Source organism: Tenrec ecaudatus, chromosome 2 (genome assembly GCF_050624435.1).
Source record: "Tenrec ecaudatus isolate mTenEca1 chromosome 2, mTenEca1.hap1, whole genome shotgun sequence".
NCBI lineage: Eukaryota > Metazoa > Chordata > Mammalia > Afrosoricida > Tenrecidae > Tenrec > Tenrec ecaudatus.
Window position 1 is genome coordinate 188,708,685 of NC_134531.1, and position 72,089 is coordinate 188,780,773.

The window sequence follows — 72,089 nt, forward strand, 5'->3', positions numbered from 1 at the left end:
GCACAGCCCACAGCAGCACAGCCCAAAGAGGCACAGCCCACAGCAGCACAGCCCACAGCAGCACAGCCCCACAGCAGCACAGCCCACAGCCCACAGCAGCACAGCACACAGCAGCACAGCCCCACAGCAGCACAGCCCCACAGCAGCACAGCCCACAGCAGCACAGCCCCACAGCAGCACAGCAGCACAGCCCACAGCAGCACAGCCCACAGCAGCACAGCAGCACAGCCCCAGAACAGCACAGCCCACAGCAGCACAGCCCCACAGCAGCACAGCAGCACAGCCCCACAGCAGCACAGCCCACAGCAGCACAACCCCACAGCAGCACAGCCCACAGCAGCACAGCCCAAAGAGGCACAGCCCACAGCAGCACAGCCCACAGCAGCACAGCCCCACAGCAGCACAGCCCACAGCCCACAGCAGCACAGCACACAGCAGCACAGCCCACAGCAGCACAGCCCCACAGCAGCACAGCCCACAGCAGCACAACCCCACAGCAGCACAGCCCACAGCAGCACAGCCCAAAGAGGCACAGCCCACAGCAGCACAGCCCACAGCAGCACAGCCCCACAGCAGCACAGCCCACAGCCCACAGCAGCACAGCACACAGCAGCACAGCCCCACAGCAGCACAGCCCCACAGCAGCACAGCCCACAGCAGCACAGCCCACAGCAGCACAGCAGCACAGCCCCAGAACAGCACAGCCTACAGCAGCACAGCAGCACAGCCGACAGCAGCACAGCATCACAGCAGCACAGCCCACAGCAGCACAGCTCCACAGCAGCACAGCAGCACAGCCCCACAGCAGCACAGCCCACAGCAGCACAGCCCCACTGTAGCACAGCAGCACTACCTCACAGCAGCACAGCAGCACAGCCCACAGCAGCAGAGCAGCACAGCCCACAGCAGCACAGCCCCACAGCAGCACAGCCCCACAGCAGCACAGCAGCACAGCCCCACAGCAGGACAGCAGCACAGCCCCACAGAAGCACAGCAGCACAGACCCACAGAAGCACAGCCCAACAGCAGCGTAGCAGCACAGCCGCACAGCAGCACAGCCCAAAGCAGCACAGCCGCAAAGCCCCACAGCAGCACAGCCACTTAGTAGCACAGCCCACAGCCCCACAGCAGCACAGCCCACAGTAGCACAGTCCACAGCAGCACAGCAGCACAGCCCAAAGCAGCACAGCCCACAGCAGCACAGCAGCACAGCCCCACAGCAGCACAGCCTACAGCAGCACAGCAACACAGCCGACAGCAGCACAGCATCACAGCAGCACAGCCCACAACCCCACAGCAGCACAGCCCACAGCAGCACAGCCCACAGCAGCGCAGCCCACAGCAGCACAGCCCCACAGCAGCACAGCCCCACAGCAGCACAGCAGCACCGCCCCAGAGCAGCACAGCCCCACAGCAGGACAGCAGCACAGCCGCACAGCAGCACAGCAGCACAGCCCCACAGCAGCACAGCCTACAGCAGCACAGCAACACAGCCGACAGCAGCACAGCATCACAGCAGCACAGCCCACAACCCCACAGCAGCACAGCCCACAGCAGCACAGCCCACAGCAGCACAGCCCATAGCAGCACAGCAGCACAGCCCCAGAACAGCACAGCCCACAGCAGCACAGCCCCACAGCAGCACAGCAGCACAGCCCCACAGCAGCACAGCCCACAGCAGCACAACCCCACAGCAGCACAGCCCACAGCAGCACAGCCCAAAGAGGCACAGCCCACAGCAGCACAGCCCACAGCAGCACAGCCCCACAGCAGCACAGCCCACAGCCCACAGCAGCACAGCACACAGCAGCACAGCCCACAGCAGCACAGCCCCACAGCAGCACAGCCCACAGCAGCACAGCCCCACAGCAGCACAGCAGCACAGCCCCACAGCAGCACAGCCCACAGCAGCACAACCCCACAGCAGCACAGCCCACAGCAGCACAGCCCAAAGAGGCACAGCCCACAGCAGCACAGCCCACAGCAGCACAGCCCCACAGCAGCACAGCCCACAGCCCACAGCAGCACAGCACACAGCAGCACAGCCCCACAGCAGCACAGCCCCACAGCAGCACAGCCCCACAGCAGCACAGCAGCACAGCCCACAGCAGCACAGCCCACAGCAGCACAGCCCACAGCAGCACAGCCCACAGCAGCACAGCAGCACAGCCCCAGAACAGCACAGCCTACAGCAGCACAGCAGCACAGCCGACAGCAGCACAGCATCACAGCAGCACAGCCCACAGCAGCACAGCTCCACAGCAGCACAGCAGCACAGCCCCACAGCAGCACAGCCCACAGCAGCACAGCCCCACTGTAGCACAGCAGCACTACCGCACAGCAGCACAGCAGCACAGCCCACAGCAGCAGAGCAGCACAGCCCACAGCAGCACAGCCCCACAGCAGCACAGCCCCACAGCAGCACAGCAGCACAGCCCCACAGCAGGACAGCAGCACAGCCCCACAGAAGCACAGCAGCACAGACCCACAGAAGCACAGCCCAACAGCAGTGTAGCAGCACAGCCGCACAGCAGCACAGCCCAAAGCAGCACAGCCGCAAAGCCCCACAGCAGCACAGCCACTTAGTAGCACAGCCCACAGCCCCACAGCAGCACAGCCCACAGTAGCACAGTCCACAGCAGCACAGCAGCACAGCCCAAAGCAGCACAGCCCACAGCAGCACAGCAGCACAGCCCCACAGCAGCACAGCCTACAGCAGCACAGCAACACAGCCGACAGCAGCACAGCATCACAGCAGCACAGCCCACAACCCCACAGCAGCACAGCCCACAGCAGCACAGCCCACAGCAGTGCAGCCCACAGCAGCACAGCCCCACAGCAGCACAGCCCCACAGCAGCACAGCAGCACCGCCCCAGAGCAGCACAGCCCCACAGCAGGACAGCAGCACAGCCGCACAGCAGCAGAGCAGCACAGCCCCACAGCAGCACAGCAGCACAGCCCCACAGCAGGACAGCAGCACAGCCCCACAGAAGCACAGCAGCACAGCCCCACAGCAGCACAGCCCACAGCAGCACAGCCCCACAGCAGCGTAGCACCACAGCCGCACAGCAGCACATCCCAAAGCAGCACAGCAGCACAGCCGCACAGCCCCACAGCAGCACAGCCCCTTAGCAGCACAGCCCACAGCCCCACAGCAGCGTAGCAGCACAGCCCGACAGCAGCACAGCCGCACAGCAGCACAGCCCACAGCAGCACAGCCGCACAGCAGCACAGCAGCACAGCCCACAGACCCACAGCAGCACAGCCCACAGCAGCACAGCCCACAGCAGCACAGCCCCACAGCAGCACAGCAGCACAGCCCCACAGCAGCACAGCAGCACAGCCCCACAGCAGCACAGCCCACCGCCGCACAGCAGCACAGCAGCACAGCCCACAGCAGCACAGCCCACTGCCCCACAGCAGCGTAGCAGCACAGCCGCACAGGAGCACAGCAGCACAGCCGCACAGCAGCACAGCCCCACAGCAGCACAGCCCCACAGCAGCACAGCCCACAGCAGCACAGCCCACAGCAGCACAGCCCACAGCCCCACAGCAGCACAGCCCAAAGCAGCACAGCAGCACAGCCCCACAGCCCCACAGCAGCACAGCCCCACAGCAGCACAGCCTACAGCAGCACAGCAGCACAGCAGCACAGCCGCACAGCAGCAGAGCCCACAGCAGCACAGCAGCACATAAGCACAGCAGCACAGCCCACAGCCCCACAGCAGCGTAGCAGCACAGCCGCACAGCAGCCCAGCCCCACAGCAGCACAGCCCCACAGCAGCACAGCCCAAAGCAGCACAGCAGCACAGCAGCACAGCCCACAGCAGCACAGCAGCACAGTCCACAGCAGCACAGCCGCAGAGCAGCACAGCCAACAGCAGCACAGCAGCACAGCCCCACAGCAGCACAACCCCACAGCCCACAGCAGCACAGCCCCACAGCAGCACAGCCCCACAGGAGCACAGCAGCACAGCCCCACAGCAGCACAGCCCCACAGCAGCACAGCCTACAGCAGCACAGCCCTACAGCAGCACAGCCCCACAGCAGCACAGCTGCACAGCCCCACAGCAGCACAGCAGTATAGCTCCACAACCCCACAGCAGCACAAAGCACAGCACCACCACACCACAGCCCCATGGCAGCACAGCCCCAAGGCAGCGTGTCCCCATGGTCTCAGGAGAACAGGCATGTGGCCCTGCAGACCTATGTCCTGGCCAGCTCCAGCATCCTCATCCTGTAGACCTTTGGTCATCCAAGGGCTGGTGCATTTCCAGTTTCTTCCTTTTCTAGATATAGGGGCGCCCTTTGCTGATTTACTTGCTGTCTAGGAGCCCAAGTGGTGTAGAGGTTACAAGTGGGGCTGCAATCCGCAAGGTCCATAGTTCAAAGCCCCCAGCAGCTCCATGGAGAAATATAAAGGCTACAGTCTCCGTAACTGGCTGAATGGTTCCTGGAGGAGACTGGGCGGAAATGGAGAGCTGATAGGGATCACAAGCGTGATTGAAATGCTCTCAGACTGATTGTGCTGATGATTGCCCAGTTCTCCTCCATACAACCGAACCACGGAATCCTATGATAGCCGAATTACATGTCAGTAAAACTCTTCAGGAAAAAAGTCACAGTACAGTCTCAGAAATTCCCTGAGGCAGTAGATCACCCTGCCCGACAGTCCGCTACGAGTCCGCTGTGAGTGAGTCAGGGGTCCTGCCTCGTTTCTGCCACATCGCTGGCCCCTGGGGTGTACAGAATCCTGATCCAGACGGAATCCCAAGAAGCTGGGAATCAGGTGAGGAGACCGTCACTGCGGATATGAAGGGCTCGGGGGCCGGAGGCTTCCCAGAGCGATGCCTGGAGGAGGGATCTCCTGGGACATTCTCAAAGGAGGGCGCTCCCGGAAAAGGGAATCACATCTGCAAAGGCCCAGGGAGTAGTGATGGGTCAGTAGGCGAATGCTTGCCTTCCAAGGAGATGAAGCGTCCATTTCCAGCCTCGGCCACGCCATTTGCAGACACCACCCGGTGCTGCTGGTGTGGTGTGTGGTGTGGTGTGGTGTGTGTGTGTGTAGGGGGGGGTTGTGGAGTGGGGGGGAGTGAGGGGCTCATGTGTTGCTGTGACCCTAAATAAGCTTCAATAGAGCATCCAGACGACCTGCTTCTGAAAACCAGCCCGTGAAATGCCTGTGGGCCCAAGCAGTCTGGGCTGTCCCAGGCCCCGGGGATGGTGCAGGAAGACATAGCGTTTCACTCCCCTGGTTGTTCATTGCCATGGAATCACCCCTAACTCCCGGCAAGCCTTGCACCACAGAGCAAGTCCCTGCCAGTCTCCCCTTCCCTCACCACCAGGGAAGTGCAGCCACTGTGAGGAGCCCTGGGTGCTACAGTGGTGATGCGTTGGGCATTAACCGCAGGGTCAGCAGTTTGAAACCACCAGTCCATCGCAGGGAGAACGGCGAGGCTTTGTACTGCTATGATGAGTGAGAGTCTGGGAAACCCACAGGGTCAGTTCTCCCTTGTGCTATAGGGTCACCGTGAGTCAGAACGAACCAATGGGAGTAGTGTGTGAGCTCCAAGCCCGGAGCTCATCTTGCAGCATTCGGTCCGGAGGTGTGCTAAGGTGATCCAGGCTGCATGCACGTGGCCGTGGTGGCCACTGTCTCCCAGATGGGTGGGGCTGGTCCACACTGCCGCCTGCCAAGCCCTTTCCCAAGAACCCTGCCGCTAGGTCTGCCTGGATACGCTGAGACAATTCTCAAGGAGCTGTGCCCCAGGGGACACTGCTCCCCCTCCTGCTCACAGCACTCCAGAAATCTGACCTTTTGCCTCTTCCGTCCTCTCCACCCATCCCAGCCACATTCCCCGACTCCTGGGTGTGAGATAAGGCCGCCGGCTCCTGTTGCTCTCTCCCCTGTCTGGCTGGGTCAAGCCGCGGGTATGGTCTTAGTTTTCTATATTTATAGCGACGGGCTGGGGGGCGATGGGCAGGGGGCTGGGGGAGCCACACGGCCATGGGGGGTTCTTTAACGCTGGGCCCCGCCGGTTGTAATTCTCGGGGCAGCCGAGCAGGTCGGGTTCAGGTCCCCCCGGCTGCGATGACAGGCCTTCAGTGGGCACTGTAATTGCAGAGTGGAACCGCTCATTTTCTTCCTGGCAAGCGGTAGTTAAAGAGGCGCTAGCAGGCAGCCGGGTTGTCTGCGGCAAGCCCGATCAAAGCGCGGAAGGCATCTGTTTCGTCTCTGTTTTCTTTCACCACCCCCTCCTGGGGAGGGGTGCGGGGAGAGGTAAAAAGTAATTTATGAAAATGAATACCTGTCCTTCTCTGGAGGCAAAAGGGGGCCCTGTATTAGGGCCACTAATGTGCGCGCGTTGATTGTTTTACACTTGGGCCAGTTTCGAAAATGAGAAAACTTGGGTGGCGAGAGAAGGCGCCCAATAGGTCCGTTCCTCTCCAAACCTCCGGGTGGGGTGTGGGTAATAGAGGCAGGGTTTTCACACCCTGACGATTTCTAAAGGGGCTTCCTTCAGGCCTGGCTCCCTGCAAGACCTGTAGGTACCCCCGTAGGGCGCCTTCCCTCCCCGTTTTCCTAGAGCCTGAGGCAGGGAACCCTGTGCTCGGTGGGCCAGGCATCCAGCAGCAGCCAAGCCGGTGTTCCCTGCTCGAGCTCTGGTGGTTAGGTGTCCGGCTGCTATCTGAATGGTCAGGAGCTTAGACTCCCATGAAGAGGTACAGTCTCAGAAACCCACAGGGGGTTGAATTTTTCTCTTCCACTGATTGATTAAAACCTTTATCCTTCAAAGCATCATCAAGCTATTGTGCTCACAATAGCACAAAAATGGAAACGACCCCGGTGGCCATCAGAAGATGGGTGAGTAGGCAATATGTGGTCCGTACACACAATGGAATATTACTCAGCAGTGAAAAATGAAGTCAGACCCCTCAGGGCGGGGAGCCTGCTTTCTGCCGAGGGTCATTTGGATATTTATAGCACCATCGGTGGGTCATACTAAATTATCAACGGAAAATCCGTCTGGTGGTTCTGCATTTGGGAATGAATGCCACTGGGAGCCTTGCCGGTTGGTGTATCCGCCATTGTTTGTGTACACACTGCCCAGTTGCTCAGGCATTTAGTCGATACAAGTCAGCCATTCATGAGTTCTGGTCTGGAAAGTCAGCCTATATTTGCACAACCTCCTTTCCTCGACAGTGTTTTATGTTCTGTACCTCTGGCAAAGTCATGGCGTGAACAGTGTGCCTATGGGGATGTCCTAGGGGGGTGGCGGATACTGTTCTTGAGCACAACGTTATAATGAGGTTTCTAAAGTGAACCAGAGACGTATAAAGCATGGATCTATGAATGGATTCGGGCGGACACTTAATTTTAGTCCTCATCTAAGAACAGTTAGTTCTTATGACATGGCCCTGCTTGGTGCTGGCCTGCATGGAGAGATCCCTGAAGATAAGGGTGCTACATCAAAGTGGGGGTAAGGAACCAGATGGTGCCTGGATATCAGGAATAATAATATCTGAGGTTTTAAAGGCCTGTCTTCAAACAAGTAGCCATCTAAGTGGCGTGTCAACACAGTCTAATGGAAGAAGCGCACCAGCCTGTGGGATCCAAGGATTGTAAATAATGAATCCAATCTGAAGGAGGGAATGGTGTCAGAGCTTAAATTGTGAACTAGCTCATTGTTTGCAGAAGGCTGTGGATGACAGTGGCAGCCCACATCTATTCTCGGGGACCCCACACGATTTAGCCTCCAGTGAGTTCCCTCTGACCACAGTCTAGGATGGGAATGGCCTTGTTATCAGGCAGAGATCACTGGAAAGTCAATCATGGCAGATGTAGTTAGGTTAAAATGCAATACCTTGTCACTTGACTTCACCTTTGTACCCATTTTAAAGCTGTTTCAGGTTTTAATATATTCTTTCTTTCTATTGCGTTTTTTCCCTTTTGTCTAGTCGTTCTTGGGTTTTGTTGTTTGCTTCTCATTTGTGTTTTGTATGAATTTTTGTAGGTGAAATCTAGGATAGGTGAATCTACCAAGACAGTAACTGTATTAACAATTACCTTGGAGCATGGCAGAGAAGGATGAGAGAAAATGGAGAGCTAACAGCAAAGTGCACGAGAAGAAAATGTTTTGAAATTGATTGAGGTGATGATTCCACATCTTCTTAATGTGACTGAATGATTGAATTGTATGAGATGTGAAGTATGCCAATAAAACTTTTAAAAATAAATGCACCTGCTATATTTTCTCAAACATTTAATGAACTCATTTGTACTCGGCTACTTGTAATGGCTTCTCTTTGGTGAGGCATGTGATGCTAGCTGGTATTGGTACAGCCTTTGGGCAAGCCATTCCCGCACCCCTGGGGTACACACATGAACCTTGGGAGCAGTGTGCTGAGTGGAAAACACCAGCCACACGGGATAGTTATTCTGTGATCCCACTTAGAGGAAACTGCAAGGCTTGTCCCTTGAAGTTATTTGGGACAAGTAGAAAGGGGAGATGGTGTTGGGATGGGGACAGCTTTTGGAATACTGCATTCCCTGTGCAGAAAACACCTGGAACCAGACTCGTGGCGATGGTCTGCACAATGGTGTTGTTGGTTAGTGTTGAGTTTGTGTTGAGGCTTTGGAAGGGTATGACCTTTCAGAAGCAGATGATCAGTCCTTTCTTCTGAGGCGCTCCTAGGTGGGTTTGAACCACCAACCTTTGGGCCGGCAGTTACGCACAACAAGAGTTACAATGGTACATATTTTGTGATAAACATTGGACAGATATGCAGATGTGTTATGCTAAGGAGGAGCTAAGCCTGCTGGGAGTGGACAGCAAAGATCTCACCAGGAAACCAGATGCCCAGGGAGTTGGGCATTTCCACACTCATGCCTGGAGTGGTTTGTTCTCCTTCCCATGGCTCCCATTCGGGAGGGGAGAGGAACGTCATATGGCTGAAGTGGGCCTGGGCAAGAAGAGTCGATCCTTTCTTCATCAGTCAAACCCATCAGGGGAAGGTGCTAGGGGTTACTTCAGGTCATCAGATGTCAGGCTGTGCCCTGCTCCAGGCCCTGCTGACTGCAGCCCCTCCAAACACTAAGGCACTTCCAGGGCAGGAAGTGAGCTGCCCAAGGACTCAGTCCACATCCAAGCACAGTCTGTGAGTGCTTAACTCCCCTTAGCATGACGCAGCTGCGTATTGGGATGGGCCCTGTGCACATTCGTTCTGGTCCCCAAACCTCCTGCGGAAAGGGTGAACATGTCTGGGATTCCCCAAGCTTGGGAGTTCTGTCTCACAGGCCAGCACACCATTCCAGGTGGCAGAGGCCCAGCCAACTGAAGTGTTTTCTTCCAAAGGGCTTAATTCTCTTCCAGAATGACCTCTGCGAAGGTCAGCTTTCCCTCCGCTAGACGCTGGGCCTCTGCTGAAGAGAGCTGAGCTGTGAGGAGACGCCCCTCCCTGGCTGGGGTGGACGTTGGGGTCACCTCCCCCCGCCCCAGCATCTCAGCAACTGCTCATGGACCCTTAGATTCCAAGGACCACTCTCAGCTGTGGGCCAGTCTTGGCTGGAACTGGAGGAAGAATCTGAGCCCTCCTAAGTGCCAAGTCCTGAGCACTTTGCAGAGTGACAGGCTGTGGAAACCTGAGGTTTGTTTCAGGGGTTACTCTGTATCAGAATATGGAGTCCTGGGCTTCAGTGGGTTAAACCTTGGGCTGCTAACTGAAAAGTGGGTAGTTTGAACCCCCAGCCACTCCCTCCGAAGAAGCATGAGGCTGTCTGCATCTGTCAAGATCACAGCCTCTGCCCCGCATAGGGCAGTTCTACCCGATCCTCTAGGGCAGGGGTACTCAAAGTGTGGCCTGCAGGCCACATGCAGCCTGCCGAGGACATTTATCTGCCCTGCTGGGTGTTTTTGCCCTGTTTGGTTTTTTACTTCAAAATAAAATATGTGCAGTGTGCATAGGAATTTGTTCCTAGTTTTTTTGTTATATAAACTATAGTCCAGCCCTCCCACAGACTAAGGGAGAGTGAACTGACCCCCTGTTTAAAAAGTTTGAGGACCCCTGCTCTAGGGTCACTCTGCATCAGAATCTACTTGATGGCTGTGGAGTTTTGTGTACCAGGGTTTTGTGTCCCTATGTGATGCCAACAGTTAAGGATTCCATCCAGAGCCACAAAGTTAGAGGCTCAAACCCACCCTGAGAAACCTCAGAAGAAAGGGCTGGTGATCTAGCTCTGAAAGGCCACAGAGTGAAGCTGAGGACCACAGGGAGCACAGTTCTGGGCTGCACGTGGGGAGTCACGGGGGCTGCCAGGGGTTGGCGTGAGCTCCACGGTAATGTACAAACGGCAACAGCGATGGAACCAGACTCTGAGCGGTTGAGGTCACGTGCACTGTTCTCCTTTGAGATACATATTGTTGGTGTCCACGTTTTCAATTAGGGATCTAGAGAAGGTTAAGTACTTGCCCAGGACCAGGAAGACAAGCCAGGTGCAGGCTCACCAACCTGGATCTGCATGTATCCAAAGTCCAGCCCATAAGCCCACTTATAATATCATGCAATGTCATCTTCTTGTAGCCCCATGAGGACGAGATTGCTGATTCCATTCTACGAATGAAGAGGTTAAGGCACAGAAAATGGGTTATAACTTTGGCAACTCTCCTGAAGTCACCTGGTAATTGGGAAGGTGGTATTTGAACTCATAAAGCCTAAACTGAAAACAGATGCACTTAGAGACTCTGCTGCAAAGCCCTCCAGAGCCTTAAACACCCTGGGACCTTCCTTTGCCTAATCCAAGTGCTGAGCTCCTATTTATGCCTCAAGACCCAGTTCAAATGGCCCCTCTCTGGAAGAGTTCCTTCATTATTCCAAGCCCGTGGGTGCTCCCTCTCCTGTGCACTGAGATAACCAAGATGATTGCCCTGGTCACTTTTTATTTGAAACTCTCTCCTCGCCTTCCCTCGGGAAAAGATAGGATTTTCTACTCCTGTAATGAGTGAGAGTCTCAGAAGCTCTCGGCAGTTCTCCCCTGTCCCTATAGGGCTGCGAAGTCGGCATCGACCCCATGGCAGTGGGTTTGGTTTGGCTCCTGCTTAGTGCTGGGGGCCAAATTGTATTTGTCTGCATGTCCGTACACATGGCACAGAGCAGATGTCTAAAGAGAGCCCTGAGTGGGGCAAAGGGTTAAACCCCAACTACTCATTGAAGGCTTGGATGTTTGCACCGACCCAGAGGCACCTTGGGAGACAGGCTTAGGGATTTGCTCCCAAAAGATCAAAGCTCTTTGGATAAGGGTCAGAAGTGACTGGACAAGAACTAACAATAACAGGGGCCATCTGCACATGGATGGGATGTCGCGATTAGCTCTTTTTTTGTCCACAGTCGGAAGCATTACTTGATATAATATATCCATAAACAAATGCAGGCCACCTCTGGGTTATAAACATCCGTCTTATGGACAACTCCTACCTGCCCTTTAATGCTGTGTCAGTTTGTCCCCATTTGGAAATGATGAAGGAGTCCTGATGGGTTAATGGGGTCGGCATTGGCAGTGAACCACAAGGTCAGCAGTTCACACTCACCAGCCACTTTGTAGGACAAGGTCATGGCTGCCCATTCCCATAAAGATTTATGGCCTGGGAGATCTCCAGGGGCAGTTCCTCTCTGTCCTACAGGGTTGCTATGAGTTAGACTAGACACGATGGCATTGAGTTTGAGCTTTCTTATTTTATTCTATGTCATTGAAACGATTGAATAGATCCATGCTCTCAGCATAGTCAGCACAGTCACGTTCATGGGCTTCCCATGCAGCTTTCAGTGGTTGGAAAGGCATCCAGGCTTTTCTTGAACTAAAACTCATCACCATCGAGTCAGCTGCAGCGCAGAGTGGACCTGAGGTAGGATTGAACTACTGATGCTGGGTTGGGGGCTGGTGGTGGTATGGAGAGACGAGGGAGGCATCCCAGGTAAGACTTAGCCTCTGTGACCCCTGTGTCAGGGGTTAGCTGAGGCCAGGGCAACTTCACAAACGCACATGCAGCTCCTCCTGCAAGAGCCTGGGCACCATCTGGGCTTAGGGCTTTGAATGCCTTCTTGCAATCTTCCAACAAGGCCTTGGCCTCACATCCGCATCACAAAAACCACCCATAGGCAGATTAAAAAATACGCAACAATGCACATATCACCCCACTGCTAGCAGGTCAATGGTGACTCATGGTGGCCCCCCAGAACAGAACAGACCGGAACCAGTGCTTAAGGTTTCTGAGACTGCAAATCTTTATGAGAGCAGAACACTTCCGGGGTTTGAACCTTGTGCCTGCAGTTAGACAAGCGCTTAATCCACTGTGCCACCAGGGCTCCTATCCCCACGTTACAGCTGTAAAGGAGGAGGCCCGAGCATGCATGGCTGGCAAGTGGCAGAAGCAGGCACTGAGTGCCCCAGTGAGAAACTTGCACTTAGTAGCTAGGCAGCCCTGGGCTGGAGAAGGGGACGATGTTTGCATCTACCTGCCAGGCTGTTGGGAGCTCAGCTGGAATGCCTTAGCCAGTGAGTGCCAGGCCTGTGGGGGGCTTTCAAGGGCCCTGACCACTCTTCAGCTCCTCTCACTGTCTGGAAGGCCTCGCTTTGCTCGTGCTCTTCAGCAACATCAAGGGTCCTGGGTCCTGAGGTCCTCACTTTTCTTCATACTTTCTGATGATGAACACACAGTAGGTCCTCAGGATAGACTCGTGGGGCAATATGATGGTGCCAAAAGCCTTAGGATTTGATCCAGCAAAGTGTGACTTGGTTAAGACCTGGGATCCCATGTTAGCTTTGTTCGTTTCTTAGCTTGTCTCCTGAGGTATAAAACGAGGCCCTGGTAACTCCTTCCTAAGGCCCTGGGCTTGACTCCTAGTCAGTGCACTTCATCAACAGTGGAGGTGTGTGTGGTGCTGGGCAGGTTTCAGTAGAACTTCCAGTCTAAGGCAGACTAGGAAGGAAGGCCTGCTAATCTAGTTCTAGAAATCAGGCAGTGAGAACCTGGTGATCACAATGGGCTGCTCCCATAGAGGACAGGCAGTGTTTGCTCCTCTGCGCATGGGGCCACCAGGAGTTGGGGCAGGCTTATCGGAGGAGCCCTGGTGGTGCTGTCGGTTAGGCTCTGGGCAGCTAACTTCAAGATCAGTGGTTCAAGTCCACCAGCCGATCTGTGTAAGAAAGGTGAGGTTATCTGATACAGTGAAGATGGATGCTCTAAGAAACCCTGTAGAAGGTCGCTAGGCATCTGAATTGACTGGAGGGCAATGGGCTTGGGCGGTGCCAAAGGAGCCCTGGTGGTACAGTGGGCAAAGCGCTTGGCTGCCAACAAAAGGTTGGCAATTCATATCCACGAGGTGTGCCCAGAGAAAGATGGTAGCCTTGGAAACCGGGCAGGGCAGTTCAATGTGAGTCAGAGTTGACTCAATGGTATGGATGGGTGATGCGAATAATTAATGCCCTCAGCTGCTATCTGGAAGGTTGGAGGTTCAAGCCCACACAGAGGCACCTCAGACAAAAGGCCTGGTGATCTAAAAATCAGCCGTGGATACCATATGCGGCTCCATTCTGTCCCGAGGCACGGACGTCGGGTGAGTCAGAACAGACGCCACAACCCCTGGGAAGGGTGGTTCTGAGGATTTGCTTAGATCACCTGTGCGAAACACACCTGGCAAAAGCCCATGCCAATTAAGTCTGCCCTTCCCTTTCTTTCTGTCCTTTCTTCCACCCTCCCTGAGCATCAGTTTTCTCCCCTGTGAAACAGAGTGAATCACCAGGTCACTGTGAAGAAGACGGATGAAAGCCTTCCATAAACTCTGAGGCACTGGACACATGAAGCTGAGCTGAATTTCAAAGACTCCATCTGCTTGGCCTGCCAGGGAGGACTGGAGCCATACTCTGCCCGCCCCAGCTCAGGGAAGTCAGGGGCCCAGGGCTCCACGCTCTCTTGGCAAGAAAAGAACAGAGCCCTGTAGGAGGAAGACAATTCTCGTGCACCTTTCAGAGAATTATATCCAGCGAGAAATGGTTTCAGCTGAAGCTGTCTGGATAAATTACTGGCAGTTGGAGGGTGCGGAAATTGAGCTGTGAATACATGTATATAAAGGATTTATATGTCAAACTGAGCTCCGCTCTGTATATTTTTGTGGCTTCTAGACACAAGATATTTGGCCAAATTTTCCTTCCCTCAAGAGGCAGTTGTATAGATCCTGTGAAGGCCCGGGACAAAGACGCATATAAATTCTTTGCTCCTCCAAAACTATGTAAGGAAAAAGGCCCTTTACTATGAGGTATATATACTCAGGGGCATCGTTCTTGAAGTCAAGTTGGAAGATACGCCAATGCTGGGTTAGAATGCTCTTCTCTTTGTATGTGGTACACTCCTGCGCATACATCAAAGCCCACATGAAAGTTACCCTGCCTTGCTAAACCTCATTGATCTGCTGACAATGCCAGTGTTCCCGCCCTGGGTGCTTGTTCTTCTTTTCATGGATCACCCTGCTGTAGGACACGACACTTTGTACCCATATTAGCTGTTTCCTATCTGACTTCCACCAGACACCCTGGTGAGCTTGTTGAGGTCCAGGCCACTTCTGACCAAGGTCTCTGTGCTCAGAAGCTAGCCCATGGCCTTCCATGGAGAGGGTGCAGGCTGGCTTCATGGATGAAGTGCACACATTGTTGTAATAGACAAAAGGACACAGGCCGAGAGGAAACGGCAGGAGATTGTTCTGAAGGAGGACAGGTGTGAATTAAAACTGAAGGAGTGAATTACAACATTTCCTGAAAAGCCACTCATGTTTCCCTTGCCATCATTTGGATGCTGACTCACAGTGACCCTACAGAACAGGCTAGAACTGCCCCTGTGGGTTTCTGAGACGGTAGCTGTTTATGGGAATGGAACGTCTTGTTTTCTCCAGAGGAGCGACTGGTAGTTTTGAACTGCTGACCGTGGGAGTGATCATACCGGGTGAAGTCAGCAAGTCAAGTAAGTGTCAGGAACCACCAGGAGGTCCCCTGGCATTGTTCCCTGGCATTGCATGATGCACATGGCAAACGCAGGCACAGAGAATGAAATGCTACCCATCCCCAAGACTGGCTGGAGATGGAACCTCTGTGATCCAGGGGTTGTACTGGGCGGCTTCTCCAGGCCTTTCTTCTTCGTCGGGAAGCCCCGTGGAATCCTGTGTAGCATCATAGCAACACGCAAGCCCCGGCTGACAGACAGGTGGTGACTGCCCTTGAAGGGCATGTTCCAGGAATCAAACATGGGCTGCCGCTCAACCACCAGTCACCTACGAAGAATTGTGAGGTGGGCCCAGGCCCGGGCAGGGCTTTGTTCTGCTGCACACAGGGCAGCTATGAGCTGGAGCCACAACAACCTTGACCGAAGCAGAACCCTAGATCTTTCTGCTTAGCATTGCAGAGTGGGTTCAAAACACCCATCTTTCAGTTCGCAGCTAAGAGCTTACTTGTTCTGCCATCAGGATTCATTGTAGCTCTAGAGCCAAAGAAAGAAAGAAAGAAACTGGCTGGATATCCAATGCCAAAGATAATTTTATCCAATACATCATTCTTTTGTTGTTGTTGGCCAGTGTTTATAATGGGCTTCAATTATTCCTCGTTATCTCATTGGGAAAATGGGATCCCAACATTTTTCAAGAGCCTTGCCTTCGGAAAACTGGATTTCATTTCATGGTGGTGTTTAGGAAGCCCTCCAAACTACCCTACTCTCCTCCACGGGTGCACACACACACATTGGGACACCCTTGCCAGCCTGACTCCTGTCCTTGGAGTTTGATTGCAGGTGCCATCATGCCCCCTTTCTTTTGTCAGCCAGTGTGTGCCAGGTGCTGATCCCTTGCCAATGCCAGTGTGTGCCCTGCCCCCAGGCCAGCTTGTGCCCTGCCCCCAGGCCAGTGCGCGCCCTGCCCCCAGGCGTTAGGTGAGAGGCACACATTTTAAGGAAAGAAGGTGGTAAATGATGCCTTTTGTCTACAAAGAGAAAGGATAAAGTTGTGCTCAGCCTTCAACCTTGTGACATAGAGAGGGAACCCCTGAAAGGTCATGCACAACTGGAACAAAAAGATAATGGAGTTAAGTTGTTTGAATGGTTTCTCCTCACTCCGGATGCCACCCCTGCATATTCAGTAGATCCAACCTGAGAATGCGAGAAGCTGACTGGCCTGGAAGTTTCGTCTTGGATTCAGGAGAATCCAGAGTCCATTTTGCAGGAGGTGTGCTGCCTGTCCTCCACAGCACGGACACCTCCACGGTCTCCAAGATAGGTCCAGGGAAGCTGGTCTTTCTTCTCTGTCAGCAATAGGTGGGCCTGGTTCTCGGGAAGAGTTGTTTGGAGGGGAAGGGGGCACGAAGACTGTGTACTGATCTATTAATGTGCTCCATGGTTCACTACAAGGTGTGAAGTTCAAGTCCACACAGAAGAAAGAGCTGGAAAAATCAGCCATGGATCGGAGCAGAGCTCTACTCTGACACGCATGGGGTCACCATCAGTTGGAATGGACTTGATGCGTATTTTAAATCCATCTTTGAAGTCTGTGGAGAGTGCAAACGGTAGTGCAGTATTAACCAAAGGGCTGGACATTGGAGTCCACTCACAGCCACTTAGAGCAAAGGCCTGACCATGAAGGCCTGATTGTGGTTGCTAGATGCCAGCGAGTCAGTCCAGCTGATGCTAAGCCCACCAGTGACTACGAAGCACTGTACCAGCTTCATAACAAGTTCTATGTTTGAGCCAGTTGTTGAGGCCACACTGCTAGTCCATCTCCCTAATGGTCGTCCGTTTTACCAGGAACCCTCTGCTTTACCAAGCATGATGTCCTTCTCCAAGGATTGAACTCTCCTTGGATAACATGTCCAAAATATGTAGGACAGACTCTGGACCTCCTCACTTCTTCAGAGCATTCTGGTCGTACCTCTTCCCAGACAGGCGTGTTTGCTCCTCTACCCGTCTGGGATATGCTCGATGTTCTTTGCCAGCAGCACAATTCTAAGGCATCAGTGAAATTCTTCACCCTGCCTTAGTCACTGTTCATCTTCCACGTGCATGGGAGGCTACTGAAAGTGCCCTGGTTCAGGGGCCCCTTAGCCTCAAAGTGGCATCTCTGGTTTTGAACACTCTAAGGAGATCATTTTCAGTGGTTTTGCCCAGTGCGATGCATCATTTTATTTTCTTGCCAGCTGCTTCTAGGGCACTGATTATGGATGCAGGTCAAATGAAATCCTTAACAACGTGAAGATTTTCTCCATTTATCACGATGTAGCTTAGGATTTTTGTTTTCGTGTTAAGCCATAGTGTCCCTACTAAAGATTGTCATCCTCTGTCTTCATCAGCAAGTGCTTCAAGTCCTCTTTGCTTTCAGTCAGTCTGATTGTGATGTTTTCTTATTGAAGATAATTAATGAGTCTTCCCCAATCTGTACATGGAGAAAATAATCTGAGAAGCTGGATACACGAAGAAGAATGCAGCTTCCAGGATTGGAGGCAGACTCATTAGTTACCTGCAATATGCATATGTCAGAACCATACTGGCTAAGAATGAAGAGGACCTGAAGCACTTACTGGTGAAGATCAAAGACTAGAGTCTTCAGCAAGGATGACTGCTTAGCATAGCAAAAGGAAAACAAACAAAAATAGATTGAACACATGTTTTGGAAGGGACACAAATATGGATCTATGAATTTGTTGGCCAAGTAGCTGTCTTCTAACTTTCTTGGTGTAGATGAGTGGGTGCTTTCGGTATTGCATGTTTGGTGATACATCTCAATTGGTATACTGTCAGTTCCGGGATCCTGCCTTTTGCCAGAGTCTTCAGTGCATCCTGGACATCTTTATTCAAGACTATAGGTACTTGCTCACATACTGCTCTTGTAAAGGTTGAAAGTCAGCCAGTTCTTCTGGTGCATGGCTCGGTGCATCCGTTCCATCATCGTGTGATATTTCTTTTGTCATTCAATATTTTCTCATAGGATACTTCAATATTATAAATTGTGACTTGAATTTGTTCAGTTCATTCAGTTTGGTAAATACCAAGCATGGTCTTTTCTTATAATTTCCTAACTCTAGATCTTTACATGCTAAATGATAACACTTAGTGTTGTCTTCTCAATTGTTCCTTTGCGATTTTCTCTTCAGCCTTGTTACTTCTTCCTCTTGCCTTGGTGACATTAAAGAGCAAGTTGCAGTGTTACCTGTAACATCCACTTTTGTCTTTTCTTTCTCTCCTGCCTTTTTATAGCCACTTGCTTTCTTTGTGTATCATGTCCTTAATCCCACCCCACAACTTGTCTGGTCTTCGGCCATTATTGTTCAATACATCAAATCTATTCTTGAAATGGTCTCTAAGTTTAGGTGGGATATACTCAAAGTCATATTTTAGCTCTCATGGACTTGAAAAAATTTCTCTCCTCTTCAGCTTGACTCTCCCCCCCCCCCAATCATTTTATTGGGGCCTCATATAACTCATCACAATCTACACATTCATCAATTGTATAAAGCACATCTGTACATTCATTACGCTCACCATTCGAAAAATATTTTCTCTCCATGTAAACCTCTGGCATCAGCTGCTCATTTTCCCCTCTCCCTCTTGAACCCTTGGTAATTTATAAATTGTTATTTTGTCATATCTTACTCTGCCCAATGTCTCCCTTCATCCACTTTTCTGTTGTCCATCCCCCAGGGAAGAGGTTATATGTAGTTCCTTATCATCGGTTTCCCCTCTCTACTCCACCCTCCCAGTATCACCACTCTCAGCACTGGTCCTGAAGAGAGAATCTGTCCTGGATTCCCTGTGTTTCCAGTTCCCATCTGTACCAGTGTACATCCTCCGGTCTAGCCAGATTTGTAAGGTAGAATTGGAATCATGATAGTGGGTGGTGGGGAAGCATTTAGGAACTAGAAAAAAGTTGTATGTTTCATTGTTGCTACACTGTACCACGACTGGCTCCTCTCTTCCCCGCGACCCTTCTGTAAGGGGATGTCCAATTGCCTACAGATGGGCTTTAGGTCCTCACTCTGAACTCTCCCTCATTCACAATGATATGGATTTTTTTCTTTGATGCCTGATACCTAATCCCTTCAATGCCTCGTGATTACACAGGCTGGTGGGCTTCTTCCATGTGGATTTGGTTGCTTCTGAGCTAGATGGCTGCCTGTTTACCTTCAAGCCTTTAAGACTCCAGATGCTGTATCTTTTGATAGTCAGGCATCATCAGCTTTCTTCACATTTGCTTATGCACCCACTGGTCTTCAGTGATTGTCTTGGGGAGGTGAGCACACAATGATATGATTTTTTGTTCTTTCATGCCTGATAACTGATCCCTTTGACACCGCATAATCACACAGGCTGGTGTGCTTCTTCCATGTGGGCTTTGTTGCTTCTCAGCTAGATGGTCACTTGTTTACCTTCAAGCCGTTAAAACTCCAGATACTATATCTTTTGATAGCCAGGCACCTTCAGCTTGCTTCACCACCATTGCTTACATACCCGCTGTGTCTTCAGTGATTGTGGTGGGAAGGTGAGCATCATGGAAGGCCAGTTTAATAGAACAAATATTCTTGCATTGAGGGAGTACTTGAATGGAGGCCCAATGTCCATCTGCTACCTTAATACTAAAACTATAAATATATGCACATAAATATATTTCCCTATACTCATATATGACTCTTGATATGAGTCTTGAATGATGCTTTGTTCTGCTGTTGGCCTTTGGCCTTGTTCTGACTGTTGACATGGAACCTCTCCATCTACTCACAGGATTGGATGACTTTGTATTCTATATGATGCTGCCCATGTGCGCAGTCAATGTTCATGCTCTTGAAGAAAGATACTTCCAGTTCATTGTTTTTACAAAATCTTGTTGTAGAATCTCCACTGTCAATTCCATTAGTAACCACCCCCCTCAAAAAAATAACTATTGCCTTTTATTTTTTGTTTCCAACTTTCATATTCCAATCACAATGTATCTTTAATGAATGCTTGATCAAGTTCAGACTAAAGATCTGGTCAAAAATTCTTCAATTCTTTAATATTTGGCACTAGTGGTTGGCATGTCGATTTGAAATACATTTGTATTAACTGGTCTCCCTCATAGGCCTTTGGGTCTTATCCTGCAGCTGGCAGCATCATCCTGTAGGATAGACCTTGAAGCCCCTCTTACTAATGATGAATGTGACATCTTCAATCCATCACCCCAGCATTACAGACCTTATGATTGTCCGGTTCAAAGCGTCCAATGCCAGGTCCCCTCAGCCCACGAAGGAATACCCAAGAGAGCTACCTTCAAGTCTTTCATTTTTGGCAACTTCCAATTTTACTAGAGTGGCATTTTATTAATGAGTGGTACCGCTTCTGCTTCTTCATTGAGCCAGGCCGCATCACAAAAGAAGGCCCCGAGGTCTTACTCATCAGCATCATTACGGCTGACTGTACTTGAGAAGGCAGCTCTTACCCACTCGTGCTGTGAGTCACCTCCAACCTGAGGGGGCTCATCTTCCGGCACTGTATCTGACAGTGTCCTGCTGTTTCCCATAGCGGCTCCACTGGCCATTTTTGAGGTAGATGGACAGGTGCTGCTTAGTCTAGCTTAGCTTGGCAGGTCTGCTGAAACCTGTCTACCAGGAGTGACCCTTCCAATGCTGAAAACACCAGGGACACAGCTTTCAACATCACAGTCGCATGGAAGTCAAACTGATAGATGAGTGAAAGATTAATAGTATTTTAAAAAGAGGAAGAAGAAGAACGCGTGGAAGCCCTAGGGAGCAGCCTTCTGCTCTGTGAGCCACTGTGAGTCGGAGTTGAGTCTGTGCACCTGATTTACAGGTAAGAATGAAGTGGAAGGAATTTTTTCCTATAAAACCTTTTGGAAGTAGGTAAGCTCTTGTCCTGGGTTTATTTCTTTGAGGCTCATTTATCTGGTCTGGGAATTTATTCTCCTTGTATACATTATTTTAAGAGAATAAGATCTATTCTTAAGACTACCCAACAGGAATGTCATAAGGAATGAAAACATCACCCTTGCTGTTTGTGTGGGGAGCGTGAGAGGGCTATCCAAAGCCAGAGAGATCCGTGCTCACCAGCTGGCTGGGTTTGACACCCAGCTCCAGTAAACCAGTTGTCGTTGACTGTGTGTGTGTGTAGGACCAGGCTCCACATGGTTGTCAATGGCTGATTTTTATAAATGTACATCACCAAGCCTTTCTTCCAAGGCACCGCTGAGTCTACTCATACCTCTGACCTTTTGGTTCGTCCATGAGTACATTAACCTTTGCATCATTCATGGAGCTACTTCCTAACTACCTGTGTGTGTGTGTATATGTGCGCACACATGAGCCCAGGGGCTTCAAAACTTGCTAGAAAAATAGGATGAGAAGATAATGGAACTTTCCCATGGGGGAAAATACATATATACGTGTGCGCACACACACACACACACACACACACACACACACACACACACACGATTTCCCCATCCTCTCATTCCATCCTTGAACCTCTCCTCGGGGGAAGTTTCGATGAACAGCTCAGCCTTCATTCTCGCAGGTCTATGTATTTCTAGCTATGCATATGAAATGCACAGGTTTTATTTTGCAGGGATTTTGTTTTTCACACCAGCAGGATTGTACTGCATGTATTAGCTTGCTATGTTTGCTGATTCATTACAACATGTCAAATGACGCGTTGCATTGGGTGAATCTGCTGCACAAGCCCACTTTAAAGTGTTAGAAAGTCCAGCTGTCACTTTGAAGACTACTCAGGTGAGCCTGACCTAAGCCGTGGTGCTCTCAGTGACCTCACGTAGAGGTGGAAGCTGGACAATGAAGCAGGGAGGCCAACATAAAAGGAGTGGTGTCTGAATAATCATGTTGGTGAAGAATATCGAAGACACTGGCCTGCCAGAAGAATGACCAGATCAGTTACATGCACTTGGGCATGTAACAAGCAGAGACCAGTCCCAAGGAAAGCACATCATGCTTTGGGAAACAGAGAGTCAGCCCCAAAGAGGAAGACCTTAACGAGATGGACTGACCCTGTGGCTGCAGCAGTGGACACAAGCCCTGCAATTAGGAGCATGGTGCCGGACCAGGGTAGGGTTTCATTCTGCTGTGCAGGGGCCAGGGGAGGAGAGTGGGGGTGGGCATGGAGTTGGAACTGATTCTACAACACTTGACAGCAACATTAATAGATCTTGGACAAATGTGATGCTCCCATAGGTGAGTTCTCATGACATTCACTGCCAGGTGCTCCCTCAAATGGCTGGAACACAAAGGATTAACCACTTTGCTGCTTGGAGACTTTTCCGATTGCCTTTCATTTCTCATCATTATAAGACAGTGACTGCAGGAATCTTTTGATGTGATCATGGGTTGTCTGTATTTCATTAGGAATGTACCCCTACTTGTTACCCATCTCCACTACCCCCATGCCCTACCCACGTACACCTGGCGTGCAGAAGCTTCAAGGAACTTGTGAGCAAAGGGAGGGGAAAAGTCTGAATGATCCTCGTCGCCACTCATGAAGAGGCAGCTTGCTCCCTGAATGCTGCTGTAGGGAATAATCTGGACTCTCTGAGGCCTCTGGGCCCCACAGATGGACAGGTTCTAAGGTGGCCCTATCACAGCAGAGCTAACAACCTGGATGGAAGCCTCTGAGATGGCTGGCCTATCCCTGGCTCATCACCCTGTGTTTCTCTTCTCACCTGCTCAATCGACCCTGGGAGCATGCAGGAGGCCTGGGTTAGCATCTCCGCCAGTGTACCTCAAGAGAAGCCTCCCTGCTCCGGGAGGTTTGTGTGCTGCTATGGTATTGAGGGGAAGAAGAAGGTTTTCTGCAGCTGTTCAGTTCTAGAGCCTCAGAAATCTGCCTTCCAGGGTTACTGTCGTCAGAATCCACTCACTGGCAGAGAGGGAGTGTGATGCTGGACAGGTTTCCTCAGAGCTTCAAGACAGGAAAGGAGAGCCAGGTGATCATCTTTTGAAAACCGGCCAACCAGAAGCCTATGAGTGATAGGGTGCAATCATCCACCCACCACAGGGAAGGTACAGGACCTGGACCTGGCAATGGCTTGCCTCTTTGTGCATGGGGACTGCATGAGTTGGGCCAGCTCCACAGCTGTTCACCACCATCACTACCTCCACCAACTCCACCACCACCACTTCCACCGCCACCACCATGACCTCCACCACCTCTACCTCCACCTTTACCACCACCACCTCCACCACCACCACCACCACCACCACCTCCACCTCCACCTCCACTTCCACCTCTACCATCACCATCACCTCCACCATCACCATCACCACCACCTCTACCACCTCCACCTCCACCACCACTACCACCACCACCACCTCCACCACCACCACCTCCACCACCTCCACCACCATCACCACCTCCACCTCCACCACCTCCACCACCTCCACCACCACCACCACCTCCACCTCCACCACCACCACCACCTCTACCTCCACCTCCACCACCTCCACCACCACCACCACCTCCACCTCCACCACCACCACCACCACCACCACCTCTACCTCCACCTCCACCACCTCCACTTCCACCACCCCACCACCATCACCACCACCTCCACCTCCACCACCTCCACCTCCACCATCACCACCACCTCCACCTCCACCACCTCCACCTCCACCATCACCACCACCTCCACCTCCACCACCACCACCTCCACCTCCACCTCCTCCACCTCCACCACCTCCACCTTTACCACCACGTCCACCACCACCACTGCTGCCCCAACAACTAATTGATTCTAGCATGGATGTCTTAAGGCGTAAGCACATGCTTCCTGACCAAGGAGCTCACAGTCTTGGAGAGGCGTTCTTCTCCGGGCATCAAAGGGGCTGCTCTGCTCCGGGTCAAAAGGTGGCTGGATCTTGTAAACAGATGATGAAGGGAGGCCAAGCTCACTGAACCTTTCCATTCCTGGAACAATGTGGTCCCAGGGGCCCCAGCAGCACTTAACCCCGGGGTCAAGTGAACTTGCCCAGTTTCAAAGGCAAATCGGCTGAAAATGTCCCCACTTTGATAAAGAGGCTTAGAGCGGGCGCTGGAACAAGATCTCCTGCCCTCCCCCCACGCCCTGCAAGGGGCCTCCATCCTGTGGCTAATCCGCTTGTTATCTAATCAGCAGAGAGAAAGGCTGGGATGCGTTACAGACCCAAAGGACAGTCATCATCCAGAGTAACAGAGACTGGCTTGCTGGTGTGGCAGAGCCGCACTGTACCTCAACAGGGCTTTCAGTGGCTGATTTGGGAAAGTAGATCACCAGGCCTTTACTCTTAGTCACTTGTAAATACCCTGAAACTTCCAACCTTTCATTTTGCAGCTGAGCATGTACACCATTTGCACCTCGGAGATGCTCCCAGGCTCCCACGAGGCTGTGTGAACATGGATGTAAAGAAACAATTTTCGGAAGAAAGCAGAGGTTGGGTGCTTCCTAGACCCTTGTCTAACCATTCCTGCCAACTCTGACCTTCATAGTTGACCTCTGAGAGACAGAAATGGAACTATCTCTTGTAAACGCAGCCCGAGTCGCCCCTGCTCTTACATATACTGAAGTGGAAACTCAATGCGCCTGGTCTTGGCTTTGATTTCCCTGCTTGGCTAAGGCTGCAGGCTCCCAGTGGAGACCACTGGAAAGGGCTGAGCCTCGAGCTGTTTGGTATGTGATTCTGAACGTGCTCCCACATCCTGCAATGACAGAGGAGGTGGGTTTCCTTCTTCCTACCGCACTGACTCGGCGAAGAAGTGATCCTCTAAAATAACAGCCCAGCCCAGGGAAGGTCAATGTTGCACGCTTGCCATCTGCAATGTGTCAGGCAAAGGAAAGGAAAAATAAAGAAACCTTTAACCATTTGCCATCGTGTATGCTTTGGAAGAGACTGGTAAACTTTCTAGCAAATTGCTTCTAATTATAGGAAACCTGCCTTTGGCTCCAGGAAACGCTGGCCAGCACCGTCCAGTTCTCCTTCTTGGCAGCCACAGACAGACGTGTCTTCCACAATTATTTCAGTCGGCTTGAGCTATTGACCACGCATTTATCAAATGGGACGTGAAGCTGCCTCCATGGACTGAAGTCCCCAAGAAGGCCCTGGGGGAGTCAGGAGAGATTGGCCGACAGCTGGTACTGTCCGGACGGCACTTCCAGGAACAGGGCTAGCCCACCAGGAGTGCTCTGTCCTGTCATCAACGTTTATTTGAAGAGTTGGAGAATGTATGGGTGCTTATCTTAAAGTCTCCAGAATTATGTGGGATAATGCACCAACTCCACCGCAAATGCCCCTTTTCAGGATGGTTTACCGCTTTGTAGATTTTTCTTAACCCTGCTGACACATTTCAAAGGCCCTCCTAGTAATATATCTATAGATGCATTTGACAAAGAGAGGTTGAAGAAGAATGGACACGTTTGAATTATGGTGCTGGCGAAGAATGTTGACTGTACCATGGGCTGTCAACAGAACAACCAGATCTGTCAAGGAATCAAATACTGTCAGAATGCTCCTCTGAGGCGAGGATGGTGACACGTCATCTCACATACACTAGACCTGTCTTGGAAGAGAGCAGTCCCTGGAGAAGGACGTCATGCTTGGTAAAGCAGCGAAAAAGAGGAAGGCCCTGGACAAGATGGTCTGATACAGTGGCTGAACCAATGGACTCAAAACATAAGAGCCGTGGTGGGGTGGCACAGGCCAGGGCAGAGTCTCCTTCGGCTCTACATAGGTCCACTGTGAGCCAGAGCCAACTCCACAGCACCTAGCACAGCAGCCACGTGCTGCAGATGGACCCAGGGGTGCAGCTGAGCACAGGGGCCAAAGTTATGGAACCCGCTTAGCCAAGACCAAACTTCTTGTGGGAATATGTCACTGGACTGAGGGTATCAAAACCACACTCTTGGGCTAAACCAGAATTAAGGAGCATCACACAATTCACAGACTGTTCTAGATCCTACTCTGATAGTAACAACCAAGGTCCTAAAAACTCGTGAGGGGGCATCTATGGTACAGCCATTGGTCTGTCCCCGAACCATGGTGAAGAAGAGCGAAGAAACTCAGAGAGCAATAGACCATGTCATAACACAACACAACATAACGTAACATAATATAATATAATAACCTAATGGGCCATGCAAACCTCAGGCTCTGCTGCCAGAACCTCAAGCATCTAGCACCAGCAGTAATAAATAGTGCCCGGCTACCACTGCCAACTCTGAAATGAATCAATCAAAGTAGAGGGTCCTGAATAGAGTGGGAGAGAAATACGGAACAAAACTCAAAATCCTATAAAATACCAGAATTACTGGTCAACTGGGACTAGTGGAACTCTCAGGGCTATGGCCCTTCATCGCCCTCCAGGCCTGGAATTGAACTCACCCCTGTGCCTTTATTTTCAAGTCAGTCAGTAGACCATAGGGAACTGAGTGTCCCCTACCCTGGATTTGAGCCATGTACGACCTTTATGAATTTACTCTGTTTCCTGCCATACAAACTGTGCCCTGTGGTTTTACTGCCTTTGTTTCATTCCCGCCAGATGGTGATGTCTTGACCCTTGCTAGGATTGGTGCTCTTTCACTAGCAGCTGCTATGTTCATTGGTCAATACATGACTGGTGGCATTTCCCCCCAGGCGCCTGGTATGCTTCATTAGCATACTGACCTGTTTGATCACAGTGGCCCGCCATTTCTTCCTTATTTGGGAGATGCACGACTATTGGCTACCTCAGCTGTACCTTATTTCCATGTGACGTAATGGTGCCCGCCCTTCGCTGGCTATTTAATCCTCTGCTCTCAGCTCAATAAACGAGGCTTGATCAGATTCCTGTCTTGCCTTCATCTCTCCACGTCCCTTGCCCATCTTCATTCCCAGTCCCTCTTTCAGGTATCCACGTTGTTGATGTCCCGTGGGACGGGACAGTAGACCAATCTAGAAGGGAGTGCAATTACCAGTACGGGCACCTGAGAGGCCATGTGAGGTCAAACGGGCAGTATTTCCCCAAGAACAAAGTTCAGAATGGTTAGGAAAGAAGGTGGAATGGAGATGGGAAACACAGGGAAGAAGTGGAATGAGTAATGTTACATTGTGGAAATTGTAATCAAGGATATGAAACACATAGGGTATGAATTGTTGAGTGGAAAACTGATATACTCTACAAGCCTTAACCTATTTAATAACCAAAAAGCTAATAGTAATGATAATAATCCTATTGCACTCGGCTTAATTACCCCCTTTGGGAGTGCCACCTGGTTCCTCCTGATACACTCTCTTCCTCTGTGTCTTTGCTGGGTGTATCGAGTTCTGTACTTTTAAAAATTAGGTCATGAATTTAGCTGCTCCACGCACGCTCTTCACTTAGTGAATTTATAGTGGTGATTTTGTCAGCATCTATAGATGTACCTTTTTAATTTCATAGCTATAGAATAGTCTATAGACATGCTATCTGATGGAAACATCATGCTCTCACATTGATGTTGTTAGTTTCCATTAACGTGGCTCGGACTCAGGGTGATCACTCAAATGTTGGCCAGTCCCCTGCCCCCGTCATGATGCTGAGTTAGTGACCGCAGAGTGGCTCTCCAGGGTAGATACCAAGTCAGAGTTCTGCAAGCCTCTGGTCACAACACGCTCCCCAACAGAGCAGAGAGCAACCCCTCCATTTATGTGCATTTCTACTTAAAGTAAGCCTCCCTCAGTGTGGTTTTCAATCAATAAAACTAGGCAGGATTTCTTAGTAAGCAAATACTACTAAGGATGAGTGAACATTTTCCTGACGCTAGGTAACGTGGCTGTGGGTCATGTTCACGTCTAGGCTCATGAAAACGCAGGCCCCTGTGCTTTGCAGATGGGTCGCTCTCAGGTCTCCGGTGCTGCTATCACAGTGTGCTACCAGTGAGCGGCTCGGCAAACAGAGAGGCTGGAAGTCCAAGCCGAGGCCCCCACTTCTAGGGGACAGCTTCCTCTCTCTGTTACCTCTGGGAGAACTGTCCTTGTTTCCATCTGCAGACCCAGCATCCTTTAGAGCAGCAGTTCTCAACCTGTGGGTCACGACCCCTTTGGGGGTCGAATGAACCTTACACAAGGGTTGCCTAAGACCATCAGAAAACACATAAATAGTTCACAATGTATAATTATATATTGTTTTTGTGATTAATCACTGTGCTTTCATTATGTTTAATTATGTTGCATTTGTAACCATGAAAATACATCCTGCATATCAGATATTTGTATTATGATTCATAACAGTAGCAAAGTGACAGTGATAAAGTAGCCACAAAAATAACTTCATGGTTGGGGGTCACCCCTGCACAAGGAACTGTATGAAAGGGTCGCAGCATTAGGAAGGTTGAGAACCACTGCTCCAGAGAACTCCGTGTGTCTCACATTAATCGTCTCCTGAGTTTAGGAGATTCTCCAGGGAGGAGCTCTGGGTTTGAAGGACATGCTCCGCTCCTAGCTCTTCTTTTCTGGTACTACCGAAGTCTCTCTGCTCAGTTCTCTCTCTGCTTAGCTCTTATAAGATGTTGTTGGACAAACCTCATGGAAACTCCCTTCTTATGTATCAAGAAAGTGACCTGAGTAAGGGTGCTGGAACCCACTCTGCTCCGATCCTGTGCACATAACACACAAACCTGATCTGCTTTAACGTAACTTAATCCTGTCTCATTGACACATTGAGCTCAGTGTTTTTAACTCATCACGAAATGGAGGAGAAGTTCTTTAGATCACAAAAGAGAAGACAGCCACACAATTCTGTGAAACATGGCCTAGTCAAGTTAACCCATCGTTCAATCCATGACAGTTGTCATCTGGTGAATTCACAAATGTAGCCCTTTCTAAACCTTTTCTGTTCCTTCTTCACACATTGCAGGTGTTGCTTGAGCACTTTCCAGAGTGGTCTCACATACCGATCATATACAAATATAGTCTTTTTTTCTAAATGTATCATGCAATTAATTCATTTACAGCTCACATAAAACTACATATAACTATCAAACTATTCTGTCTCCTAATATGTCACAACGTTTGTATTTTCTATGCCTGGACTATCCTATTATTTCTGCCTAAAATTTTCATTCACCCACATAAGCAAGACAATTCTTTCACTTTCTCTCTCCCTCTCCTCCTCCTCTGCTTTCTGCTCTTTCTCCTTCACCCCATTCCTTATTCTTTTTTAACACTTACCTCATAGAGCTTTGCTAGCCCAACCCACCTCTCCTACCGCCCAGGCAGACTGGAAGAAGTGGTTCTCAAACACCAGTCATTTTTCTCTGTACACTACCGACTGCTGTCTATATAACCCAAGCGATCTCAGGGGGCAGTGGTGCCGATCGTCTCTTGTGACACAGGGTTGCTTTCAATCTGCAGAACAAAGCTAAGGAAAGACTCTCAAGATCTGAGAAACACGATAAAGAGGCAAGCCACAAAACCAGGTGTTCCCGTACTCAGTGTCCAGAAGGCCCAGCATTTTACTTTACTGCAGATCTGCTTCCTCCCATCTCCCAGCCCCACTTTGCCCAGATCTCCTTAGGATCTTTGGCTTGGTTGACTTCCCTGCACTTTCCATTCCGCAGCAAGCAATGGTGTTCACTCACGAGGAGCCATGGAGGAAAAATGTAAATAGGCCATATCTGTTCCCAAGTCTGTTCTCCTCAGCAAGCCGTGAGATTTCCCTGAACCACATTTTAGGTAGCTTGGTGGCCCCAGAAGCTACCAGAGATCCTGAAGCATCTTGATTTTCAAGTATTTAATTTAAGATTCTTAAAATAAAAGACTTGTCTAAATGTTTTAATGGCTGATAGGCAACTTTCCAAAACAAAGCTAACACTTGATTCATTGCCTCTGTGTCATATACATGGCTACTTACTCTCCTTTCATAGGGGCCCTGTAGAGCACCAGGAACCCACCAGCCCCTCCATGGAAGGAAAAGGAGGCCGTCTTCTCCATGAAAGGTGGAGTCTCAGAAACACTGCGGGGCAATTCTACTCTATCCTATAGGGCTGCTGTGAGTCAAAATCAACTCCATGGCAATGGGTTTGGATTTTGATGATGGTATCCATACTCATGGACTATGGGCTTTCAAGATCAAGTTTACATCCAACCAAGATTCCCCTTACTTCACTCAATACATTATAATGCACCTTTTTCCTTCCTTCCTTCTTCTTCTTCTTCTTCTTCCTCTCCTCTCTCTCTCCTCTCTTATTTCTATGTTAAACTGAGCAAAATCAACCAACCTGATTTCACTACCCATCGACAGCTTGTAAAGCCAAGCTTGCCTTGGCTGATTGTGGACAGGGTGCTGTTTGGCTCTGCTGTGCATCCACATTTATTCCCACACCAGCAGCGAGACACTCCTCACACCGGGGCTGATCACCAGCTGGCACCCCTGGGTATTCCTCCTCGTGGTTATCTATGGGGACATAGATGGGTGGCTTTAGGTTAGGGAACAGTACTCTGGCTCTCTAGGTCTCAAAAATGGGCCAAGCTGGGCATGGGGTGCCATTCAGAGCCCTTCCTCACTGTGGACTGCAGGCCTGCCTTTTTATTTGCCCAATTCTTCAGAGAGTAACTGTTGTTTGAAGCCCATATGCATGCATGTGCAACTCTGCACACTCATACCCATGTCCCGCGAACAAATATGGGTCCTCAGAAAAAAACGGAGTTTCAATTCATGAGGAGGGAGAGAAATCTCTGATACAGTGCCTCTTTCTTGATGGAGTCAGTTAACGGTATTTTTATGCATGGTGTTTAATTCCTTTTCTTCCTGGATCCATCTTCATCCCACCTTTCCAATTCTGCCCCTTTTGACCCATCAAGAACACAGAAAGGGCCAGCTAACAGCCTGTTAATGACTCTCTCCTTGTGCTGACGCTGATTTAAGCTTGTCCTTCTAAGAAGACCTTGATTATACTTCTGGTGAAGAGCCTTCACCGGCCTTGCTTTCTGCTTGTGGGGATATATACACGGGGAGACTCTATTCTTCCTCACGCACAGGAGACCTAAGGGATGCTAATGAGTCAGACAGAAGTCAAAGACGTGAAGGAAGTGGTAATGAATATTTGGCATTATAGAGCTATGGTCCCAGGTTCTCAGAAGCAAGAGCTTAAGAGCTAGTGTCCAACATTGGCTCAGGTAGGACCATTCTTTTCCATTCTGCTCTGCTGGGTCATCACAAATGAAAGGCAGACAGAAATAAATAGCAAAAGTGGACTTTGTCCAAGTCTACAGTACACCACTGAGTTAGGCAAGCCAAGCACCCTTTAAATCCCTTGGTTCATAAAATAAAAACTACATCGTGCCCTGCCAAACTCAAGGACGTCTCCATTAACCCAGAACTAATCAGACATGAACCGCCCTCCAGGACTCCAGAAAGTCTGGAGTTCATGAGAATTTAAAGTTTGTTCTGCAGTTCCTCCCCTTTGATCAGGATTTCTTCTTTAAAATCATTGATCAAAATATTCACTAATGGTGATCAGGTGGCTTAAGTAAAATTATTTCCCAAGCAATTCATAAAGTCAAACAAAGTCTACCTTACTTGATGAAAGAAGCTCTGCTTTGAACACTGTGGGATCGTGGGCTAGGTTTGGGACTTCTAACTGCAAGGTCAGTAGTTAGATAACAACCAGCCACTCAACAGGCAAAAGATGAGGCTTTCTGCTCCTGTAAAGGTTGCAGTCTTGGAAGGCCACAGAGGCAGTTTTGCTCTCCTTTATAGGAGATCTCCGTGAGTCAGAATTGCCTCCATGGTAGTGCGTTTGTGAGTTTTGAGTCATGTGTTCTTTTAAGAACTATCTCCGTGTGATCAGATTGACAGTGAAACCAACAACTCAGATCCACTGCTACCATGGCCATTCCAACCCACAGAGATGCTGTGCAGGGTTTCTGACGCTATACATCCTTCCAGGAGCAGAAAGCCTCATCTTTCACCCTAGGCACAGCTGGTGTGTTTGAAATGCTAACATTGTGGTTAATAGGTCAATGCTTACCCAACAGCACCACCGGAAACCTCCCCAAAGTAGAACCTTATGGGGCAGTGAGTTTATGGTAACGAGGGAGGAAAGATCCACAAAAGGAGAGTCATTGATATCAGTCAAAGTAACTGATGATCTGTTCTGCTCTCAGCCCCTGGCCTCAATCTAGCTGAAGATCTTGAACTTCTTCATTGTCAGTTTCCACAATGGTAGTCTATTTGATTCCTTGTGTGTCCATCTGGTGAGGTGCACATTTAGTCACCATTATGTCGGTGAAGAAAGATGTTTGCAGCAATAAGTTGTATACATATTTACCCATGCCATTGAGTCCATTCCAACTTTTGGCAAGCATGTATGTAATGTTCCCAAGGCTGTAAATCATTATGAGAGCACGCAGCCTTAACTTCCTCCCTTGGAGCAGCTGCTGGGTTTGAACCGCCCACCCGTGGTTATCAGTCCAACCCTTAGCCAACAGCACCACTAGAGAATAAGTTGTAGGTCTTGTAAAATTCTATTTTGTGAGTCCCCATGCTATTTCTATCACGAAGGTCATATTTTACGACTATTGAGTCTTCTTTGTTTCCAGCTTAAACTTTCAGTCACCAGTAATTATCAAATTATCAGATTGAACATTTATTTGCTCCATTTCAGCTGCAGATCTTGGTAAAATTTTGAAGTTCTTCATCTTTGGCTTTAGTGGATGGTGCATGTGGTAGTCACATAATCTGTTGTCAATTTGAGACTTAAGAGTGAAGAGGTGGAGTGTAGCCTGTCAATCAGGTCGCAGCTTGATGACCTCGTTTGGATGTACTAAGGAGCTTGCTGGAGGCAGGACACTCACTCGCTTCCATCAAGACATTACTGACAACGAGCCTGATGGAGCTACGTTGATGCAGCCAGAGCTGTGGAGCTGGAGGAGCCACATGGACACCCACGGCAGTGCTGCGATGCTTCTACCACCACTGGATCCACAAGACTTTCCACCCACTGGCCTGTGATCTTCCTGCATTCAGCGTCATTGCATGTGTTGCATGAGTCTGAAGAGGATGTTACAGATTGATGTGGGACAAATGGGCTAATATCAGACTTATGGACTTGATCTGGTCTGGGCTGGGATATTTCCTCAATATTTAATTCCCCTTGTATAAAGAGCTCTTTCTTATATACATATGAGCCTCCCTGGATTTGCTTCTCTAGTCTCCCCGGACGAACATAGTGCATGCGTTTGAACAGTAGTACTCGCTGGTTTTCCTTGTAGGAATATGGGTGTTATCTTAGTACTGACAGTGTTGTACTTCAGGATGGATCTTGAAATTAGCTATTATAAAGTTCCAATCTCCTTTCTCAAGGACTCACAGACACATTTACACGCATCCCTCACATAGAGTCCTTCAGACCCAGGCTCCTTCCAAACTGTTGCTCACCTTCCTCTGCGTCCTGGGGTTTCACTTCCTTGCGTTGGCAGCTGGAGAAGGAGAGGAGGGCTTGGGGGAGGAAGAGTCAGGCCTGGAGATGGAGGGACATCACATCACAGTCCTGTGGTCACCCAAGGGCAAATGAGTGGCTCGAACACGGGAACGGCTGGAATTATCTGCCTCAAGCACTGTGTGCGCCATCACAAGTTTTCAATAAACGTAAAGTGCCATTATGATGGGGAAGGAGCGCTGATGTTACAGTTGTTAAACACTCAGCTGCCGCCTGTAAGGTTGGCTCCTCAGGAGGGAACACAAGCAAGCAAACAAACTCAAACTGGTCATCTATTCCCATGACAAACAAAGAACAAAGCGATGCCGAACAAAGTCGATTCCAATCATAGTGACCCAATATGACAGAGTAAAGACCCTAGGACGTTTCCAAAGCCGCCATCTTTACGGAAGCAGGCAGCCACATCATCCCCCCGTGGAGCAGCTGGTGGGCTCCCACCGCTGACTTTGCCCTTCGTGGTCGAGCACTGAACCGCTGCACGGTCGGGGTTCCTTCCTACAAAGATTAGGGCCTAGAAAATCCTCTGGGGTGTTTCCACTCTACCACACGGGTCACTCCGCGTCCAAAGAGGCTGCATGGCACCTAGCAAAAACAACCACGTTACTAGGGCGTTGGCAGAGCTCGGGGAAAGCAGCCCTCCTGATGCTTGATGGATGATGCGGGCATTTTGCAGGCGTTCCAGGGAGCCCCTTCACCGAGACATGGGTCCTGGGCCGGGCATGTTTCTGAGAGTCTGCGGGCGGGACACTTTCTCCATCACCACGCAATCGCAGTGCGGTGAAATGAAGCATGGTCATTTCTGTGATAAGGCAGCCAGCTTTAAGAGGTAAAGCAAGGCACCCAGGCACTAAGGGCCGGAACTAGGACATCCCGCTGGGAGTCAACTTCCTGTGTTGCCTTGTGCTCCTCACTGGACTCCTTACTTAGTGACCCCCCACGCCCTCCTCCCGTTTCTGCAGCTGCAGTCTGTTCAGCTGGGGGGAGAGAACGTTTGGAAAGAGTTTCCGTCTCGCTTTAAAAGGCGGTTCTGTTTAAGGAGCTTGTGGAAGAGAAAATTACTCTGATGTGAAGGGTTTTCACGAAGAGAAGAAACGCATGGTGAGTCCATTCCGTGGGCCAAGTCACAAGTGGATCTTAGGCGTACCTGCAACTGCCTCATCTCAGGAGGCAGGCGCTGTGCTGTTTTCCCCGGGATCCGGCCACTGGTGGCCGTGCCTACGACTGAGCTGAACACTCTGCAAACCTGAATAGAGCTCATGGATTCTGTTGTGTAGTTCCCCCGGGGCAACGTTAAGAACATAATTTGTGGCTGCCATTAAGAAATAGCTGACATTTAGTTAATTGGCCCAAACAGACTCAATGGTTTACTGCAATAGCCAAAATTCATGAAAAACTGCGGCCGGCTAAAGGACTGGTGAAATAAGGCTCATCGGTACCCGCATTGGGGGATTTTTCTCTGAAATAGTAAGAGAAGCGTGTGTCTGGCCTACAGCCCAGCCTGGGAGTCTGATCTCACGAGGGCATCTTGGTGTCATGAGAGTTTAATTTGTTTAAAGGATGATCTGATTCAATTGCTCACCATTTGGTGGGATGATTAAATGCGGTTTGATATACAGAGCCCATTTCAGCAAACCATGGGCCCTGGGTGTGTAGACAGTAGTTGGTTTGTTTCCAACTCACTGTGTTTAATTAAATCTGGGGAGCAAATACTTTAGAGAAGTCCAGATACCAGAGGAGGCCAGAGTATTCATGAAACTGTCACAAGCAATGGGTGGCCATGGGCGGTTCCTTAATGAAAATGCCTTGTCTCATCTAATAACTTTTCCGGAGGCCCCAGCTTCCCAACCGCCTGCAGACAATTCATCAGCAGGGCCTCAGAGCTGGATGGAGGGAACTCAGAACCTGGGATTATGCAAGGACTGCTTGTATTTGTTCTTCTTTAACAGATTCTGTAAATGTTTATGGAAGTGGGAAGAGGAAGCTGCAGTGGAACAAAGGGAGTTACTAACCATTGTGCCTCATTTTTCACTAACTCCATCAAGATTCTGGTCTAATAGGGTACTTTTTTTCTCTTGGGGGGAGTGCTTCCCCCCCCCCCAACCTAATTTAAAGGGGAAAAAATATGCTTTGCTGACTTTTCAGACACAATCCCAGAGGGCTGAATACTGAGGTGGAAAACTTCTTCCTGGTTCCCCTTTCTTCTTTCTGAAGAACTCAGTCAACTCTGGGTGTAAATGGTTGCAGGGCAATGATATGAAAGACTGGAGAAAAACTGATGCATCTGAGCGATGGGACTGCAGGATGATACGGAAGGGACCAGGCACTGCCAGGAAACCCAGTCAGTTTGTCTCGGAGGCCGTAGAGCCAGGATACGTCTTGAAAGCAAGGATGGTGAGACTTCTCACACACTCGGGACATGTCATCAGGAGAGATCAGTTCCTTAAAAAGGACATCGTGCTTGGAAAAGTAGAGGAAGCAAAGCAGAGGAAGATCCTTAATGAGATGGACTGACACAGGGGTGGCAATAATGGGTTCAAAAATAACTATCTTGAGGATTTTGTAGAACCTGGCAATGTTTCCTTCTATTGTGCATTGGGTTGTACAACTACAATAGCGACAGCTTAGTCCAGACAGTCGATATATGTTTCCTGAATGCTTACGTGCTGGGAAATTGTAGGCATTAGGAATATACCTGAGACCAAAGGAGTGGGGCAGACTTATAAAATGATATGTATGCACACACTGTAAGAAAAGTGAGGAGAAGGGGAAAGGAAAGGGCCCGTGTAATTGACGAGTCGGAGAGGAAGAGCGTGCTGGCTGAGATCCAAAGGAGGCTGTACGCGGACTAGGCAAAGATTGGGAGACCAGGACCAGGGAACGGGGACAGAGCAAACCTGTTCAATGCCCTCATAGAAGGCCCGTGTTGTTGGGGCAGAGAGGAAAGACTCTCGTAATACAAGACAAGGCAGAGGTCAGGGCAAAGGGAATTAAGCAGACCAAGTAAGGATTTATGACCCTAGGATAGACAAAAGACCGATCAAAAGCTAAAACAAAGTAGGAAGTCTTCAATCCCAGACTTTAAAACCTATTATATAACCAAAGTAATCAAAACAGCTTGAACCTTGAACAATAATTGTCATGGAGACCAATGGATTAGTTAGAACTGAGAACACAGACATACAACCAAGTCCCCACAGGCACCTTTCATCTTTGATAAAAGACTCAACTGTATTAAGTGGAGAAGAGTTAGCCTTTTCAATAAATAGTGCTGGAAAATTGGATCTCCATCTCTGAAAGGACAAAGCAAGCCCACACCTCCCTCCATGTACAAAAACAGAGTTAAGATGGATTAAAGACCTCAATATAAACTTAGCATCATAAAGACCACCGATGAAAAAATAGAAACAAACTCAAGGTCCCTATAAAAGGTGGAAATATTAAACACAATGAAGAATACCCACACTACAGAATACAAAAAAGAGGACTGGGACCTTCTAAAAATACAACGCTTGTGCATATCAAAATATTTCTTTAAAAGAGTTCACAGAGAACCCACAGACTGGGAAAAAATACTTACCAATCATAAATCAGACAAAGGACTAATTTCAAAAATTGATGGAAAACTACAACACCTTAATAAGGAAAATATAAGTAATTCAATAAAAAATGTGTACTCGACATGAATAAACAATACATGAAATATGATATCCGTGTGGCCAAAAAGCATATGAAGAAATGTTCTTGTTCATTAGCAATAAGAGAAATGCAAATTAAAACAACAATGAGATACCACCTCACCCTGACACTTTTAGCAAAATTTCAAAAAATAGAAATGCTGGAGAGGATGCTCATAAATTGCTCGTGTGGTTGCGGAATTGTACAACCACTTTGGAAATCAGTAGGACTCTTCCTTAAGCAAATGAAAATATAAATACCTTAAAATCCTGTGTTCGTCTTGTTTGACTAGAGAAACAAATCCATAGACACTCATATGTGTAAAAGAAAGAGCTTTATATACAAAATCAATTGAATATTGAGAAAATATCTCAAGCAAGTCCAGATCAAGCCCATAAGTCTGATATTAGCCCATGTCTGATAACAATCTATAAATTCCTCTTCAGACTCATGCAGCACATCCCATGATGCTAAATGCAAGAAGATCACAGGTCAGTGGTGGAATGTCTTGTGGGTCCAGGGGCAGTGGAAGCATCTCACAGTGGCAGGGGGCTTCACATGGCTCCTTCAGTTCCAGGACTCTAGTGCAGCTCCAACAGGAATGTCTTGCAGGGAGTGTCTGGGTGTCTCGCCTCCAGTGAGCTATTTATCTCCTTCGCGCCTCCAAATGAGGTCATCAAGCTGCGACCTGATTGACAGGCTGAACTCCACCCACTACACTCTCAAGTTGGCACCAGATTATGTAACTACCACAATCCTGTCACCTTTCAACTCTAAAGAAATAAAGAACAAAATACGAGCAGACATATGCATACCTATGTTTATTACAGCAATTTCTATAATAGCAAAACAATGGAAACAATTTTTAAAACTCTATGAGAAATGGATAAGCAAACTCTGGTACATGAAAAATCCATGATGCATGTGTTCAAAACCCTGTGACATGGACAGAATTAGAGAACATTACGCTTAGCAAAATTAGTCAATCTTGTAAAGATAAATATTATATGGCACAACGGTAATGAAGGAAAATAAAGACAAAGATGTAAAAGGAGAAGATTTTGAAGACCACAAGGAGGCCAAGACTGAGAGTGGGGGAGGAGCTAGCCGGGAAGAAAAGGGAGAGGGAACTCTGGAGGAAGTGGGGGAAGGGTGGGGAGAGCAAATAGATAAATGGCCAGAGGTTAATAGGAGACCATCACTGATTTGTGAGTTGAGCTGTGCAGCTGCATAGAATTAACTATTATATTCCTCTAACAAAAGAAAAAAATTTAAATAAATGAATTCCCAAATAAAATATTAACTGTCTTTGTGATTTGAACCTTGAGTTTTTCATCTATAAAATTTCCTGTTGTGTTGGGTCATTTGAGGAGATCCTGTAATAAGCACATACAGTGTCTCCTGCACAACGAATATAGGCTTTGTCTGTCGCATAAAACCTGCCATCTTGCCACGGGGCCCCTGGGCAGCCCTGCCTTCCTTCTGCTTGTCCTCCGCTCCTTCTTCCTTCCATCATTATCCACAGCCAGACCCAGGTCACGGTGGGAAATCAAACTCAGCCCTGCCTGCCAGGAGAGCCGGGTGGGCAGATAAGTACAGCAGGGGCATGGCAGGGAATTGTGGGGAGCACCAGGTAGTACCCCCAGCTTTGGTTTACATATTGGAGAAGGTTACCCCGAGGAGTGGATGTTTAAACTGAATTTTTTGTGGATGAGTAGAAAATGAAGCAGAGAGAAGGATAATTGTGAATAAAATCAAAAAAGAAAAATGAAACCGGCAATTCAAGACGACACCCCAAGCACAAGCAACAAAGGGACATGCAGGTAAGGTGGGCATGGTCAACATTAAAAATGTTTGTGCTCCAGGACAACGCCAAGAAAGGGGCGAGATGCCCACAGAACACAAGAGAAGATTTGCAAAACACATATCTGAGAAAGGACTCATCACCAAGATCTATAAACATATCTTACAACTGAATGCATTTTTAAAAACATGAAGGACCCAGTTTTTCAAAACCGGACAAAGGATTTGGATGAACATTTCCCCAAAGGAGATACACAAAGGCTAAAAGCACGTAAAAGGTGCTCCGCCTCAGCAGCTGTCAGGGAAATGCAAGCTGAAGCCGCAGTGGAATGCCTTCCTGGCTACCGGTAGGATGGCTATTATCGGATAAGCAGACAGTAACAAGTGTTGGCAAGAACATGGAGAAATCGGAGCTCTCGTCTATTGCCACGGGACTCTGAAATGGTGTTGTCACTGCTGAAAACATGCTAACAGCTCCTCACAGTGTTACACGGAGAATTATCATTTGACCCAGCAATTCCACTCCTAGAAAGAGAAACACGTAAGCATGTGTGTGCTCTGAAGCCTGTACATGACAGCTCACGGCACATATACACTCTCTCTGCCCAACAACCCAAATGCCCAGCCAGTGTCAGGTAAGCCTGGGCTTACTTCTGCTTACTTGCTGATCTGTAGTGAGCAATTTCACATGCTTTCTTCCCATGGAAGATGCTGCTTCTGATGAGGTTGGCATCTGTCTCTCTCCCACCCCCATAGCACCTTCCTACAAAAGCGAAGGCTCTCTTCAGACTTACAGTCCCTGACAAGGACAGGGCTCAATCCTTGGTGTGTGCCCTGCCCCCTGCCCTTTCATTGTTGTCTGGCTAAACAAAGTGGGATATGCACACAATGAAAGAATGAAGACCCGAGCTGTTGCATGCTACAGCGGGGATGGAGCCTGAACACATACTCTACGTGAAAGAAACCAGGCACAAAGGACTGCGCCTTGGTGGATTCCTCACAGAGACTTTCCAGAACAGGCAAACCCATAGAGATAAGAAGTAGATTAGTGGTTGTTCAGGGTGGAGAGGGGAGGGAGGGTGAGATGGGGATAACGACTTAGGGGTGCCTGGTTTCTTTTAGAGAGTAATGAAAAAAATTCCTAAAACGGATTGTGTTGATGGATTCAGAGTCTGTGAAATACTAAAAGCCACTGGATTGCACACTAAGCATTAAAAGGGCAAATTGTGTAAGAGGTGAATGGTATCTCCATAAAGCTGCTGAAAATAAAATACCAAGAATTATGCTTACAACTTGCCTGGTGTGTAGTAGGCAGTAGAAGGTAATGAGTGGTCTAAGGTTTGATTCCAAACACAGCCTCCTAGGTTGGCTCCCCTGTTCATTTACCTTGTGACTTCACTTCTGGGGTGGGGGGTCTCTCTCCCCTCATCTGTAACATGGGGGTAAGAGAACAAATGCATGAAGCATGCTGTGCTGACCCCTAAGCCAGAGCTCTTAGTAATACCGTCCTAGCCGGTGCACACACTGGGAGCGGGATGTTCCTAAGAGGGGTCCTGCTGAATTGTGGAGGAAGAGAGATGTCAGAAAAGGGATTTGGGGCCTGTTTTCATGAGGGTTACCAAGAAGTATGAACTGGGAAATGACGATGGTAGAAAGAAAATTTTAATTTGCAAGAAGGCAATCTATAGAGCTATTCTTCAGAGTGCCTTGACAGTCCCATGCTCCTAGCTGTAAAACTTGGAAGCACAAGCTGGGAGGAAGCAGGGTAGTACCCAAACCCATCACGAACGATGCCGAGCTGGCGTTTAAGAAAGCCCACTGGGGTCGAGTTGATGGGGACTCCTAGAGACTCTCAGGCAGAAGAATGCGCTCTAGTGTTTCCACGGCTGTGGCTTAATGGAGGCAGACTGCCGCATCTTTCTTCCGCGGTGGAGAAGCTGAGTGCCTGATCACTGCGCTACCAGGGCTCCTGACATTGCGCCAATCTCATTGTCATGGAGTCTATATGTAACGCACAAAAACCCTAATTGACAAGGTCTCACTGTAGGAGGCCTCGTTTTCCTCTTGCAGTATGACTGGTGGTTTCAAACTACTGGCCTTGTAGTTAGCAGCCTCTGTGTATAACCCACTAGGCCACCGGAGCTCCTTCCTAACTAGGACATCAGGGCCACAAAAGCCTGGCCACCCAGATAGCTGCTGTGGCCCCAGATGCTCAGCGCACTACAGGCACCCAGGAGGCCCTCAAGAAGCATTTTCTAGAAGAGTCTATTATCCCCTCTACACGTGGCCCTGTGATGAGTCCTTTAGACACCGGATCTTGTTCAAATCCCTCGAGGAATTAATGATTATCACCTCATTTTTCAGGCTAGAGAATCAAGCTCCAGAAGGGCCAGGAACCAGCCCGGAATCACATAGCTAGGAGAAGGTGGAATTGGGACCAGCCCAGGCTGGCTTCTTGACCAGAGCCTGTGTCTCTCCAGGGCATGACTGGACCCTACCGATCAATGTGTGGTTCAGGGACCTTGGAAACGACACCTGCAAATGCTGTGGGAGGCACAGCTGGGTGGTCCAGGGGTTGCCATGTCACAGTCTTCATTGTGCAGTTGGAGTCAAGGTGGTTTTGAAAGTGACATGTGTGGGAAAACATTCAGAAGTACAAACTGTTACTCTTCTGCCTAGTCATTGCTCTTCTTGGCAACCACCTGAGAGAAACACCAACCCGCATGCTCAAAAAATAGGCACAGGGATGGTTGTGGCAGAAACACTGGTAAAAACCAAAAGAGATGGGAGCCCACCAAATGCCCCCAAGTAGTGGTGGTGGTGGTAGGTGTTGTTCATGTTCACAGGGACCATGTGCACAGCAGAACAGACCAGTGCCAGGCCTAGACCATCCTCACAACTTTCCTATGTCCCAGCCCATCACAGCAGCCACTGTCCATCGATCCATCTTCCTGCGGCTCTGCCTCTTTCACTGCCCCTCTACTTGACCTGCATGACGACCTTTTCCAGGGACTGGTCTCTTCAGATAACATGTCCAACGTATATGAGACCAAGTGTGGACATCTTTCTTCCAAGACATATTTGTTTGTTCTTTTGACAGCTCATGTTACGTTCAATGTTCTTCACCAGCATCATAACTCAAAGACATTGATTCTTCATCAATCTCGCATATTCAGTGTCCAACTTTGACATGAATATGAGCCAAGGACTGACAAAACCAGGCTGAGGGCAGGGCCATATGAGCCAGGGAAGCCACCATTCAGATTAGACATGGGCCAAGGCACCTGCTTCAGTTCTAATAAACGGCCTATGGCTACAACCCCAAGAGTATAGTAGTCAGCGAGTCTGCCCGAGGACAGGAAAGGCGTGCCTTTGGGAGGGGAGGATGCTCCTGGGAAAGCGCAGGGATCCAGCTACATGTTCTTGGTAGCAATAGCCAGATTATTCTTGGTTGTGACATATTCACATATTGGGAAAGTGGACAGATTACAGGGAAAGGAGGGAAGAAAATGGAGAAGAATAAATTTTAAAGCCTAGCATAGCCTGGTTATAATTTTGGCTAAGAAATGTATCCCACGAGCCGGCTACATTCCTAGGAATCAAGGAACCATCATTAGTTCTTTGATATACCTGCCCATCATCTAATCCTTGAGTAAATCCTGTCATCTCTCTCTAAAATACATTGAGAATGTGCCCAGTTCTCTCTATCTCCATCGCTACCATCCAAACCACCAGCATCTCTCGCCTGATAAAGTGAAGCAGTTCTAACTCATCTCCCTGCTCCTGTCCTGGTGCCATCACAAACCACTACACAAGGATCAACGTATCCCCCATGATTCTCGAATCAGATGGTGATGATGGTGATGATGGCGGTGATGATGATGGTGGTGGTGGTGATGGGGTGATACCTGGCACTTTCTGAGTATTCTCCATGTCCAAGGCACTGTTGTAATCACTTAATGTATCGACTCACCTATTCTTCACAACACACCTTTGTTACTGTCCCTGGGGGACAGATCATAGCACTCACTCTCTAAGTCCTCCAAAGACTTCTCATTGCACTTAGAATCCAAACCCCAGCCCTTTATCCTGGCCTTTGGTGGCCTCTTTAAGTTGTCCCCCACTCACTCTAGCTACATATCCCACGAATCCTGCTCTGTTCACTGCAGTCCCGCCCCACTGACATCCCAACTGTGCTTTCAGTTCACCGAGCTCCATCTGACCTGAGCTCTTGCACAGCTGCTGTTCCGGCTGCTGGAGGCATCCTTCCTCTAGCCCAGGAGTTCTCAGCAGAGGACTCCTAGACCAGCAGTATCAGAACCCCTGGAACTTTTTCAAAGTCTCCCCTGAGACCTGCTGAAGCAGCAATCTGAAGGCAAGACCCAAAGGACTACGGGGTTAAGCACCATCCAGGTGCGTCTGCGGCTCACCGAAGTGTGAGGAGCACGTTGTCAGTGCCCCTCTTGTTATCTCGGCTCTAGCTTACACATCACCTCCCTTCGGAAGGCACGGGCCTTTCCTCCTCTTGCCTTATTTTTGTCATAGCCTTTATCAGTACTGCTTCATCAATTTTTATTGAGATTGATGGCTGAATTGTCTGTCTTCCCTTCCTGCCTGTTAACTACAATGGCAGCACCAGCCTGCTGCTCACAGACAGGCCCACACCACCCCCACACAGAGGAAGATGCAGTACACATTTGGTTAAGCTATTAGCTGATTAATTGGGAGTTTGAATCCACTCAGATGCAGCTCAGAAGAAAGGCCTGGCAATTTGTTTCTGAAACATTGGCCCTTGAGAAGCCTTTGGTTTTTTTATACACCTGGGTCCTGAGTTGGGGTTTATTGAACTGTAACTCTGTTTGTCTGTTTGTTTGCTGGTTTTAATTAGCAAAAAAAAAAAAAAAAAACCAACCCTCAAAACACCCACATCTGTGATCCAGATTCAGCTCAGGGCATGGCAGCTTATGCCACCTCAATATAAGAGTTAGACCTTGGCCAACAGGGCTTGACTTTGGCAATTCATTCAGAACATGATTCTTCCTTTGAAATGCGACTTTTTGGTTCAAGAACTCGAATGAATGACACCTATTTTTCACTTTAAGTGAGCTCAGAAAAAGAAAATAGACCCTGAGAGAAAGTCCATTTGTGAATGAAGAAGCCAGCCAGTTGGGGAAGCATCCTGCTGGTCACAAAGAAGGCCTGTGTAATCCCCTTGCAAATCTGCACGGATTTGTGGACTGACCAGAACACTTACTGCAACCCACTCTATAAACCTAGAAGATGGAGAGCCATCCCAAATGTCCAAAAATGTGGTATGAATTGTTGGAGAAGAATTACACTACACAGCAAATTAAAAGAACATGTTTTAGAAGAATCATGTATAACAGGTGGAAGTGTACGTGATAACAGACCACACTGATGATGTATGGATTCAATTCTGTAGAAGTATCCTGTATCACAGATGAATTAGAACCCCTGACACATCAGGTGTCTCTGCTTGTAAGAGGAATTCATGGAATCAGTAGAGAGCAAGAGTGTAATTGCAGGAGCTTGTTGAAATGGGAGTCAGGAAAGAGCCTGCGCCCAGCAGTCAGCTAGTCATATGCTGGTGGTTTGCATGTTGCTGTGATGTGCAGTCTAGCTTGGCTTGCCCAGGAGCATCGGGATGTTTGACCCCAATACTACCATCATGTGAAAGGACACTACTGGACTGCACTGAGGGGACAGCAGCGGAGTGGGACATGCAACAGCATGGGGACATGTGAGCTCATATGCCACTCAAAAGCCAGCTGGATCTAAGTTAATATAATGTCTTGTATACACATAGTCTGACATGAAGACATGGATATATGTTTGTATACTGTGGATGATAACTAAATCAAAATATGAAGTGTATTTTTTCAAGTTGGAATAGTAGAAGATTTTCATTTCCTACTTGGGAGCTTTGGGTTTCTTTCATATCTAAAATGGACAGATGCTGCCTTTAAAAGAAGAAAATCCAAATTACTCCATTTTCAAGTGGCATGCTTGATGGCATTGTCACCAAATGTTATTGATGACATTTCCAGTAGTGATCCTATGTACTAACTTTCAAAAGTGTGACTGGGGAAGCTCAATGTGATTCACTTGCATGAAAGGTGGCCAGGTGACATTCCCAGGAGGGAGAGGACAGAAAGGTTGAGCTGTAAGCCGGAGACTCCTAAGCCTGACTAATCATCCACCTCTTGGGAGCATCACATTTATTCCTGCTTTTAATATCTCTGAGTATGAGGTGTACTTTAGAAGCAGATTGAGATTCAAAGACTAGGGTGGAGGAGGCGACAATAGTCAGGTGGTGGATGTGTCATGATTGAAGTAACATACTGTGGTAGTTGCATAATCTGCTGTCAATTTGAGAGGATTAAGAGTGAAGGGGTGGAGTTTAGCCTGTCAATCAGGGGCAGCTTGATGACCTCATTTGGAGGCACGAAGGAGATAAATAGCTTGCTGGAGACAGGACACAGACTCACTCTCTGGGAGACATTGCAGCTGACAAGATACATGGAGTTACGTGCCCTGAGCTAGAGGAACCACACGGAGACACCTGCCAGCACTGAGATGCTTATATACTGCTGATGGATCCACAAGAATTTCCACCCACAGGTCTGTGATCTTCCTGCATTCAGTGTCATTATGTGTGATTGCATGTGTTTTGTGAGTCTGAAGAGGAATTTACACATTTGTATTGGACAGGTGGACTAATATTGGACTTAAGGACTTGATCAGGGATGGGCTGGGATGTGTTCTCAGTATTCAAATACTCTTGTTTATCAAGCTCTTTCTTATAGACATATGAGTCTCCCTCGATTTGTTTCTCTAATCTACTTGGATTAACACACATACCTAATAGTAGTTGGATGAGAATTTAGATCTAGCTTCTTTTTCTGCCAATCGTTTTGTTTCCCTCATGATTTTCCATGAGACACATTGTTCTCCAAGCTCTCACTTCTAGAGCAGGAGATGTTCATCGAGTTTTGGAAAGATTAAATTTGACCCAAACTCTTCCAGGCTCATGCTTTTCTCTGAAAGGATAATCCCTAATTCTGCCACCCTCTTTGCCATTCAAGAGCTGCTGCTCTATAGCACCGACGAAACACACAACCTACCTCTAGTTCTTTAATGCTCCCCCCACCACTATCATGACCCCAGTTCCATCTTACAAATCCGGCTAGACCTGAGCATGTACACAGGTACAGATAAGAGCCCGCTACACATGGAACCCAGGGCAGAGAAACCCCTTAGGAATATGAATGGGACTAGCGACACCCTGAGGGCAGAGGGAAGGTGGGGGGGGGGAGGGGGAACCAATAACAATGATTGGTGTACAAGACGGCCCCCTCTTCCCCAGGGGGATGAACAACAGAAAGGTGGGTGAAGAGAAACAGCAGTACAAATGTGCTTGACACAATGGATGTATGGATTGTTATAAGAGCCCCACGAAATGATTTTTAAAAAAGAGCTGTAAGCGCCTAAAATAAAAGGATTTACTAAAAATTAACAATATTTGCTGCTGCTGCTATATGTCCATCAAGCACTGGAGAGAGCTTCTTGAACGGCGGGCCCGCGGGGCTCCGGCAGTAAACACATGAGCCCGCATGAACGGCGTGCCCTGAAATTACCCATGAACCAAATAACACGAACCGTGGGGTCAAATTGCCTTGGGGTTTTCTCAGTCCCAGACGGTTTGAGAAATGTCGATCTATGTGATGAGCCCCCAGCGGGGCCCGTGTGGGGGACTATAGGCCAGGTGGGCGTGCTTGCGGTCTGCATGCGGCAGAGGGTTTGGGACTTGAGGTCACGGGCGCCTGTGGGGATGGATGTTGTTGGAGTGAGTCGCGGTGGGGGGTGGCTGGGTAAGGATGCGGCCGTGGTGACGGTGGCGCGTGTGGGAGGGAAAGAACATGTCTATTCCACAGTTTATTCCAGACGGTGCAAAGGGTCCACACTAGGGCGCGGCTGACCACAGCCCCTCTCGCATGGTAGCCAGGCCGTGAAACCACATCTAGGAGGGCGCGTCGCACAAAGGCCTTGGGTAAGGGAGTTGAGACCACTAATCGTCCTCCTGCTGAAACTCGGGCGGAACATGGAGACAATCATTTGAACTGCTCTTCTGCCTCCGCACAATGCACTGCAAGAGGAGCTGGTGACAGCCAACCAGAAGCTGCTGACTCGACCGTGACTCATGGGGACCCTGGTTTACGTCAGTCGGTGTGCGTCAGTCACACACACTGTGTGTGCTCCCGGCTTTCAGTGAGTGGTCATTCAGAAGGAGATGGGCAGGGCTTCTACCAAGGCATTGCTGGGTAGACTCAACTGCTACCCAGGCGGACTCAAATCTCCACCCTTGGAGTTCACAGCTGAGCACATTCACCAGTTAGGTCGCCCTGGGACCTAGTGACAAACCCAAACCAAACCTTCTGCCCTGCAGTCATCTCCAATGCACAGAAACCCTGTATGGGGTTTCTACGCGTGTAAACCTTTACAGGAGCAAAGAGCATCCTCTTGCTCCTGAGGAGGTGGTGGATTTGAACCACCGATTTTGAAGGAGCAGTCCAACTTGTCTGACATCACCACCAGGATCCGTTGGACCTAGGGATCGCAGTTGGCAAAGGGCTCAAACGCGTTTCTCAATAAATCATTGTGGCATCAATGGATAAAGGTGTGCATGAATAAATGAAATGTGAACCTGAAAAAACTGCCTTCCCTCTCCTTGGGCCCCTGTCTCATTGGCTGTGATGCTTCCATAGGGCTGTTAGGAAGATGACGTGATAGAAAGGGATAATGCATATCTCAGTCTCTCTTCCCCCTTTCTTCTCCACTAGGCTTTCACTGGTGATCACACACACACACACACACACACACACACACACACATGACAGCAATGAAGCCACACTGGAGATTACATGGTTGGACACTGAGTTACAGAAGACTTTACTCCATTGGTTGGCCTCTGGAGGCTAACAATTAGTGATGCCTGTTGGGTTACTAAAGAAGCTGTGGCTCACGTTGCTTTGCACAGGGTTGCTATGAGTCAGAACTGGCACTGGACTGAACCACAAGATTGGCAGTTCAAATCTACCCGCTACTATTTGAGAGAAAGATGAGGCTGTCTATTTAGAAAGCCTATATTGGGTCACTCTGAATCAGAACTGATGGCAGTAGACATTCTTTGTGGGGGTTGGGGGAGTGGCACAGGGGTTAAGCACTCAGCAACTAACCAGGAAGTTGGTGGTGGCAACCCACCCATCCATTCTGTGGGAGAATGACCTGGTCATCTGCTTCCTCAGTGACCACAGTCCTGGAACCCTATCCTGCAGTTCTGTTCCACCACACGAGATGCTGCGAGTCAGAAACAGACTGGAAGGCACTTAACAACAAAAGCAGTCGATTACTGGGATCTTTGGGTGGTACTGCCAGTTAGCTCCATGCCCTGCCAACCAAGAGACGAAAGGGCTTTGTCCTCACAGAGACTGAAACTCTGTCTTTGAGAAGATTACAGTTCATAGAGATCCTTTAGGACTGTCTAGAACTGCCCCTGTGGGTTGCTGAGATGAACTCTTCATGGGAATAGAAAGCCTCACTTTTCTCCCGAGGAGCAGCTGGTGGTTTCAAACTGCTGAGCTGGAGGTTAGCAGCCACAGCATATAACGATGACGCCACCAGAGGTCCAGCTGCATCCATCGGATTTTGAATGGCAGGTTTCTTAGAAGTAGGTCAATGGGTTTTCTTTCGAGGTCCATGGGTGTGTGTCCTCAGGGAAGCACCCTGAAAGAATAACCCGATGGTTTGCTTTGTGGAAATCAGAAGTATCTGATCTGAGAGAGAGAGAGAGAGAGAGAGGGAGAGAGAGAGAGAGAGAGAGAGAGAGAGAGAGAGAGAGAGAGAGAGAGAGAGAGAGAGAGACGGTTGCTTTCATTGTGACATTTTAATGATTTTAAAACATGTAATGTTAATAACAAAGACCATGTTGCACACCCATCCCCACTACCCATCTCCAAAGTTTTCCTCAGCCCATACAGAAACTCTCACACAATGACTCCACCTCTATCCTCCCCTCGGCCCCTGGTCACCACTGAAAAACTTTTGTTTCTATGTATTTGCCTATTTCAGATAATCCATATAAGTGGGGTCATATGCTCTTTGACATTTTAAGCTTGACTAATTTCACTCAGAATAAGGACTCCTGGTGGCGTCGTGGTTATGCATTGGGCTGTGATTCAAAAAGTCAGCAGTTTGCAGCTACAAGCTGCTCCGCAGGAGGAAGACAGGCATTCCACTCCCATAAATAGTTATAGTCTCTGGAACGCAGGGGCAGTTCTACCTGCTCCATAGGGCTGCTAGTAGTCCACATCGACCCAATGGTGGTGAGTTTGTTTGTTGTGTTTTCAAAGTCCATCCGTGCTATAGTATGTATCAGAACTTCACTTCTTTATGTCTGAGTAATATTCCACTGTTTGAATATATCACAATTTGGTTCTTCGTTTATCTGTTGGAGGACACATGAGTACGCCCTGCCCCTCCCTCTGCCCCCCCCCACTCCCATCTTTTGACTATTGTGAATGATGCTGCAATAAACATTGTGTTGAGGTAGCAGTTTGAATACCTGCCTTCATTTCTCTGGGGTATACGTACATATATAATGTGTATATGTCTGCTGGTATGTGTAATTATGTATATATACATATATATGTGTACATATATGTAAACATAGTGTGCACAAATTCAGGATAGATCAGCTTTAAGACACCACACTGCCTCTCCTGAACTAAGCTGTAAAAACCAAGCAAGTGGAGTATTGGGATCAATGAGCAGAAAGAGAAGCCTTCGGATCAAATGCTGTAGAAGCATTGGGTAACTAAGAGGACGCCTTCATGGGGGCCCATGGGGAGAGCAGCATGAATGCAGACGCTGCACCCCACTCCACACAGGGCTGCCTTGGGGTCCAGCTCCCCACTATTTCCCTCTGCGGATAGCTGCTGAGGCTGAGTCCAGCAGCGTTTTATTATTCATTTTATGTTTACATCACAGGGCACACTGGGGACTAGGAGTGCTGAGGGGCTTGCCCCCCTTTTTCAATCCCACTCCTACCAACATCCCGACCCCAGTACCACTGGGCAAACCCGGGGGGGACGGGGTTTCCTGAAGAGATGAATCATTCTAAATGCTGCGAGGTTACAAATGGGGTCAGGCAGTCGCTCCAAAGTTCCAATAAAGTGTGGAATCTGAAAGAAAGGCCTCCTCATGCTCAGGAAATGGAGCAGGCATCTGCAGACAAACTCTCTGCGGGCACTGGCTGCTGCTTGCAGGGACTACATGACTCATTCTCTCAAGAGCAGGTTTGGCTGCTGCCAATGATTTGTTAGCAGGTCTCCCAAGGCTCACCACTGGAAGATAAGATCTAGTGGGTGGGGCTGATGCAGGGGCGGAGACGAAATAGTAGTGTTTCCCCATCACAGAACCCACTGGAGAGTCAGGCCCTGGAGGCCTTCATTCATTCATTCACTCACCGTGGTGTGTCTTTTCCCCATTTGGCTCCCAAGCCTACAGGTGACTGTTTAAGAAATAGTGTTATTCACTGCCTTTGGGTTGATGCCCTCCGGGATTCAGTGTATCATAGAATGAAATGTCCAGTCCCTGTGCCATACCCATCCCTTCGATCAGGTTGCAAGTAGAGCCATTGTGAGTCATGAAGTTCACATAACTTGTTCTTCTGGAGAATTAGAACTTCTGGCCTTTCCTCTCTTCTGTCTTAGTCCGGAAGCTCATATATCAAATATGTTCAGCACCCTAACAATACCCAGGCCTCTCCTGACAGATGGGAGATGGCTGTGCATGAGGTGCCACCGCTGGGAATCAAACTCAAGTCTACTGCCAGGAAGGCAAACATTCTACCATGGAACTAGCACGGCGTCCTACAAGCCTATGTCTCGTTCCATCCTGAAACCACCTGAGACTCCCCTGCTGTTGGTAGGTGTCCTGGAGTCAATTCTGACCCATCCTGATCCTTTGGACAACCGAACGAGACCCCGCCCAGGCATGTGGCTCCGCCCAGCTGGTGATGTGCTTGAGTTGATTGTTGTAACCACGGTGTCAATTTCCCACCCTCCCTCCTAAGGAGAATTTGACTCTATTTCCCCCAAGAGAGATTTGTTTGCTCTTTTCTGAGTGTCCACACTACTTTCAATACTCTTCCTCCACACCATAACTCAAACGCATCAATTCTCCCTCAAAGGGCAGCTCTGCTCTGTAACACTTTAATAGATTTGGGGCAGCAGATGGGTGAATAAACTCATGTGAGCCCTTAGTTGGTGGATGTACAGCTGTATCCCAGCTCCAGTCTTTCCTAGCTGATGGTGTTTCTCTGGAGAGAAACAAGAGACACAAATATGCATCTATTGTCCCAAGGAGACTCAGACAAGGCCTTTAGAGAGTTATCTGAGGCAGGCTGACTCTGGGGGAGGAGATGGCAGTGCAGGGAGAGAAAGAGGTGGCACAGAAAGGCGGGCATTGTGAGAAAATCCAGCCAGCCCTCACACCCAAGAATTTGTGGAAGAAACTGCATCTTATGCCTGCACATCGGCATGGGCCCCTGAATACCAGCACCTTCACCCACACCATTGTCGGCTTGTCGGGAACAGACACTACCTGTTACCCAGACAGTCAGTTAACGTTTATTGTGCCAATCTGGCTGATAAACACGCGGGGTTAATTGAAGGGCGGAGAGATAAACGGCTCAGTGAGCCTCGCCTTTCTAGTTTTCGGCTCTCTTGCTTTGTGATGGTCTGATCAGGGTGCCGCTGCCTTAGCCAGTTCCCTGCTTCAGCTTGAAAGGCCCACTTCCTGTAAGACATGCCCAAGGAGAAGCCACATGGACCTACCCCAATGCAGCCCTGGGTGCTGAAGCAGCCGTGTGGAGACCCCTGCCAGAGCTGAGATGCTTACACATTCACTGATTTGGCTTTCCTCCTGCAGTCAGCATCATTGCTTGTCTTTCGTGAGATGGAAGAGGACTTTGTCGATTTATGTTGTACATATGGGTGATAGACTTGTGGGCTTGGGCAGCACTGGGTTGGGATGGTTTCTTGATGTGCACTTACCCTTTATATAAAACTCTTATATATATGGGTTTCTGTGGATTTGTTTCTCTAATGTACCCAGACTAACACACCCAGGTATTGATACCTGACTTTCTTAGGGGGACTGCTTATTTCACCAACTTCATGGATTGGTAGGAGCGTGTGAGAAGCCAGGGCACACAGGGTGCTTACACAGTGGCCCGCACCTAGTCAGCGCCACCGCAGGCCAGCTGCGGTCATTGTTTAGTGTGATACATGACATGCGGTAAGTGCTGATAAATGACCGAGTTTCTCTCATCATTAGCATTGCATGTTTCTCCTTCTAACACTCATGTTTGGCTTCCTTCCTGACTAGTGAGACCAGTCCCTCGATGTTAAGGAGCTTCTTATCTGGTGGAGAAGGTTGACGATTAAGGGAGAACCCGTAGGAATGAGCAATGAGCACCGAGGTGGGCGAGGACAGGCAATGTAGACATGAGAGACTAGGAAGCAGAGAGGTATCTGGAAGGGGTGTCCAGGGGAGGTGAGTGAGCCAGAGAAAGGAGCTAGCCCTAGCCCTAACCCCCTACCCTTGCAGGCCTAAGGAATTTACCATTGAATCTAAAGGCAGTAGGACCGTGGAGGATTTTAACTGGAGAGTGGGTTAGAAAGCTTGCTGTAGGGTACCACAAGGAGAATGGACTGAAGGAGGAGAAAATGTAGGTGGGCTTCCATTCCATTATAGGTGCCCTCCTTGATCTATGAAAGCCCTCCTTTACTCTCAGGAGTCAGGATTTCCCCCCACCTTTCCAGCGTGCCCACAGTTCCCAGCGGGGCTGAGTGCTCAAGCCTTGGCCTTTGCCCTGAGCTCTTTGGAGGTCTTGGAGCTTGACCTTCAGGATGCATGGCCATAGTTGTGCCCTGAGAAGTAAGTGGAGAAGGCTGCCACGCTGCGTCCTAGGGCGGATTCTGATCGGGTCCGTGGCAGTTGCCATGGGATTTGCATGTTGCAATTGTAATGAGAGACCCAGCGGAGCTGTTACAACTAGTTTGAGGAACTCAGATGCTGCCAGTTGGATTTGCATTTTGCTAAATTCCAACAGATCCTCACATGCCCACCCCATTCCCTGCTCAGGTTGATCAAATCCATTTTTCCCTAGAGCGCTTGGTGAAGAATTTGGGTCTAGAAGGCTCCATGTAGAATCCACGTTTTATCAATGTTAAGATCTGAGTTCCAGGAGAGTGTGCATCTGTGTGACAGTTCAGAGTTGTGAGATGACTCCCGGGTGGAATCTTGGAATTGATACCCCGTGACACAACACAAGGCCCTACGGGGTTTGCCTGGCCCCACACCCTCCCCAGGCCTCCACCTCCCTCCCTCTTTGGACATTCTTGGCAGAACTTCCTTCACTTCCTAATTGCTTGTGTCTGTGTGGCTTGCAGACCAGTCAAATAACAGCCTCAAAGTTGTTTGGATCTGCCCAGCCCTTATAGAAAATGCCACTTAGGTACAAGATGCGGAAACTGAGTCCCAGAGAGGAACTGATCGGCTCAAGTCAGTGGAAGATCCCAGTGTAGCATTTGCATTGCATTCCCTGGATCCATATTTTCTTATGCTAAGTAAGCCTGGCTTTGGACTCACTCATGTTCTAGGGTAAGAAATCCACATTTATTGAGCAGTTCTGTGCCCGACCATGCTGATCATGTTTGCAAACATTACCTTGTTCAATTCTTATCAAACCAAGAGATAACTACCATCATTCCTGTCCTGCAATTGAAGAGATTGAGGCTCAGAAGCACACTGGCTTTGCCACAGTGGCATAGGTTATAAAGTGAAGAACTGGAATAAGAACCAGTATCTCGACTATTTTCTTTTCTTTTCTTTTTTTACATTTTATTAGGGGCTCATACAACTCTTATCACAATCCATACATATACATACATCAATTGTATAAAGCACATCTGTACATTATTTGCCCTTATCATTTTCAAAGCATTTGCTCTCCACTTAAGCCCTTTGCATCAGGTCCTCCTTTTTTCTCCTCCCTCCCCACTCCCCCACTCCCTCATGAGCCCTTGATGATTTATACATCGTTATTTTGTCATATCTTGTCCTATCCGGCGTCTCCCTTCCTCCCCTTCTCTGTTGTCCGTCCCCCAGGGAGGAGGTCACATGTAATCAGTTCCCCCTTTCCAACCCACTCACCCTCTACTCTCCCAGTATCGCCCCTCAACCCCTGGTTCTGAAGGTATCATCCACCCTGGATTCCCTTTGGGTCTCCACTCTGCACTTCCCCCTTCATTCACTATGGTAAGATTTTTTTTTTTTATGATGCCTTATCCTTGATCACTTTGGCACCTCGTGATCGCTCTGGCTGGTGTGCTTCTTCCATGTGGGCTTTGTTGCTTCTGAGCAAGATGGCCGCTTGTTCACCTTCAAGCCTTTAAGACCCCAGACACTATCTCTTTCGATAGCCGGGCACCATCAGCTCTCTTCACCACATTTGCTTATGCACCTGTTTGTCCTCAGCAATCGTATCATGGAGGTGTGCAGCCAATTATATGATTTTTTGTTCTTTGATGCCTGATAACTGATTCCTTCGGGACCATGTGATCACACAGGCTGGTGTGTTCTTCCATGTAGGCTTTGTTGCTTCTGAGCTAAATGGCTGCTTGTTTATCTTCAAGCCTTTAAGACCCCAGTCACTATCTCTTTTGATAGCCAGGCACCATCAGCTTTCTTCACCACATTTACTTGTTCACCCGCTTTGGCTTCAGCAATTGTGTCGGGAGAGTGAGCATCATAGAATGCCACTTTAATAGAAGAAAGTATTCATGCGTTGAGGGAGTGCTTGAGTAGAGGCCCAAGGTCCTTCCGCCACCTTAATACTAAACCTATAAATATAGACACATAGATCTATTTCCCCATCCTCATATATATATTTGCATGTAAATGTCTTTGTCTAGACCTCTATAAATGCCCTTTGCCTCCTTGCTCTTTCCTCTGTTTCCCTCGACTATTTTCAAAGCCTTTGTTTTTTGTCTCAATCCTTATCTCCTGCCAGAGTGTATTGATATCCTTGGGTCACACCTTCTACGGAGACTATTCTTTGTCTTCATTTAGTGGTAGCCCATACGTTATGGAATTGGTCCAAAATGTTTCCAATGTCCCATGAGAAAGTTGGGAGCCTCTCTGTCTGCTTTCCCTCCATACAGAGCTCTTAAAAATGCAGGGAAGTATAGAACTGGTGTGTAAATTCGGAACCGTGGCAGTTTATTAGATAGATGCAGCCTGTTGCCTCAAACACATGGGAGTGTAGAATAATGGGAAGGGAAATCAGAAGACTTCATGCATTCAAATGGTGATGTTAGCTAAGAATATTCATGATAAACCATGGTCTGCAAGAAGAATAAATACATCCGTCTTAGAAGAAATATGACCAGATGCACCTCAGAAGCAAGGATGGCAATACCTCAACGTGCTTACATTGGGCACAACATCTGAAACGACCAATAACTAGAAAGGGACACCATGTTTGGTAGAGCAGAGGGTCAGGTAATGGGGGAAAACCCTCTAAGTGATGGATTGACTCTCTAGTCAGAGCCATGACTGCAAGTACACCAATGATCACTCAACAGCTCAGGAGCGGACAATGTTCTATTCTGTTCTATGTAAGGTCTCCATGAATTGAAGCTGACAGAATGACTACTGACCAACAGTGGTTAGTATGGTTCACAATGGTTCTGTTTGAGTGTAGCTTCCAGGCTCTTTACCCTTAATTTATATGCTCAAGAAATACCCGTTGATTGCAAAGATGAAGCTATTATTATTCGCAATCAGTCCTTATGTCTATTTTTCCACTAGGTCAGACTGTAAGTTAGCTTTGAGCACCCAGCACTGAGCCAGGTGTTCAGCAGGGAGACTAGATGACAAAGGTGAGTCTTCAGTGGGCCCCAAGGAAGAGGGAGTAGTTTCCTAAGCCCACTGTCAGGCTCCTGATGCCTGTAGTGCTCCAAGAGAATGACAGATGTCCCCTGGTTAATTCCAAAGGCTGCATCCGCTCTCCTCCTCTGCTTCAGTTCCGGGATTCATAATGGCTCTAGCTCATTCCTTTGTGCCCTTCCCTTGGGTTATGTCACCCCAGGTGAACAAAGAATCTTTTCAAGGACCCTGAAGAAAACCAGATCATATTATGGGCCCTGCAAATTAGAGGCCTGGAGAACAGCCCTCTTATTTGGGGATAATCACCATTCAGTCTCTGTTTGATGACTTATTTCAAGATAATTAGAGTTTCACTTTCTTTACTTGAAACAATCTTTTTCTGTTTTCTCTTGTCCTCTCCCTGGAGTCAGCCTTGGGGCTGCTCGTCCGTAAGCTTGTAATGAGGCACATGGTGGCTAGAACTGCATCCTTCACCAAGAATTGCCAAAGCAACAGCCGCGAACAAAGCCCATCCAGCTTGGCACACACAGTCTATCAAAGTGTTCTCATTCACCAATTCCGGAAGCTAGCGATCGGAAATCAAGGTGTCCACTGGGCTGTGCTCTCTGAAGACTCTAAAAGAGAATCTTGGTGTTCTTTGGCTTGTAGATAACTCAAAACCAAAATCACTGCCGTTCCGTCAATGCTGACTCAACTGGCTTCCTATTGGTCTCCAAGACTGTAGCTTTATGGGAGTAGAAAGCCCACTCCTTCTCTCATAGAGCTACTGCTGGTTTCAAACTGGCAACCATGCAGATCACAATCTAACAAGTAACCACTACACTACCAAGGCCTGTAGGTGCATCTCTAATCTCTGCTTTCATTATTTCATCTCTTTCCCTCTCTTTCTGTATCTTCTCTTTTATATTGGATTTAGGAGTATTCCAATTATACTCTGACCTCATTTCAACTAATTACATTTGCAATGACCCTATTTCCAAATAAGGTCACTTTCTGGTGTTCCAGAATTGGAGAGAATGCATGTCAGTCCATAACAGTAAGATATATGCTTAAGTCATTTACAGCTTGCTTGTTCACTCAACATATTTCACAGATACATGTTTCGCTCCTAATATGTACGTATTCAGCACATGCAGCATGGGAAAATGAAGACGACGATCTCAGCCCATTGGATTTGTATCGTTGGTGGAGATACTAGGATAGTAAGAATGGAGCTGCTCCCACCTCCCTGGGCACAAAGTACAGACCGAGAAAGGGTCTTCAGAAAGTCCACCCTGGTGGGGTAAGACACGCCATATATATATATATATATATATATATATATATATATATATATATATATATATATATATATATATGGTTCCTGGAGGGTAGGATAGGGGTGGGAAGGGATAAAGGGGAGCTGATATCAAAGAGTTCAAGAAGAGAGAAAATTGTCTTTATAATATATGTAAGAGTCTCCAATAAAATTACTTATTTAATAAGAGAAAAGAGAGAGAGAGAATCTAAACCTCCAAAAGGGGGGAAAATAGAAAAGAAACTTATGGTGACAGCAGTTGTACAATTATGCTTGATCTAATTGAATTATGGATTGTTAAAATATCTGTAAGAGCTCCCGATAAAATGATTTTAAAAAGAGATTTTAAAAATAGAGAAAGTAAACCCTGCAAATGTCTGTCATTCCTGTTCCTGCGTGTAATAGTATGAACATTAATAACAAAATGGCCATCGTGATAACAATATTAGCAACCATATTTATTTCAATCAGCACTACGTGACTTTGACAAGCCCATGTCATAGACCTGATTAGAAGTTTCTCTATAGTATCTTCCTAAAAGTAAGGGGGACTGAGGGTTATTTAGTCAAACATTTTTTGAGGGGTGGGGTCATTGCTGTATGATAAAGTCACTGGAAACTGGAATGCCCTCGGGGTCAAGGTTGAATGATCTGAATCTCCTTGTTATTTTGCATAATGATGACTATTAATAATGCAATGATTAGTCATGATCTTTCCAGGTCCTCAGGTCATTGTTCCAGGTATTGATGATTATTCAATTAAAGTTGAAGAATGTTGACTTCAATGAGATCAGAGTGTCAGGAGAGGGGTCGAAATGTGCTCCCTGTGGATCAGGAGACTCAGCAGTTGAAGTGATGTGTGTTCCTCTGAGAAATTTTCTCAAGAATAAGGTTCCCCTGGTGCTATGGTAAATCTGGACCTTCTTTAGACTTTCGCTGTGCATGATGATGTATAGTCTCAGTCGTGCATGTTCACATAGTTAAGCTGAAATCACAACAGCTTCCCAATCAAGGAAAATACAAAAGTTAGCAGTTGAATTTTAAGTTGACAAGCTCACAGTCACAATGGGGTTTCTAACCTTCTCCTCAGAAATGGGGAGATGGCCTAAGAACGACAGCACAAGAATGAAGAAATGTCCTAAAACTGACTGGAGATTGTACAACTCTTCTTGGCACTGTTGAGGTATTGAATTATATTATATGTGAATTATGTGCCAGTAAAACTATTGGGAAGAACATTTTAAAATAAGAAATAAAATAAGAAAATGAAAAGGGAAAATAAACTGGGTCTCTTTAGTTTTTAAATGGAATTTCTCACTGTCAGGAGGTGCCGAAGATCCCTGCCAGTGAAATAAAATATTTACTATTTTATTTATATTTACTAGGTTATTAATTTATGACATCTCTGCAAATGCCACTGTGACTAGAAACCCCATTTCATATCATTTGAGATGGTCTGAAATGTCTCGAGAGTGAATCAATGACTCTGTCCACGGTGGACCAGCTTGGCTCATGTTTGAACATGCTGCTGCTCTGGGGCACGGGATAACCATTCCACTTAGGTCACGGATGATGACACTGTTGTTCAGCATCTTTACAGACAGTCTGTTTCCTCTCCTTAAGCATTAAAAAGAAAAAGCACTGAAATCTGAAAAAAAAAAAAAAGGGAGATGGAGAAGCGTAAAAGAGTAAAAAAATGGAGATTTGGGCAATATTCACACACACAACTTTGTGCTGATGGACAGATAAAGAACTTTGCATTGCACCAGGATACGAAATGTGTATTTCATGTGCACAGGAAATATTTACCAATACGGAGCAGACACCACGGTTGAAGAAAGCCTCGAGAATCAATTTACCACACTCTTCTACCCCAATAGAGTAAGATTTTTTAAAGAAATAAGTGATAATGACAATGAAAACATTATTCTCAAAACGCATGGACTGTAGCAAAGTGCGGCTTAGGAGGCATTGACATAGTCAAACAAACATGGTGCAGGAGAGAAAACAGGAATGTTTATGAGATTTTAATTCAAGAGGTAGCCAAACAAAACCCACTGATTTCAGCCTTAGTCACATATACTTGGAGTAAGGTACATATATTGATATATAAACTGGCTCACAAGTAGCTGGTCTCACATAACAATCCTAATGTGTAACAGAACAAAGCACTACCTGGCCCTGCTTCTTCCTCACACGTGTGAGGTTTGAGACCACTTGTATTCTGAATGCCTTCCAGCCTGAGAGTCTCATCTTCTGGCACCTATCTGCTCACTTCCTTTGGTGTTCATCTGGTGTTCTGTGATCTAAGCCCTTGCACTGGACGGTCTACTCCTCCTGCCCAGTCTGTTTCTGGTCCGGAGGATTCGGCGAGCACCGGTGACCTGGCTGCCAGCCTCACGGCAGCACACAAGCCTCCAGGGAATGCCAAACTGCCAAGAGCTGTGGGCCTGGAGCCGCGCACCCAGAGAAAGGAGGGCTGAGTCTGGGCGAATCGAGAAGTCCTCTGGAAGGAAGCAGATCATGTTGATGTTAAAAAAGTAATGCAGGGTACATTCATGACTTACTGTTGCCTAACAAATAACCCCCCGGTTTGGCAGCTGAACCCCGCAGCCTTTCATCTCACTGTGTCTGAGAGTGTAGGGTCCGGGAGTGCTGTTAGTGGGGTGGGTTCTTGTGAGGTTCCCGTGACGCTGTCAGTTGGTGCTCCTGTCATCTGAAAAGAAAATTGCAAAAGGATTTGCTTCCAAGTTCTGTCACATGACCGAGTGCTGGACGGGACCGATTCCTCAGGAGAGTTGGCCCATTCCTTCCGTTTCTTCCACGTGAGCATCTCCACAGGTTTGCTGACAGCATGGCGCCTCTCTTTGTCCAGAATGAAAAGTCCCAGCATCAGAGGATCAGTCCTCAGGATGAAAGCTACATCCCACCCTCTCTGCCGGATGGACAAACGGACCCTCTCCATCCCACACCCCATATGGCTGGGGAAGACACTGCCCATCAGGCTCAGGACTAGGGCTTGAGAACCACTGGAGCCTCAATGGTGCCTCCCTCCCACCAGGAAGCCTCGGCCAGGGGGTGCTTTACTTGACCACCCCGCCTTCCTGCAGTGGAGAATAGGTTAGAAAAATCCATTCCAACAGGGTGAAATCATCAGGATTTAGATTTTGGATTCAAATGAACTTTGACATTACAGAAGAGGAGGTGTTTCAGGCCTGGGCTTTTGGATTGGGATGTAGATCAGCTCTGTTAGATGTTGCTTTATTCTGCACTTCTTAAAATACCTTGTTTTCTCCAAATAATTGTCTCCTACTGAGCCCCTGAATCCATTTTGCCAGTCTACATTTTTCTTATCACTTGAAACTTAGTGTCACCTCAAAAGGAAATTTGATTTAAATGTTTTTGTTTCCTTTAGATAAATGTATTGAAACCTAAGTTAGCAAGACCTATTTTGATGGCCAACAAATGCTCCAATTTCATGTAAAATTTCAAGGGCGATTTTTCTCAAAACTCTAAAACTGTGCAATGCCAAGGGAGTTGCTAAAACACCCACTTGTTGAGAGTTATGTTTAACCACCCACAGATCAGAAGGTCTTGCGATCTTTATGCCAAACCACTTTTTGCTGTCAGTTTAAAATATTGCATTGGCCATTCCCACCCGCCCCTCAATTGAACAGAAGTGTATAATCAGTTGTTTTCCTGGACACAGGGAAAAAGTGATGTGTTGAATTAATTCCATTTATTTGGATGTCATTTAGTGATGCCAATTGCTTGTCTCTAATTTCTTCTTACTTCAATCCAAGCTCCCCTCAAATGCTAATGTTCTCTCACAGACGCAGAAGTAATATCACCAATCATCTACTTACAACTTTGTTCTGCCTTCCCATACCTTCACGTAGGTCCAACTTGCACCACATATACCCAGTCTCTTTCCCTAACCTCTTCTCCTCTCCCTCCAATCTCACCTGGGCAAGTCAAACTCCATCCACATCGGAAAGGTGGCCATCCCCTGCGCATGCCATGAGCTCTGAGGCCCAAAGTCTGTACACCAACGGCTTCTTCTGGTGAGAATGCCCATCCCTTTCTCTCCCCCTGGAATAACCCCGTTCCTTCTTTAAGGTACAGGTCAAATGCCATTGTTCATTTTGTGGAGACTTCTCTAGCACACCTCTTCCCTCCACACCCCAAATTCCTCCAATTGCCTGGAAAACTAGTATGATCTTTTGGGCTCTGGAGGAGGCAGTCCTGTACCTCCATGTCCAGGCTAACATTGGTATAGCCACGTGCCAGCAGTTAGCTCCCGTAATATCTAGAGTTCCTCCTGGTGCAATGGTTAAGGCATCAGCTGCTAATTGGAAGGTGCTTTAAACCCATCCAGCAGCTCTGCAGCAGAAAAGACCTGGAGATCTGCTCGTACGGAGCTCACTGCTTACACCCCCATGTGGAAGTTCTGCTGCGTTGCATGGAGCTTTTATGAGTTGAAAATCAAGTTGAAATATGCCAGGGGCTTAAGTGGAGAGCAAATGTTTTGAGAATGATGAGGGCAATGAATGTACAAATGTGCTTGACACACTGATGTGTGTATGGATTGTGATAAGAGTTGTATGAGCCCCTAATAAAATGATTTTTTAAAAAAGAAAACTTGTTATTTTAATCCCTGACATCGTGTCAATTCTGACTGATATTGACCCCATAGGACAGGGCAGAACTGTTCCTGTGGGTTTCCAAGATGGTAACTCTTTACAGGAGTAGAAAGTCTTGCCTTCCTCTAGAGGAATAGCTAGTAATCCCAATTATTGTCCTTGTAGCGAGCAGCCCAACGTGTAACCACTGCACCACCAGGGCTCTGTGATTGGTGATAAATAGGTGATAGATAGATAGATAGAGCCCATAGAGAATGTTTTTGCCTTCTTTCACCAGCAGAGAGAAATCTAGAATGCCACACTTCCAAGGGAATTTCTTGGAATCAGATAAAAATGATGGTAGCGTTATTAAACACTCTAGTTTTATAAGTCCAGCACTTCTGTGGAGGAAGGCTTCATATGCATTTATGGGTGTACAGTCTTCCCATGTTGTGTTTGTCTGGGTTGACAAGAGGAACAAATTCGTAGACACTCATATGCATATAAGAAAGAACTTTTTTATAAAAGAGAATTTTATAAAAGAGAAATTGCATGTTGAGGAAACAGCCCAGCCCAGTCCAGATCAAGTTCATAAGTCTGACATGAGCCCATTTGTCCTAGACTACTCCATAAGTTCCTCTTTAGACTCGCGCAGCACATGCAAGGACGCTGAGTGCAGGAAGATCACAGGCCAGTGGGTAGACGGTCTTGTGGGTCCACTGGCAGTGGAAGCATCTTAATGCTGGCACAGGTCACCACATATTTCCTCCAGCTCTCTGGCTCTGGTTCCATCAACATAGCTCCATGTCACTTGTCCACAGGAATGTCCCTCTGGGAGTGTGTCCCACCTCCAGGAAGGAAGACAGGAGTTCCCAGAAGGCTCAGGAGAAAGCCAGGTCCCCACAGAGGTGCCACTGGCTATGACCTGATTGACAGGCTCTGCCCCTTCACTCAAGTTGACAGTAAATTAAGGGACTGCCACACAAGTTCTAATGGGGCATGTGTTATTAGGAGTCCTCTTACAGGTATAGAAATGGTGGCTTGTATTGTTGTGGTCCATCCCAGTGGACTAACCAGAGTGGTTCCGAGCACTGATTCCAGAACCCAACCCTTTTACCCTCTGTCGATCAGGACAGGCCTCTGAACATGGCCCCAGGCTGAGGAGATGTCCAACCAAGGCCCCTCTCCCTTTCTAAATAATAGTCCACAAGCTGGACCAACCAAGCAACCCAAAGATTCCCTATGCCTGAAGATGGACGTGCAGACAGACATGTACCCCCAGAAGGATTGCAACACTATTTCAAGAGCCCAAAGGTGGAACTAGCCCCCAATCCTGCCCCTTGACAAGCAGTTCATCCGAAGGTGGTGCCTACGGACAGAGGATGGCGTATGAAATCCTGACACTCCTCCTACTTGGATGAAGCTTGAACAGAAGAACAAATATCAGAAGCACTCACGCATGTGGAATACAGACAATCAGCAAGCATGAAAGATAAAAGTTTAATCACAGTTCCCAGGGGCAGGGATGAGATGGATGGGGAATGATTGCTTAGCAAGCACCGGGGATCTGCTTATGGGACAAAAAAGGTGATGGCTGCGTAACATGGTTGTCATGATTTATCTCACTGAATTACATCCATGGGCAATGGTGAACTGACAAATGTATCACGTTTATTTTGCCACAATTTATAAGCCATTGTGTAGTTAGCTTGCCTATTCATGGCAGTATTTACACATAGTAGGTGAGCAATTACATAGGGACCCTGTAGGAAGGGCAAACTGTCCCCTGTCAGTTCCTGAGACGGTGACTCTTGATGGGCATGGAAAGCCTCGCTTTTCTTTCTCCCGTAGACCAGGTGGTTTTGAACTGCTGACCTTGTGGTTAGTAGCCCAATAGGTGACCACCGCTCCAGCAGGGCGAGTTGGAATGGAGGCGATGGCAGTGAGCGTGGTTTGGGCTTGGGAGGTGAGCAGTAAGTGTGTGCTGATGATCGACTCATCTAGAGCAATCATCTTTTGCATTTCAAGTCCCAGAAGATAGGTGGGCGGGCAGAGCACTTGCCAAACTTCAGAGAGAGTGAGGGAAGGGCTCTCCTTGTCAGCGTTTTCTAGGGCGACGGCACATCTTGGACACATTAAGAAGTAGCATGAACACCAAAGGCACCCTCTCACTCAGTCTTCATTCCAGGAGGGAGATGGGGCAGGGGACAGGGGTAACCGACGGAGAACCTGCCCTTTTAAAAAGAGGTGCCTGGTAAGTCCCCCTTGAAGGGCACCCCTAAAAGCAAGCCAAAAGACATTTTTCACCAAGCTCTGGGACGGACAAGGGCCCCGGCGCTGGTGTATGGGACACCCTCTCCCCCCTCCCCGCCACCCTCCCAATCAAGGCGATATGAACCAGAGGCCTTCAGAGAGTGGGGCCGAGGCAGGCTGCGTGTCCCGGCCCCTGTTATAAAGCAGGCCAAAGCCATGTCAGCTCCAATTAATGTCAACGAGGAACATCTGTTTGAGGCACCCACGTTCCTCAATGCAAACAGTTCCTAATTGCAGCCTCGCGCACACACGGTATGCTGTGAAATGTGGGGCCCAGTGTGAATCGCAGTCACATTCTTCAGAGTCGTCAGCACAGCCAGCCTGGCTCAGACACCACTTGCTGACTGCCCCTCAGAGAACTTTCTGGAAAAGATTGAATTAAGCTCACTCCGACTTTTCCCTGTTATCTGTGAAATCTCTCGGTGGAGGCTTGCCTGCTTTTGTAAAATGAAATATAGAAAATGTATAAAATGCAAATAAAGTTCCGTTTAGAGACCTGTGCTTTTTCTCCCCACCCCCCTCCGCCCCCGCCCTCTTTTCCCTTTGGTGTTTCAGGCAGACATGTGCAGGTTCAGTTACCAAGTGTAGCCCGAAGGGTTTCTATTCCTACCGGCTTCTCACCTCCTGGAGCAGGACGCCAGGTTATAAGGGCACAATGGGTCTGGGGATGCTTGCTTTTTGCACAGAGCGATGGATGTGGACTCCGGAGTGGAGGGAAATCCAGGAGGCCTGGGTTCAAAGTTGAAGACAGTTTTAAAGCTCTCAGGATGCAGTCCATGGGGCTTCTTGGAATCGAAGCTGTGGCCCGGGGAGGTGAGGAGGAGACTACGAGTCCCTCAATCAGCCGCCAGTAGGAACCGCCTGGACAGGCATTTTTGCCCACAAACCACGGGGCTCTAGGGCGACACGATCTGAAATGCCCAGTGCGGCCACTTTGTGGGGACACCGTGGCCCAATCCTGACCTTGCCTCCCCAGCCAGTCCCCAGGGACAAGTCCAATGAGTCATCAGGCTGGACTGCTGAGATCGAGCTCTTTCCAGACAGAACGCATCTCCGCGGGGCTGAAGGCTTCTCGCCACGTTTATTCCCTGGCTGCCATCAGAGAAGACTACCTAGTCACCGAGAGGGCTGGCTTTGGAGTCAGCCTGCAGTTGTTTTGACTCGACCCCTCAACCTACGCAGGAGCCCTGGCTGCTCAGTGGTTAAAGCGCTCGGCTGCTGAAGCCACCAGTGCTCTTCCGGAGAAAGAGGTGACAGCTTCCTTCCATCAAGATGACGCCTAGGAAGCCGTACGGGGCGTCTGCCTGGCCTATAAGGTGGCAGTGAGTCGGATCAAGCTCCATAGGTCCCCTGAGTGTCACAAATAGCTTGCCTTTGACTACCAACGGAAGAGTTCGTGGTTCGAATCCACCTAGATGTCCCATGAAAGAAAGACCTGGTGGTCTGCCCCCTAAGACGAAAGCCATTGGAAACCCCACAGAGTGTGGCTCGACTCTGAACCATAAGGGGTTACCACATAGCAGCATTGAGTCAGGCTGTTTGGAAGTACCGGAGGTTCAGTTCACAAGTCTTGTGTTTCACCCAGGAGACCCGAGATCGATTCCCAGCCAGTACATCAGAAGCCCAACCATTGCTCACTGGCCAGTGGGGGCTTGGGTGTTGCTGTCATGCTGAACAGGCTCCAGCAGAGATTCCAGATGAAAATAGATGCGGAGGAAAGGCCTGGGGCCTATTTCCCAATATCAGCTGATGAAAACCCTATGGCTCACCATGGTCCCATCTGCATGGATCATGGCTTTGGCACAGGAGCAGGCACCTTGGTTCAGTCGTGCATGGAGTTGTCATGAGTTGGGTGGGGGCCAACTGACAATAGCAAACAAGGGCACCCGCCAGGCACTTTTGTCGGTTGCAAGGAAAAGAACCCCAATTCAGATTGTTTAAACAACAACCAAAACTAGCTTTAGGAACTAAAATAATCCCAAAGATTGAAAAATACACATTTCAGTCAGAGTAGGGAGAAGCCGGGCTCATGACCACAAGCGCTGCCAGGACAGAACCTGCTTCCCACCACGTCTCATCCTGTCTCCCTACAAATGGGCATTCTTGCATTTTTTTCTTTGGTTCTGTTTTCCTGAAGTCCAATTTCTCCAAGGAGGCAGGCGTAGATCCACATGGCATTGCCCCTCCTGCTGACTACAACTCTCCACTGTGGAAAGGGCACAGGAGACCATGAACGGAGGGGTCCAAAGGATGTGAAAATAAGGTGAGCTGGGGTGAGAGCCCAGAACTGCAGGCCTGAAGGAGCAGGACTAGGGGCTGGGGGTCAGAGGGGATGGGCATGCGTCTGCAGGGGTGCAAAATGTTTCAGGTGCAAAAAGGAAAGTACTGGTGTCGCAAACTCTCCGTCTGCCACGCTCTTCTTCACACCGCCTGGCTCCTTGGATGATTTGCTCAGCACACAGAGTAAAAGGGTATCTGAGACACACCTCTTCTTAAGATTTTAAGCCACTCAGTATCCTTTTGTTTGGTTCAAACAGCTGCCCCTTATCTATGTAGAGGTTCCTCATGAGCACAACCAAGAGTCCTGGAATTCCCATTCTTTGCAAGGTTATTTGTCATGATCCACACAACCAAATGCCTTTGCATAGCCTATAAAACACAAGGAAACAGCTTTCTGGTATTCCCTGCTTTCAGTCCAGATCCGTATGATATTATCAATAATATCTGTTATTCCATGTCTTCTTCCGAACTCAGCATGAATTTCTGTCAGTTCTTTTTTTTAATATATTGCTGCAACCATTTAAAAATTATCTTTGTCAAAATGTAATTTACATGTGATGTTAATTATATTGTTTGATAATTTTCACCTTCTGTTAGATCATTGGCCAGGTAGCTGTCTTCCAAATCTCTCGACATAGATGAATGGGATCACCCAATGTTGCTTCCATTTGTGGAAACATCACAATGGGTATCTGTCAGTTCCTGGTGTTTTATTTGTTTGTTTTTGCCAATGGCTTGAGTGCAGTTTGGACTTCTTCCTTCAGTAGCACCGATTCTTGTTGATATGCTGCCTCCTGAAATGGTTGAATAGTAACCAATTCTTTTGTTGTGATCACTCTGTGCATTCCTTTCAACTTTGTTGACTACTTCCTGTGCCATTCAACACCTTTGCCCCTAGGAATCCATCAATATTTCGATACTTTAGTTTGTCTTTTCAAATTGCTCTTTGAATTTTCTCTTCAATTCTTCAATTCTTCAATGTTCTGATGAACATGCTCAAAGTATGTAAGACAAAATATCACCGTCCTTGCTTCTAAGGGGCACTCTGACTGTACTTCCTCCAAGCCAGATCGGCTTGTCTTTTTCACAGTCCTGGGTCCTTTCAATATTCTTCACCAGCACCAGAATTCAAATACACCAGTTCTCCTTCAGTCTCTTATTTAGCGCCCAACTTTCACATGCACATGAGGCAATAGGAAATACCATGACTTGGATCAGGTGCGTCTTAGTCCTCAGAATAACACCCTTGTTTTTCAATATTCTAAACAGCTCTTGTGCAGCAGATTTACCCAGTGCAGTGCATAGTTTGGTCCCCTGACTGCTGCATTGATGGCAGATGCAGGCAAGTCAAAATTCTTTTTTTTAAAACATTTTTTAGGGGCTCATACAACTCTTATCACAATCCATAGCAAGTCAAAATTCTTGACATCTTCCATCCATTCTCCATTTTATCAGGATGTCACCTGTTGGTTCCGTTGTGAGGATTTGGGAGTTCTTTACATTGAGTCAGAATCCATACTGAAGACTGCGATCCTTCGCCAGCAGGAGCTTCAAGTCCTTCCCACTTTCAGCAAACAGGGCTGTGTCCCGTGCACATCTCAGGCGATTCATATGCCTTTCTACACCCCGATGCACATTCTTCTCAATATAGTCCGGATTCTCTGATTACTTGCTCAGCACGCAGATTGAAACAGTATGGGGAGAGGGCACAGCCCTGATGCACACTTTGCCTGATTGTTAACCATGCAGGTTGTCCCTTGTGTTGTTCACACATGTACAAGTTCTGCATGAGCACGCGGAAGTGTTCTGGAACCCCGCTCTTCTCCAGACTGTCTACAGTATGCTCTGATGCACACAGCTGAATGCCTTGGCATAGTCAATAAAGCACAAGCAATCATCTTTCTGGTCATCTCCACTTTCCGCCAAGATCCATCTGACACCAGCGACGATATCCTGTGTCCCACATTCTCTAACATGTACTTAATGTAACACTCGCATGTAAATAATTACTCTCTAATGCCATGGTCGACATAAGTCAATCAAAATAACAATTTTCAGAGAAAATGCTAAAGGTATGATGGAACTGTTTGCTTTTTGCATGCTTGAAACAATTCCAATTTAAAGGCCTGAGTAGATCGGAAGCGAGAGAATAGCAAAGCATTGTCCAAATTAATACAATAGCATTGTCCAAATTAACTTACTCCATGTGGCGATTTCTCTCAATCTCTGTAAGATTCATAGCCACTCTTCCTGTCACTCTCTTTCTAAACCTATCCACAGACTCGAACTGGTAGAGCCCATGTCTGCATGGATGCCTGGGCCAATGAGGGGGCAGCTCCCTGTATGGACATGGCGTCTCTGATGGGCCACATGGTTGGAATAGGTGGTGCAATGGTTCCTTGAAGAAAGAAAAGCACTGCACACAGATGGCGTGCATGCTGGGAGTCAACCCCAATAGTTATCCACGCTCACACTCAGCTCATCCCTCTGTGGAGGAAGGAGCTCAGACTATCCTTTAGGTCAACCAGTTCAAGGAGATCCATACTTGTGCCCATTCCAGGCTGAGTCGAGCTTCCAATGAAGTCTAAGTCTGGTTCTGTTACTGGTTTATGAATCCAGAGTTATGCTTTTAAACAAAGGGAGATAAGCAGGCAAATTTCAATTAATGAATCCATTCAGCACACATTTCTTAGCATAATCATATGGGAGATTGTGACTACAGAGAGGCTATGGTCCCGAACCTCGAGGAACTAACTGGTGGTCAGGTAGAGAGAGGTATAAACCTATGAAGCAAACTATGAATACACCATGGGGCTACTGACTCAGTGGCAGTATTCTCACCTTCCATGCAGAAAGCCTGGGTTGCAGTCCAGGCTCATGGATCTCGTGTGAAAACGCCACCTGTCTGTTAGTGTTAGGTTTTCATGTTAACATTATGCTAATACATTATGGACATGAAACATTCTGCTAATACATTTCATCAGTGCTTCTAGATTATAGACAGACTAGGAAGAACAATTTAACCACCTACTTCCAAAAATCAACCAATGAACACCATTTAGGTCACAATAGTCTGACCCACACCCATCATGGAGCTGGTCTAGCACTGAGCTGCACTTTGTTCCATTGTACATGAGGTCCCCATGAGCTGAGGGAGACTTGATGGGACAGAACAGCAAGGCCAAGATGAAAGGACAGGCATGTCTGGTAGAGGGTTCAGCAAAGCCATCAAGCATCTGTGTGCATCCTCTCCCCTCCTTCTCACCCCCTCTCCTAGAAATAAGCCTGAAGCCCATCCATACTGAGTCCAGACCTGAACAAACATCTGTATGAAGGTGAGTCCATGATAGCAGGGTGGCCAGGCTTCAAGAATGGCTGCTGCCCACAAGCTCCCAGAGGTTTTCCGGTTTTCATAACATATCCAGGGATCTCTGATTTGGCACTGGTGAGTGGCAGCTGAAACTGAGCTGGCCTCATGCCAGGGACCTTGGAAATGAAGGAACAAAGAGAGTCTTCATCCTCAACTCCATCTCAGGCCACCAGGAGGCCTCGGGGCTCTGTCCCACAGTGGAGAGTCCCACGAGGACAGTAGCACGGCTGTGGCCCCAGAGGGCTGTGAGCATCAGTAGAGGTGGGAGTCATGAGAGCTGTCGCTCTTACAGGGAAGAGGCTTGTCCCCTCAGTGGGACCTAGTGAAGAAAGATGGGTTTCTCAGGAGGCAGCGGCTACTCGGCGCCATGGCATTGGCTCTGACTCATGGCAATTGCGTCCAGCAGAAGGAAAGTGTCTGGTCCTGCACCTTCTGCACATTCGTTGTTAGGTTTGAGCGCACTGTTGTAGCTACAGTGTCAGTCCAGCTCTTGACAAGCTCCCTCGTTTTTGCGGACCTTTTACTTACCAAGCCTGATCCATCCTCTCCTCTGGCGCATTCTGGTTGTACTTCTTCCAAGACAGACGTGTTTGTTCTACGGTTCTTTCGATATTCGGCACCAGTGCATCGAGGCAGCTGTCCGCAGGAGAAAGCAGCAGCATGTCGGTGTGGTTGCAGGCAAGATCCCCTGTGGAGGCATGTCATAGGACACGTTCTACAATGAACCAGCCAATGGCCTTTGAGTCTATTCCAACTCATGATATCTCCATGAGTCGCTCATTTTTAGAAGTAGATGGTTAGACACCTCTGGGTGGACTCCAGCCTTTTCATTAACACCTAGGTGCATAAGCCACTTGCCAAATGCCTCTGTTGGAATGAGGGGGTGTGTTTTCCATGTTTGTCTACTTTTGGTTCTTGTGATGGGAACACAGGAAGGAAGCTTTCAGATCATGAAGAGTTCGATGATGGGCAATGGATTATCTTGCTTTTCTGTGGGGCATGGCATTGTCCTGGAAAATAGGATGGGCAGACATGTGGGCACTCTGATTTTACCACCCCACTTTTCACATTTGCTCATTTCACCTTCTGAGCTCATTTGACCTTCTTCCACCATGAGGGAGGGGTGCTTAGACCTGTAGGGTTTCCAACATTCAGAAATCTGCTTCCACAAGGTGATATGTCCCTCTTGTAACCCTTCCTGGTGGTGATGACGCTGCCTCTTCAGTCCATGACCAGGTTTCGGGCAGGTGTGATGAGCACAAGCTCTCTGGTCTTTAGGAGCGCTTTCAGAGATGCATGGTTACTTTACTAAGACACACTTCACAAGCCATAACATGGTAAACACCTCTTAAATATAATTCGCCAGGCTATGCAACCATGACCACTCTGCCTTGGGAACACTTCCATCCTCCCCAAAAGAAGCCCTGTGCCCATTAGCAGCCACTCTTCCATCTCCTTTAAATGGGAATCACTAATCTGCAGAATCATCTGTTTTGGACATTTATATATGCATGGGATCAGATATGTGGCTCTTCATGTCTGGCTTCTTTTGCTCAAAATATTGTGCATAAGGCATGCCCTGGTGATGTAATAGGTTATACATTGGACTGCTATCAGCAAGGTTGGCAGTTCAAAACCACCAGCAGCTCCTTGAGAGAAAGATGAGACTATCCACTCCCATAAAGAGCTACAGACTCAGAAACCCACCAGGGCAGTTCCACCCTGTCCTCTGCAGTCTCTGTGAGTTGAAACGGACATGGTGGCAGGGAGTTTGGGTTTATTGCTAAGTTGTAGCATGCATCAGCACTCCATCCTATTTAGGACCGCATAGTATTCCACTGTTTGGATGTGCCACGTTTCCTTTCCCTCTCTTTGGCAGATGGACATTTGGATTAGCTGCCTGATTTTAGACAAGCATTTCTCATGGGACCTTTGCAGAAAGCACACACTGTGCGTGTTGCACATACACGGTCGTTTACTTTCTGGCAAATGTGAACACATATTTTAATGTGACTTACTTGGAAATAATCATTGATAACCCTACCTGTATTTCTTTTTTCCTTCAGGAGGGGGGGGGGATGTTGAATGCATGATGAGTGTCGGTGAGAGCTTTACAACTGGGAGTTTTAAAAGGGGAACGAGACACCGAAAAACATGTCTCCAGGAGCAGATGGGGCTGCAGCTT

The 72,089-nt window shown here is 48.2% G+C and overlaps 1 long non-coding RNA gene across 4 annotated transcripts; it reads left to right on the plus strand.

The window, feature by feature from the left end:
• Positions 1-5,847: 5,847 nt before the first annotated feature.
• Positions 5,848-27,269, plus strand: LOC142439541 (uncharacterized). 4 transcript variants are annotated; one of them, XR_012782861.1, is made up of 4 exons: positions 5,848-5,932; positions 8,017-8,154; positions 10,583-10,691; positions 24,389-27,269. It is a non-coding gene; the product is annotated as an uncharacterized LOC142439541 (long non-coding RNA). The 4 variants fall into 4 exon arrangements; XR_012782862.1 differs by having other exon boundaries at positions 10,583-10,679; XR_012782860.1 differs by lacking the exon at positions 24,389-27,269 and having other exon boundaries at positions 10,583-13,143.
• Positions 27,270-72,089: the final 44,820 nt, after the last annotated feature.